The sequence below is a fragment of the Mobula hypostoma genome, chromosome 5, assembly GCF_963921235.1.
Source record: "Mobula hypostoma chromosome 5, sMobHyp1.1, whole genome shotgun sequence".
Classification (NCBI taxonomy): domain Eukaryota; kingdom Metazoa; phylum Chordata; class Chondrichthyes; order Myliobatiformes; family Myliobatidae; genus Mobula; species Mobula hypostoma.
Window position 1 is genome coordinate 21,064,116 of NC_086101.1, and position 72,089 is coordinate 21,136,204.

Consider the following 72,089-nt stretch of genomic DNA (forward strand, 5'->3'; position numbering starts at 1 on the left):
GGGGCTGAAGACAAATGCAGTGCTAGCATTTATTTCAAGGGGAACAGAATATAAAAGCAGGGAGATAATGCTGAGCCTCTATAGGACACTAGTCAGGCTGCACTTGGAGTATTTGTTGATGAGTAGCTCGCCAATGGTGGGAATGTGGAACTGGGCAAGCAGTGAGTAGGAAAGGTGAAGCAAGGAAACTAAATATGAGACGATCTGTGTTTAGATAACGGGCTGATGAAACAAGATGACGGGGTGATAAGGAGGAGAGATGTGGAAAACCTGAAGGACTGTAAGACCATAAGACATAGCAGCAAAGTTAGCCCATTCAGCCCATTGAGTCTGCTCTGCCATTCCATCATGGCTGATCCCAGATCCCACTCAAGCCCATACTCCTGTCTTCTTACCATATCCTTTGTTAACCTGGCTGATCAGGAAACTATCAATGTCCACTTAAAATATACCCACGGACTTGCCCTCCACCCCATTCTGTGGCAGAGCATTCCACAGATTCACGACTCTCTGGCTAAAAGAGTGCCTCCACAGGATATGAGGGAGAGAATCCCCGTGCGCTGGGAAAGTGGGAAGAGAATACGGTAGAAGTGAGTTTCCTAAATACTGAAAATTCAATGTTCATCTCATTGGGTTAAAGTTGAATATGAGGTTCCATTCTTCTAGTTTGCATTTGGCCTCATGGTGGTAGGGAAGAAGGATTGAGATGATAGTTCGGCTTGGCAATGGGCAGAGAAGTTATAAACTCATGCGCACACAAAAGCTCAAGATGGCTATTGTGGAAAGAATTCAGGTGCTTTGCAAATTGGCTACCTATGCACTGATGCAGAGGAAACCACATCATCAGCACCAAATTTAATTGACCAGGATATAGGATGTGCAAATGAATTTTTTCCTTTCCTGGAAGTGCTGTTCAGGTCCCTGAGTGGTGGTGAAGGTGTTATTGTACGGGCAGATGTTATACATCCTGCAGGGGAAGTGATGAGATGACGAGGGTGGCATTGGGTACTAGTGTTTAAATGGAGGGACAAAGGAAGAATTAGCTGGTAGAAGTAGCTAATGCTGTGTGCTTGATGTGGTTGTCCAGGAGTTTGAAATATAAGGACCGGGGAACTCTATCTATGTTCTGTCTCGGCAGAGGCAGGATGAGAGTGGGCATGTGAGAAGTGAAGAAAATATGCGACAGGTTTATTCATCTAGGCACGAGGATCAAGGCAGGACTGTGCAGGCGTGTGGACATCAGCGAGTTAGACCGACAGGAAAAACTGAAAAAGAAGACACCTTTATAGAGTGGGCACTAGAGGTGTGGGTGTTGTAGTAGAGGGAGTTAGAGTAGGAGCGCTTTGGCTCAACGGATCAATGTGAAGTAAGTTACTTGTGAAGAATAGAAATAGGAAGTATCGCTGTGAGGCCGGTGTTCTGTACTGGGTGTCAGATGTGGGATGTCCGGGAGACTCCCAACCTCCTGGATGGCCACATGTGCGCCAGATGCGTCGAGCTGAAGCTCCTTAGGGACAGGGTTAGGGAACTGGAGATGCAGCTCGATGACCTTCGTTTGGTCAGGGAAAGTGACGAAGTAATAGAGAGGAGCTATAGGCAAGTAATCGCACCAGGACCTTGGGAGACAAATAAAAGGGTATCAGTCAGGAGAGTGAAGGGCAAGAGTCAGATACTAGAGAGTACCCCAAATGACTGTCCCCCTTAACAATAAGTCCTCCTGCTTGAGTGGTGGGGGGGGAGTGATGATCAATCTGGGGGAAGCAACAGTGACTGTGCCTCTGGCACAGAGTGAAGCCCTGTGGCTCGGATAGGCGGGGAAAGGAAGAACATGGCAGCAGTTATAGGGGACCCTATAGTTAGGGGGTCATACTGGTAATTCTGTGGATGCAGGAAAAAACATGGATGGGAGTTTGCCTCCCTGGTGCAAGGGTCCGGGATGTTTCTAATCGCATCCACAATATCCTCAAGTGGGAAGGTGAACAGCCAGAGGTAGTGGTATATATTGATACCAACGACATAGGTAGGAAAATGGAGAAGGTCCTGAATACAGACTGCTGTGAGTTAGGAAAGAAGCTGAGAAGCAGGACCACAAAGGTAGTAATCTCGGGATTGCTGCCTGTGGCATGTTACAGTGAGTATAGGAATAGAGTGAGGTGGAGGAAAAATGTGTGGCTGAGGGATTGGAGCAGGGTGCAAGAATTCAGATTTCTGGATCATTGTGATCTATTTTGGGGCAGGCGTGACCTGTATGAAAAGGACGGGTTGCACTTGAATCCGAGGGGGACAAATATCACAGCAGGGAGGTTTGCAAAGGCTATTGGGGAGAGTATAAACTAGAGTTGCTGGGGTGGGGAGCCAATCTACAGAGATGTAAGAAGGGGTGGCTGGCTCACAAGCCCCTCCTGATGGCACTCCTGATCAGAGATAGTGTCACAGATGCAGAAAAGAAGGAAATCATGGAGGAATTGTCTACTGTGTCTCTGTGGGTGGAAGTTAGAAACAGGAAGCAGTCAATAACTCTATTGGGTGTTTTTTATAGACCACCCAATAGTAACAGGGACATCGAGGAGCAGATAGAGAGACAGATTCTGGGATGTTGCAGTAATAACAGGGTGATTGTGTTGGGGGATTTTAATTCCCCAATATTGATTGGCATCTCTATGGAGCAAGGGGTTTAGATGGTATGGAGTTGGGCATGTTCAGGAAGGATTGCTGACACAGGATGTAGATAAGCCTACAAGAGGAGAGATTGTACTTCATCTGGTATTGTGAAATGAACCTGGTCAGTTGTCGGGTCTCACAGTGGAAGAGCATTTTGGAGGTAGTGATCATAATTCTATCTCCTTTAACATAGCAGTAGAGAGTGATCGGAACAGACAAGTTAGGGAAGTGCTCAATTGGAGTAAGGGGAAATATGAAGCTATCAGGCAGGAGCTTGGAAGCATAAATTGGGAACAGATGTTCTCAGGAAAATGTATGGCAGAATTGTGGCAAATGTTCAGGTGATATTTGTGTGGTGTGCTGCATAAATTCATTCCAATGAGACAGGGAAAGGATGGTAGGATAGAGGAACCGTGGTTTACAAAGGCAATTGAAAATCTAGTCGAGAAGAAAATAAAAGCTTACGAAAGGTTCAAAAAACTGGGCATGATAGGAATCTAGAAGATTATAAGGTTAGCAGGAAGAAGTTTAAGAATGAAATTAGGAAAGCCAGAAGGGGCATTAGAAGGCGAGCAGGATTAAGGAAAACCCCAAGGCATTCTCCAAGCATGTGAAGAGCAAGAGGATAAGACATGAGACAATAGGACCAATCAAGTGTGACAGTGGAAAAGTGTGTGGTTAAGAAGTCATTCGGTATATTGGCCTTCATTAACCATGGGATTGAGTTAAAGAACCGAGAGGTAATGTTACAGCTATATAGGACCCTGGTCAGACCCCACTTGGAGTACTGTGCTTAGTTCTGGTCACCTCACTACAGGAAGGATGTAGAAACTACAGAAAGGGTGCAGAGAAAATTTGCGAGGATGTTGCCTGGATTCGGGAGCATGTCTTATGAGAAAAGGTTGAGTGAATTTGACCTTTTCAGCTTGGAGCAACAGAGGATGTGAGGCGACCTGATAGAGATGTATAAGATCATAAGAGGCATTGATCGTGTGGACATTCAGAGGCTTTTTCCCAGGGGTGAAATGGCTAACACTAGAGGGCACAGATTTAAGGTGCTGGGAGATGTCAGGGGTAAGGTTTCTTACGCAGAGAGTGCTGAGTGCGTGGAATGGGCTGCCAGCACCGTTGTAGAGGCAGATACAATATGATCTTTTAAGAGACTCTTGGATAGGTACATGAATCTTAGATAAATAGAGGGTTACGGGTAACCCGAGGTAATTTCTTAAGTTAGTACATGTTCGGCACTGTATTTTGCTGTAGGTTTTCTATGTTTCTATATTTCTATCTACAGCAGAGGTTCTTGGAAGAAGCAGGACACTGCAGAAGTTCTAGAGTGGAAAGCTTCACCTTGAGAACAGATGCAGCTGAGACTGAGGTTCATAGAGATATGAAACGTGCATAAGCAGCAGTCATTTTTGAACAAAATAAATTAGGGATGCAAAATCAAAAAGGGCAGCAAATACAGTAATCAAAGTGTTATATCTCAATGCGTGGAGCATAAGAAATACAGTGGGTGATCTTGTTGCAATTACAGATTATCTGCTACGATGTTGTGGCCATCACTGAATCATGGCTGAAGGATGGTTGTAGTTGGGAGCTGAATATCCAAGGCTACACGTTGCATCAGAAGGCAGGCAGAGGGGGTGGCATGGCTCTGCTAGTTAAGAATGGCATCAAAGGAAGTGACATAGGATCAGAAGATATTGAATCCTTGTGGGTTGAGTTAAGAAACTGCATGAGTAAAAGGACCATGATGGCAGTTATATACAGGCCTCCCAACAGTAGCTGTAGACTACAGATTGCAACAGGAAAGAGAAAAGTTATGTCCAAAGGGCAATGTTATGATAGTCATGGGAGATTTTAACATGAAGATCGATTGGGAAAATCAGGTTGGTAATGGATCTCAAAAGAGTGAATTTGATGAATGCCTAAGAGATGGCTTTTTAGAGCAGTTTGTTGTTGAGCCTACGAGGGGATCAGCTATACTGGATTGGGAGTTATGTAATGAACTGGGGGTGATTCAGTCGGGAGCTTAAGGTAAAAAGAGCCATTGGAAGCCAGTGATCACAACATGAGTAACTTCAACTTGAAATCTGATATCCAGAAAGTAAAGTTTAACCTAGCAATATTTCAGTGGAGTATAGGAAATTACAGTGGTGTGAAAGAGGAGTTGGCTAAAGTAAATTTGAAGGACCTGCTGGCGGGGACGACAGCAGAATATCAATGGTGTGACTTCCTGGGAAGAGTGAGGAAGGTGCAGGACATGAGTATTCCAAAAATGCAGAAATACTCAAATGGCAAAACAGTACAAACGTGGCTGACAAAGGGAGTCAAAGTTAATGAAAAAGCAAAAGAGAGGGCATATAACAAAGTAAATATTAGCAGGAATATAGAAGATTGGGAAGCTTTTAAAAACATACAGAGAGTAACTACAAGAGTCATTAGGAGGGAAAAGATGAAATATGAAAGGAAGCTAGCAAACACTATTAAAGTGGATATTAAAAGTATTTTCAAGTATGTAAAAAATAAAAGAGAGGTGAGAATGGATACACAACCGCTACAAAAAGAGGACAGAGAAATAATAACGGGGACAAAGAGATCGCAGATGAATTAACTGGGTATATTGCATTCGTCTTCACTGTGGAAGTCACCGGGAGTGTGCCAGGTGTTGTAGTGTGTGAAGGCAGAGAAATGAGTGCAGTTACTATTGCAAGAGAGCAGGAGCTCAAAAAGCTGAAGACCCTAAGTATACGTAAGTCACTGGAACAGATGAACTGCACCCTAGGATTCTGAAACAGGTAGCAGTACAGATTGTGGAGGCATGAGCAATGATCTTTCAGAACGCATTGGACTCTGGCATGGTGCCAAGGACTGGAAAATTCTAAATGTCATACCAATCTTTAAGAAAGTTGGAAGGCAGCAGAAGGGAAATTATAGGTCAGTTAGCTTGACCTCAGTGGTTGGGAAGAGGTGGAAATCAATTGCTAAGGATAAGGTTATGGACTAATTGGTGACACAGGGCAAGATAGGACAAAGTGAGCATGGTCTCCTTAAGGGGAAATCCTGTCTGATGAACCTGATGGAATTCTTTGAGGAGATTACAAGTCGGATAGATAAAGGAGATGCAGTGGATGTTTTATATTTGGACTTTCGGAAGGCCTTTAACAAGATGCCACACATGAGGCTCCTTACCAAGATAACACCCCATGGTATTACAGGACAGTTACCGGCATGGTTAGATCATTGGCTGAGTGGTAGGATGCAGCAAGTGGGAAAAGCAGGATCCTTTTCTGGTTGGCTGCCAGTCACTAGTGATGTTCTTCAGGGGGCGGTGTTGGGACTGCTTTTTTATGCTGTATATTAATGCTTTAGATGATGGAATAGTTGGCTTTGTTGCCAAATTTGCATATGATACAAAGGTAAGTGGAAGGTAGGTAAGGTTCAGAAAATAGCTAGGCTACAGAAGGACTCAGACAGATTCGGAGAATGGACAAGAAAGTGGCAAAAGAAATACAATGTTGGAAAATGCATGGTCAACGACCTTGGTAGCAGAAATAAATGTGCAGTCTATTTTCTAAATGGGGAGAAAACCCAAAAATCTGGGATGCAAAAGGACTTGGGAGTGCTTGTGCAGAACACTCTGAAGGTTAACTTGCAGACTGAGTCAGTGGTGAGGAAGGCAAATGCAATGTTAGATTTTATTTCAAGATGTCTTGAATATAAGTGGCTGGATATGAACTCAGTCATGATGCTGAATCATTTAGGAGACCGGTAATCTGCAGATTCGAGTTCTATTCGAGGCGTCTGCAGAATTTAAATTCAGGTTCAGAGCCTGTAGTAGCAGTAAGAGTTTTTAGTCACAAACATAACCACAATAGCCATGATGGAAAGAGAAACGGGGTCAATGTTTCATGTCGAGGACTCGTCTGACCTGCAACATTAACTTAATTTCTCTTTCCACGTGTGCTACGTGACTCACTGTATCCAGCATTTTCTGGTTTTGTCTCAGCTTCCAACGCACACAGTGTTTATTCAACCACATCACAGAGTCGGACTTTACAGGTGGACAGGCCGGCGCTATGCTGACCGATTTCCACCTCTTCCTTTTTTATGAAAGTATCATATTTACTGCTACCAACTTTTTATTTCAGGGTTGTGTAATTGAAGCCAGAGACAGTGATGTGATGAAATCTATCTTCTCCGAACCAGAGATGTCTCGGTAGTCTAACAGTTAGTAGAACACTTACAGCGTCAGCGACAGGGTTTCAATTCCCGCCGCTGTCTGTAAAGCGTTTGTATGATCTTCCCCGTGATCGCTTGGGTTTCCTCCGGGTGATCCTGATTTCTGCCACATTCCAAAGACGTATGGGTTTGTAAGTTAATTGGTCACATTGGTGGAACTGTGCGACACGGCCTCTTTGGGCTGGAAGGTTCTGGTCGAATCCCTAAAGCTGGAAATAAATAAATAGCAGCGCAGTTTTTCTTGTTTTGCTTTCAGTAGGAGTAAATACAGTGCGTACTGTCGTTCTGCACATTTCCGTGCATTAATAAATCTTTCTCCCTGAATTAATTGGAATTGTTGGTGTCTGCCACACATTTATGCCTCCCTAGCCATCTCAGCCTCCAGTTGAATCACTTTGGAGAGCAGAGAGGAAGGTGACGTGAATTTTGGAAATTAGGAACGTAATTTAAATGCATTGCAAATGAAGCATAAAATTCCAACTTATAGAACAAAAACAACAAAAAAATATAGCCCCCATTGGAATCCCGTAGAAACATGAGATTGACTAGAATACGACAATGACACGTTTGTTGGAGTCAATACACAGGGTAAAATAGTCATAATAAACGCCGTACCGAATTCCCGGAGGGTAAGTCAATGTTAAAACCGTTTTCACAATCATGCACACTTTCTCAAAGCTGCTCCTCGCTAAATGGAATTTGGAGCGCATTCTCCACGATCTGATTGAAGCATATGTCAACGGAGTTTCATCTGAGGGCTCTGGGAGTGTTTGTGTCAGATCTCACGGCAACATTCCCTGTCTCTGCACCAGGGAACGAACTTCCCGCATGCCTGCACAGGGTCTCCCGGCAACTCCCTAGTTGTCTGCACTAAGATTTTCAGGGTCTCTCTGCGTACCCATTATGGCTACAGACGAACGTCGAAAGTCACTTCTTTATTGGACATCTGCAGTTAAGCAGAAATTGAAACGATGGTCCAACCTATAGAAAATCTTCCCCTTGCTCACTTTGGGATTAGTTTGATCATAGCAATAACCTATGCTGATCATAACTCACGGTGCGCAAACATAAGAGCGCAGATATTCGGGAGAAGTCACAACGGACATCACAAATCAAATGTACAGGTACGTAAAGTAACAAAAACACTGGAGGGACTCAGCATGTCAGGAAACATCTAAGGAAAGAAATAAATAGCTGTGAAGCATATCAGACAGGAACGTCGACTTTTTATTCCTTTCCATAGATGCTGCCTGACCAGCTGAGTTCCTCCAGTAGTTTCTTTCTCTTACTCTGGATTTCCAGGATCTGCAGAATATCTTGTGTTTATTACAGGCACATTATGTTGAATTTTGCCAACTCTTTCAATCCAGATTCGAGTATCTCATGTCTCCAAATATACATACCTCTACCCTGATGACCCGCCGCGTTCGGGAAGGGTTCCACGGACACTCCATAGGGGAGTGATAGACATTTTCACACCTTAAATGGTCTTTTGTTTCACTCAGTCTCTCTCCGCCACTAAAGTTCCTTCTAGTCTAGCCTTCCTATTTTCCCATCCATTCTACTTCTCATTTACACACTAGGGTCGATTTGCAACGGCCTATAACTACCACCTCACAATGTGAATGTAAACAAAGCACTGGAAAAACACTGGCTCCGGGGAGAACGGGAAAACGCCACACATACAGCGCCGGAGGACAGGATCAAACCCGGGACCCTGCGATTGACAAGTTGGGAGCTCCACCGTGCTACATCGGAATTAAAATGCCGTCGAAACCGCTTCGCGAGCTTAATCGTTGCTCTCCCTCTCTCTGTCCTTCAGCAGCGCTGTATAGTAAAGCAACAAACCACCTCCATAATCCATTCTTGTGTTTTGTGCAGAAATTAACACTATTGCAAAACTGAAATAATATCAGGCAGCAAGGCTGCCTCGCCGCAAAATATATCAACCGATTTTCACCTTGTATATTAATATCACTGCCCTTACAACAACAACTACTACTACACTGTATTATAATTGTATTACAATCCAGATAATGCATTATAATCGTTGATAAAATTAATATAATTAATTATATTTATTATTAATTATCATATAGCCTGCATTAATATCAAGCACCATTACGACATATTAATAGCACTCATTTTAAACGAATTAATTTTAATTAATGTTAATTTCAGTACGGAAAATGTCACACAGCAGTTACAAATCTGAATATCATATTCTACTGTATTAATATCAGACAACACAGTTATATCAATATCTTTTAACATATTACCACTGTAATCGCTATTATACTCCTGACTATATAGAATTCTGTTAAACTGCTGCATAATTATCAGACAACCCTTTTAGGACCACAGAATAATTTTACAATTTTTAATCTGCATTAAGTTTACATCACCATTACAATGATAAATTAATACTCTGCATTATTGCAATTCCCGAGCAGACTTTAAACTAAGTAGTAGGGGCGAGGAATAAAAGTTAAGGAGAGCAGGCCAATCGAAACTAAACGACTCTGGGACTTGAATGCACATAACTTGCTAAACAACGGCTAACTTACTGGTGCAATAAAAATATGGCGTAAGAGCAATTATAGAGACATTGCTGCAGAATGACATTTACTGTGACTTTAATGTTGAAAGAGCTATGGCAATAAAAATACCAGGAAGTCAGGAAAAGTTGAAGGGATTTGGCTCAGTTGATGAACGCTAATATCTGTATAGGGTCTGAGATGAAAGATGTTCGGGAAGCTGGGATGTAGACACGTTTTGTATGGGGATGAGCTATAATAAAGGCATGAAATCACTTGTACGAATGGTGTACAAACTTTGTTCTCCCCAAAAATGTAAAACTTATTCAAAATGCATACAGAAAGTAAAAATATGCCATCCTGTTTGTCTACCATTAGTTCAGTACACTCTATTGAAATTAGTCAACAGACTGATGTTTCATCTTAAACAATGCACATTTGAAATGTTTAAGAGGCTGTAAAATGGCGCACATCTCCTCAGAATCTACCGGTGTTAGAACTCTAGACTGAGGAACTTCTTCACAAAGGCACTGGTGTGACTGCACTGAGTTTTAGCGTATCTATCAGCAAATTTTCCTCAGCATTGAATACGCTAGTTGGCTCCATTCGCTTCTACAGATTCCAAAAAGTAACCACATGATAGGGTCCTGTATAAAATGCTGGTATTGTGCAACGAGATAAGTTTAAATAATGATCTCATCATGAAATTGCCTCTCAATCGCGATAATCACAACATCAATGAAATTTACGGTAAGTTTGCAGAATAGAAGAACTGACCCAAATAATTTAAACTAAGTAGGAGAAACAAAGAGGCCACAAAAAGTGGAACTGGGAAATTTGCCTGAAGGGTCCATTAGTTGATATCCAGTGACAGGTACTGGAGGTGATCCTTTTGAATACAGAGAATGACTACCTTCTGAAAAGAAAATAACATTCCATGGGGAAGACCCACCATCTTTGGATAACGAAAAAAGTTTTAAAAACACTAAAAACGTTAAGAAAAAAAGCTCATGTTGTGGCTGTGTAAAGACAAAAGACGACTCTGCCTGCTGCATAGCTTATAAGTGAAAGCATCGAAGGGCTGGGTAGAACAAAAATGTACAAATCGTTATAAAGCTTGCATGGAATGTAAAATCAAATGGTTAGAAATTCAGTTGCCATCATCATGATGCGGACGATAACGGTTTGACCATGAATGCTCTTTGCAAATTTTTCGACACAAGTGGTCTTCCATTGCCTTCTTCTGGGCAGTGGCTTTCAAGATGGGTGACCCCGGCCATCATCAATATTCTTCTGAGATAGACTACCTGCCGGCAGCGGTCGCTTGACCAACCGTTGTCATATTTCTTTCTTGTTTTCAGCACATTACAGGCCCTTCGGCCCACAATGGTGTGCCGATCATGTAACCTACTTTAGAAACTGCTTAGAATTTCCCTAATTTTTCCAAGTATCTCCACCCGCCACGTTGAGAGATCTAAAAAGAAAACAATTTAAAATAATAATGTAGTCATTGCCCTCTGAAAAGTTGGAACAAATAAAGGAAAGTAAAAAGATGGCAAGTGAATTAATTTGTATTCTGCATGATCTTCAATATTGTAGAGATTGCAGAGGCATTAGTGATGATCTTTCAAAAGTCGATAGATTCTGGCATAGTTCCGGAGGACTGGAAGATTGCAAATGTCACTCCACTATTTAAGAAGGGGGCAAGGAAGCAAAAAGGAAATTATAGACCTGTTAGCTTGACATCGGTTGTTGGAGTCGATTGTCAAGGATGAGGTTACAGAGTACCTGGAGGCATATGACAAGACAGGCAGAACTCAGCATGGATTCCTTAAAGGAAAGTCCTGCCTGACAAACCTATTACAATTTTTTGAGGAAATTACCAGTAGGCTAGACAAGGGAGATGCAGTGGATGTTGTATATTTGGATTTTCAGAAGGCGTTTGACAAGGTGCCACACATGAGGCTACTTAACAAGATAAGAGCCCATGGAATTATGGGAAAGTTACATATGTGGATAGAGCGTTGGCTGATTGGCAGGAAACAGAGAGTGGGAATAAAAGGATCCTATTCTGGTTGGCTGCCGGTTACCAGTGGTATTCCACAGGGGTCCATGTTGGGGCCGCTTCTTTTTACATTGTACATCAATGATTTGGATTATGGAATAGATGGCTTTGTGGACAAGTTGGCTGATGATACGAAGATAGGTGGAGGGGGCGGTAGTGCTGAGGAAACGGAGAGTCTGCAGAGAGACTTGGATAGATTGGAAGAATGGGCAAAGAAGTGGCAAATGAAATACAGTGTTGGAAAGTGTATGGTTATGCACTTTGGCAGAAGAAATAAACGGGCAGACTATTATTTAAATGGGGAAAGAATTCAAAGTTCTGAGATGCAACGGGACTTGGGAGTCCTCGTACAGGATACCCTTAGGGTTAACCTCCAGGTTGAGTCGGTAGTGAAGAAGGCGAATGCAATGTTGGCATTCATTTCTAGAGGAATAGAGTATAGGAGCAGGGATGTGATGTTGAGGCTCTATAAGGGGCTGGTGAGACCTCACTTGGAGTACTGTGGGCAGTTTTGGTCTCCTTATTTAAGAAAGGATGTGCTGACGTTGGAGAGGGTACAGAGAAGATTCACTAGAATGATTCCGGGAATGAGAGGGTTAACATATGAGGAACGTTTGTCCGCTCTTGGAATGTATTCCTTGGAGTTTAGAAGAATGAAGGGAGACCTCATAGAAACATTTCGAATGTTGAAAGGCATGGACAGAGTGGATGTGGCAAAGTTGTTTCCCATGATGGGGGAGTCTAGTATGAAAGGGCATGATTTAAGGATTGAAAGGCGCCCATTCAGAACAGAGATGCGAAGAAATTTTTTTAGTCAGAGTGTGGTGAATCTATGGAATTTGTTGCCATGGGCAGCAGTGGAGGCCAAGTCATTGGGTGCATTTAAGACAGAGATTGATAGGTATCTGAGTAGCCAGGGCATCAAGGTTATGGTGAGAAGGCGGGGGAGTGGGATTAAATGGGAGAATGGATCAGCTCATGATAAAATGGCGGAGCAGACTCGATGGACTGAATGGTCGACTTCTGCTCCTTTGTCTTATGGTCTTATGGTCTTAATATAAAATTGACTTCCTAAAAAAAATGTGTAATTTATGAATCGAAACGTGGGGGGTGGGATATTCTGGAATTTTACAATCACTAATCACTCTGAGCTATGTGATTATGTTTTTGAGCTACGAGATGCCGAACGCCGTGTCTGATGGGCTTCGACCTCGGGTCCTTATTTCACTGCTGTTAAACATGCCTCATTTTTCGAAAAATCGCGGATTCTGCCAACGTTTTTTTAAGAGAAAGCAGGAAACGTCAGGTCACTATATATATCATCTGCCATCAGGAAGAGGTTGAAGACATTTGGAAAAGCCGGACGCCTCGGGCAAAGTCAACCCAGCATTATGAAAGGGAAATCATATTTGACTAATTTGTTCCAGTTTTTGAATGATAAACATTGCTGTGAATAAAAAAAATAATTGAATGTATTCGCCTTAGATTTTCAGAAGGCGTTTGATAAGATGGTGTATCAAAGGTTATTCGATACAATATAAACTCATGGTGCAGACGGTAATAGGTTGGCTTGAGTAGAAAATATAGCGCAGATCAAGATCCAGCTGACAGCAAACTGCCAACGGCTGCAACACGAAACTGATGAGCGAAGTATAATGAGACAATACTTCACGGTTCTGTGCTGGGATAAAGTCAGGAAAACCATCAACGCAGATCGAACCTCTACAGACGTCTGAAAATAGGAAGTTGAAATTACATTCAAAGGAGCCCATGTGGCTCATTTACCATTCTTCACAAATACTTGATACATTACAGGAATAACTATTTAATTGCCACGTACATTTCACAAAAGGGTTTCAGGGTGTTAGTTATAGACGATGATAATCTATTAATGAAAACCAAAGTGATAGCGCAGATGAAGTTTTATAAGTCTGGGTGAAATCACAGAAGTAGAAAAAAACAATGAAGCATTTGCAAGATAAAAGTTATAAAAATACACCCGACAAGGATTAATTTATGGTCAATTATTTTGGAAGGTGTATAACAGATTACATTGAAATTAAGGAGTTAATATTGAAATTAACTGTTTTACATTGTAAATAAATGTGATTAGACTCCGATCAACGATTTTAGATTTTAATTGGGAAGTTTCAATTATGATCAATGAATGCAGGTTGTAATAAATTCGATTAGAATGCAATCAGGGATTTCATATTAAAATCAGGAGTTAGGTCGAATTACAGTATTGCATTTAAATAGAATTCAGACTGTGATCGGCGAAATAAAACGGCATTCAAACACATGAATGATAATCAATTGTTTTGTGTTACAGAAACGCAGCAGTTAGACGCTCCTTTCGCTGTTCACTCAGTGGCCATTTTATTAGGGACAGGAGGTACCAGAAAGTGGCTACTAAGTGCATGCTGCTGTAGTCCATCCACTTCAAGATTCAACAGGTTGTGAGATCAGAGAGCCTCTTCTACACACCACTGTGACGATTAGTTTCTTTTGCCCTCATATCAGCTTGAATCAGTCTGACCAATCTCCTCTGACCTCTCTAATTAACAAGGCATTTTTGCCCACAGAACTATCGTTAACTGAATGGTTTCTTTTTATTGTTTGCTTTTTGCAACATTCTCTGTGAACTCTATACACCTGCGCGTAAAAATCTCAGGGGATCAACAGTACGTGAGATATTCAACCCATCCCGCCTGGCACCAGCTTTCATTCCACGGTCAAAATCACTTAGAACACATTCCTTCCACATTCTGAGGTTTGGTGTGAACAACAATTAAACCTCTTGACCATGTATGTATGTTTTTATGCATTGAACTGCTGCCAAATGATTGGCTGATTAAATATCTGTTTTAACGAGCAGGTGTTCAGGAGAATCCAATTAAAGGGTCAATGAGCGTCGTTTGCAATAATGTAAATTAGACTGAAATCAGACAGTTTGCAATAGCGTTCAGATTTGTAACAAATTTATGATCTTGGCACAGATAAAATCTTGCCGACTGACTTGTTTTTTGTGGGACACAGGTTCTCCCGAAGTTCCAGCTGGTGCGATGCGCACCTGTCCAATACAGTATGTTACGAATCACCCCGACATCTTTTGACAAGCGACATGCCTGATATCTGTGGAAATGTCTCAAGTGCATGGGTGGAGATCGCAAACGTGTCACTTACCGATTCGATCTTTACCTTGGTACAGGCGGGATATCGCGAGATCCCGAACAAAACACCCAGGGTAACGCCAGTCAAAACTTCTCTTCCAGGCAGCAACGGGCACCTCGCTCCTCTGTTACTGGTTGTTAGAAAGGATGAATAAAGCGCCTCGCCTGTAAACCTCTACCATCATTATCAGGGATTCAGGTACAGTGAAATATGCCCAGGGTTTGGAGGGAAGTGGCAGGTACTGCAAATCTGCAATTAAAACAAAAATAACATTGAAAACACTCAACGTGTCAGGTAGCGCCTGTGCGGAGCGAAACAACATTAACCCTTTCCGTTAGGCTGACTGAAACATTAACCCCGTTTCCACCTGACCTGATGAGCGCTTCCAACAATTTCTGTACATTGTGCTAACCGATGCTTTCACCAAAGAATATAACAAAAAAATGAAAAGTGAATTTAAAGTACGTATGTGTTTGTTTATCCGGATCTAATCTTGAGTCCATTAATGGCGGGGGCGGGAGGGGGGTGGGGGGGAGTGATTGCTGCGACGTGCCTGGACCGTGGGGTGCTTTCGGCATGTTGTGAGACAACCACTTCACCAAGTTCCCCACCACCGTCCCGTTGAGACTCCGGGCCAATGGGTTTAAATGTCAGCAACGCAGACTTCCACCATTGTAGTGAGTGGATTATTATCTGAGGCTGAGGGAGGGAAGTTTGTTCGAAGTGGAAGGCTGAAGGTTCGGAAATGCAGAGCACCGTGGGGGGGGGGGGGGCGTGGAGGACGAGTTCTTATTTTTGAACCGGAAAAAGAGACTATGAGCTGCGGTATTTGTCTGAAAACTGCAGCGAAGCCAAGAAACCGCTACGCCTAGTAAAGTAAAGCTCTCAAACAGTGATTCAAAATGAGGTCGTTCCTCACAGACACCGGGCTTATCTTGATGAACATCAGCACTCTGGTCTGGGACAAAGAGACAAAGCTAGCAGCGTCGGTGGGTCAGGCCGATCTGTCAATACCTTGCTTCCAATCAGTCTCCTCGCTTCAATTTCGTTTCTGGGTGAAGCGTCAGGAACTTTCTACAGAGATTACTGCAGCCAAAGAGGCGGCCATTTAGCCCACAGGATCCGTGCTGGCCTCCGGGAAGATCGAATCAATTAGTCATTTTTTTTTTCTCTCGCAGATTCCCCACTTTGGGACAGCCTTTCCAGGGCAGGTTTTCCAAAACGAGTAGCCCATAGTCAGACAAACGTAGACGTAGGTGGGCGTTGCATTTAACAGGGTGGAGTTGGGTAGAATTAGTAAGCACAAGAGATTCAGCAGATGCTGAAAATCCAGTAGTTGCGTTGTTTATGAAGCACGAACGTTCAAAAATCAACTTTATTCGCCATATACATTAATATGTCTGAGGAAATCTCTGTGATGTGTTGGTGTGAAATACAACAGTAACACAACAGTAGAGAAATATAAAGAATATGTTGAAGCAAAATAATGAATTATTTTATTGCTTGTTTGTAATTTATATTGCTTTACGTTAATGTTAACTGATGTTGTGCACGTCTTGTAAAGTGGTGTGTTGCTGCTACAAAAAGCCAATTTTTATGACATTAATACACTGTGTAACTCCACCGTGGACGGTCCCAAGCTTGAGAAGGGTGGGCATGGGATCATCCCGTAAAAGCCCAGAGCCTACACAAACGCCAAATAAAGCCTCAAACACCTCATTCCTGGGAGAGGAAAAATACCGAAGATGGGTTGCACCTGGGGACAACTTTAAAACCAGACCCAGCGCAGAGGACACTGGCGAACTCTCTCGGCAGCTTCTGTCCCAGTAGGGGTTATAGGCTTGGTAAGTAAGTCAATATTCACTGCTCATAAACTTGAACCAGTTACATGTCCTTCACTGCTCATAAACTTGAACTAGTTACATGTCCTTCACTGCTCATAAACTTGAACTAGTTACATGTCCTTCACTGCTTATAAACTTGAACTAGTTGCATGTTCTTTTATGCTTTCGAATCAGCACACATTCTTACAATTCAGGTCATGACTCGTCTTTATCCAGTAAGCTCATAAAATACTTGCGGGTCTGTAACACATGACCTAGCCCTGCGATATCCAGTGGCGGCCGGATATATCCATGCCGACATTTAAGCCGCATATCTCCCGCCTTTGTAATGAGACTGCAGATGCTGGAATCTGGAGGAACATATAAATAGCTGGAGGAATTAAAATGAATTGAATTGACTTTGTTTCTTACATCCTTCATATACATGACGAGTAAAACTCTTTATGTTACGTCCCATTTAAATTTACAATGTGCAATTTATTGTATTTTATAATCAGTAGTATGTACAACAGTACAGTCATCATAACATAGAAATACGATTGTATCAGCATGAATTAATCAATTTGCTGGCCTAGTAGAAGAGCCTGTGGGTCCTGGCCTTTTATGCTGCAGTACCGCTTCCCAGATGGTAGCAGCTGGAACAGTTTGCGTTTGGGGTGATTCGGATCCCCAGTGGTATTTCGGGCCTTTTGGCAATGTCCTGAACATTGGGAATTTCACATCCACAGATGCACTGGGCTGTCGGCACCACTCTCTGCAGAGTCCTGTGATTGACATTTCCCATATCAAGCTGTGATGCAGCCAGTCAGCATGCTCTCTAATACCTCTGTAGAAAGTTCTTAGCCAAACAGCATCTATCAAGACAGATAGAAAGTCAACCTGAAATGTCAAGTGTCCATTTTTCTTCACAGATGCTGCCTGGCGTATTGTGTTCCTTGGGCTTTTTGTCTGTTGCTTCACTTTAACGCCCCCTGCAGTGCCTGAATTCCCCCATGTGGGAGCTAGTTCCACATTTTCAAGACTAAGGATTTTTTTTCTTCAGGATTCCCTACCTGTTATCTTACCTCACCCATTTGTGCGGTCTGTCGACAAATCAGTGTAAACCAACCCAGACTTTCTAAACGTCCCAAAGAACTGTGGTTTCCCAATCCCTTTCAATGATCCATTTCCATTCTAGGTTTAAAACAATGATTCACAAACGGATGCACGCTAACCAAAAGAATTTCAAGTCCATGAAAATAATAAAAAACAATTCAAATATTTGAACAATAAAATCAAAATCCAGCAGCAGAATTCTAAATGGTTATTAATCTGGGTTTTATCATGCAAGGTTAATAACCAAGTTTCCATATTTGCTTCCAATATAGAAGGAGATAGAAGGGCCCAGTATCACAGAAAGGATGTGTTGTCTTCGGAGAGAGTCCAGTAGAGGTTCATTATGATGATTCCGGGAACGAAGGGGTTAACATATGAGGACCATTTGGCAGCTTTGGGCCTCTACTCACTGGAACTTAGAAGAATGTGGGGGGATCTCATTGAAACCGAATGTTGAAAGGGCCAGATATGGTGGACGTGGAGCAGATGTTTCCTGTGGTGAGGGTATCCAGATCTAGAGGGCACAGCCTCAAAATTGAGGAGTGACTTTTTAGAACAGAGGTAAGGAGGAAATTTTAGCCACAGAGTATGAATCTGTGGAATGCTCTGCCGCAGACTGCAGTACAGGACAAGTCCGTGGGTCTGACAGTGAGAGTAGGAACGGAATGAGGTGGAGGATAAACGCCTGGCTGAAGGATTGGAGCAGGGGACTGGGATTCAAGTTTCTGGATTATTGGGACCTCTTTTGGCGCAGGTGTGACCTGTACAAAAAGGACGGGTTGCCCTTGAATCCTAGGGGGACCAATATCCTGGCGGGGAGATTTGCGAAGGCTATCGGGGAGAATTTAAAATAGAATGGTTGGGGGGTGGGAATCAAATTGAAGAGACTAGTAGAGAGGAGGTTAGTTCACAAATAGAGAAAGCTAGTAGACAGTGCGTGAGGGAGGATAGGCAGGGGACAGAGAACGGGAGCACTCAAACTGAAGATGTAGGGGAGAAGGAAGAAAGAGATAACAAAGTTGTTTGCACGATTAGAGATAAACCGAGAGTAAGAGGTGGAGAGTTCCTTAAATGTATTTATTTTAATGCTAAGAGCATTGTAAGAAAGGTGGATGAGCTTAGAGCATGGATTGGTACCTGGAAATATGATGTTGTAGCTATTAGTGAAACATGGTTGCAGGAGGGGTGTGATTGTCAACTAAAAATTTCTGGATTTCGTTGCTTCAGGTGTGATAGGGACAAGAGGGGGAGGTGTTGCATTGCTTGTCAGAGAAAATGTTACAGAGGTGCTTTGGCAGGATAGATTAGAGGACTCGTCTAGGGAGGCTATTTGGGTTATATTGAGGAATGGGAAAGGTGTAGTAACGCTTATAGGGGTGTATTATAGCCCACCTAATGGGGAGTGAGAATTGGAGGAGCAAATTTGTAAGGAGATAGCAGATATTTGTAGTAAGCACAAGGTTGAGATTGTGGGAGATTTTAATATTCCACACATAGACTGGGAAACCCATTCTGTAAAAGGGCCAGATGGTTTGGAGTTTGTAAAATGTATGCAAGATAATCTTTGCAGCAATACATACAGGTACCAACTAGAGAAGGGGCAGTGTTGGATTTCCTGTTAGGGAATGAGATAGGTCAGGTGACAGAGGTATGTGTTGGGGAGCACTTCGTGTCCAGTGATCACAATGCCATTAGTTTCAATACAATTACGGAGAAGGATAGGACCAGACCCAGGGTTGAGATTTTTGATTGGAGAAAGGCTAACTTTGAGGAGATGTGAAAGGACTTAGAAGGAGTGGATTGGGACAATTTGTTTTATAGGAAGATGTAATAGAGAAATGGAGGTCATTTAAAGATGAAATTTTGAGAGTACAGAATCTTCATGTTCCTGTTAGGTTGAAAGAAAAGGTTAAAAGTTTGAAAGAGCCATGGTTTTCAAGGGATATTGGAAACTTGTTTCAGAAAAAGAGAGAGATCTACAATAAATATAGGCAGCTTGGAGTAAATGAGGTGCTTGAGGAATATAAAGAATGTGAAAAGAATCTTAAGAAAGAAATCAGGAAAGCTAAAAGATGATATGAGGTTGCTTTGGCAAGTAAGGTGAAAATAAATCCAAAGGGTTTCTACAGTTATATTAATAGCAAAAGGATAGTGAGGGATAAAATTGGTCCCTTAGAGAATCAGAGTGGATGGCTATGTGCAGAGCCAAAAGAGATGGGGGAGATTTTGAACAATTTCTTTTCTTCGGTATTCACTAAGGAGAAGGATATTGAATTGTGTAAGATAAGGAAAACAAGGACGGTAGTTATGGAAACTATGATGATGAAAGAAGAGGAAGTACTGGCGCTTTCAAGGAATATAAAAGTGGATAAGTCTCTGGGTCCTGACAGGATATTCCCTAGGACCTTGAGGGAAGTTAGTGTGGAAATAGCAGTGACTCTGACAGAAATATTTCAAATGTCATTGGAAATGGGGAGGATTGGTGTATTGTTCATTTTGTTCCATTGTTTAAAAAAGTTCTAAGAGTAAATTATAGCGAGAGGATGGCATTTATAGCGAGAGGATTTGAGTACAGGAGCAGGGAGGTACTACTGCAGTTGTACAAGGCCTTGGTGAGACCACACCTGGAGTATTGTGTGAAGTTTTGGTCCCCTAATCTGAGGAAAGACATCTTTGCCATAGAGGGAGTACAAAGAAGGTTCACCAGATTGATTCCTGGGATGGCAGGACTTTCATATGAAGAAAGACTGGATGAATTGGGCTTGTACTCGTTGGAATTTAGAAGATTGAGGGGGGATCTGATTGAAACGTATAAGATCCTAAAGGGATTGGACAGGCTAGATGCAGGAAGATTGTTCCCGATGTTGGGGAAGTCCAGAACGAGGGGTCACAGTTTGAGGATAGAGGGGAAGCCTTTTAGGACTGAGATTAGGAAAAACTTCTTCACACAGAGAGTGGTGAATCTGTGGAATTCTCTGCCACAGGAAACTGTTGAGGCCAGTTCATTGGCTATATTTAAGAGGGAGTTAGATATGGTCCTTGTGACTACAGGGGTCAGGGGGTATGGAGGGAAGGCTGGGGCGGGGTTCTGAGTTGGATGATCAGCCATGATCATAAGAAATGGCGGTGCAGGCTCGAAGGGCCGAATGGCCTACTCCTGCACCTATTTTCTACGTTTCTATGTTTCTAAACCTAGCAATTATCGGCCTGTGAGTTTGACGACAGTGGTGGGTAAATTGATGGGAAGTATTCTTAGAGATGGTATATATAATTATCTGGATAGACAGTGTCTGATTAGGAGCAATCAACATGGATTTGTGCGTGAAAGTTCATGTTTGACAAATCTTATTGAATTTTTTGATGAGGTTACTAGGAAAGTTGATGAGGGTAAAATGGTGGATGTTGTCTATATGGACTTCTGTAAGACCTTTGACAAGATTCCACATGGAAGGTTCAATCGTTAGGTATTAATATTGAAGTAGTAAAATGGATTCAGCAGTGGCTGGATGGGAGATGCCAGAGAGTAGTGGTGGATAACTGTTTGTCAGATTGGAGGCCGGTGTCTAGTGGTGTGCCTCAGTGATCTGTGCTGGGTCCAATGTTGTTTGTCATATATATTAATGATCTGGGTGATGGCGTGGTAAATTAGATTAGTAAATATGCAGATGATACTAAGATAGGTGGAGTTGTGGATAATGAAGTAGGTTTTCAAAGCTTGCAGAGAGACTTAGGCCAGTTAGAAGAGTGGGCTGAAAGATGGCAGATGGAGTTTAATGCTGATAAATGTGAGGTGCTACATTTTGGTAGGACTAATCAAAATAGGACAGACATGGTAAATGGTAGGGCATTGAAGAATGCCGTAGAACAGAAGGATCTAGGAATAATGGTGCATAGTTCCCTGAAGGTGGAATCTCATGTGGATAGGGTGGTGAAGAAAGTTTTTGGTATGCTGGCCTTTATAAATCAGAGCATTGAGTATAGGAGTTGGGATGTAATGTTGAAATTGTACAAGGCATTGGTAAGGCCAAATTTGGAGTATTGTGTATAGTTCTGGTCACCAAATTGTAGGAAAGATGTCAACAAAATCGAGAGAGTACAGAGAAGATTTACTGGAATGTTACCTGGGTTTCATCTCCTAAATTACAGAGAAAGGTTGAACAAGTTGGGTCTTTTTTCTTTGGAGCATAGAAGGTTGAGGGGGGACTTGATAGAGGTATTTAAAATTATGAGGGGGATAGATAGAGTTGACATGGATAGGCTTTTTCCATTGAGAGTGGGGCAGATTCAAACAAGAGGACATGAGTTGAGAGTTAAAGGGCAAAAGTTTTGGGGTAACATGAGGGGGAACTTCTTTACTTAGGGAGTACTAGCTGTGTGGAACGAGCTTCCAGCAGAAGTGGTTGAGGCAGGTTCGATGTTGTCATTTAAAGTTAAATTGGATAGCTATATGGACAGGAAAGGAATGGAGGGTTATGGACTAAGTGCAGGTCAGTGGGGCTAGGTGAAAGTAAGCGTTCGACATGGACTAGAAGGGCCGAGATGGCCTGTTTCCATGCTGTTATTGTTATATGGTTATATGGTTATAGAACTTCCCATCTTGTACTCTTTCATCTCACAAAGCATTCCCTTCTGTAGCGTCTTCCCGTTGGAACGAATTCTACATCATCTTGATCTTCTCTTCTCTGTATCTCACCCCCCCCCAACCAAAAGACAACAAACCAGACTACTGTCCTTCAGAAAACTCTTCCCTGCAGCTCTCTAGAACCTTCTCCCCACATCACACAATCCTGACTGGCTGACTCACATTCTGAACTTAGGGTGGGGGAGGGGGGTTACATTTGTTTAAACCACTCCCAACAGCTCTAGTCAACTTGCCTGCAAAAATTTTGGTCCCCCTCAAATTCAACTGCAACCCACTGCTTTCAGACAGGTCCCACTTGCCTCAAAAGAGGTTCCCATTATTCAGAAATGTGAATCCCTGCCCCCTGCTCCAAATCTTCAGCCACGCATTTCTCTGCCATCTCACTTTATTCCTATCTTCACTGTTGCATGGCACAGGCAGCAATCCTCGATGAGGTCCTTCTTCTCAGCTTCCTTCCTAACTCCCAAATTTCTTATATACTGCTTTCTTGCAGTAACTTTTCATGTATGGACTTATCAAGAATCTTTCACTCTCTTCCTTAAATAAACCAAAATACCTGGCCTGTGGCAATAACTCCCACAGATTTGCCACACTCTGGCTAAAGATACTCCCCTCATATCCGTTCTAAAAGGACATCCCTCTGTTCTGAGTTTGTGCCTTTTGGTCCTCGACTCCCCGACTATAGGAGAATTGGTAGATGTTCTGTACTTGGATTTTCAGAAGGCCATTGACAAGGTGCTGCACATGAGGCTGCGTAGCAAGATAAGAGCCCATGGTATTACAGGAAATATACTAGCATTGACAGATTGGCAAGAGGCAAAGAGTGTGTGGTAAAAAGGGACACACACAAAATGCTGGAGGAACTCAGCAAGTCATGCAGCATCTATTGAAAAGAGTACAGTCAACGTTTTGGGCCGAGACCCTTCATCAGGACTGGAGAAAAAAGATGAGGAATTAGAGTAAGAAGGTGGGGGAAGGGAAGAAGAAATACAAGACAGTAGGTGATAGGTGAATACAGCAGAGGGGGAGAAGTGAAATAAAGAGCTGGGATGGCGGATTGGTGAAAGAGGTAAAGGTCTGGAGAAGGGGGAATCTGACAGGAGAGGACAGAAGGCAATGGAAGAAAGGGAAGGGGAGGAGCACCATATGATTGGCAGGTAAGGAGATAAGGTGAGAGAGGGAAATTGAAATGGTGAATGGTGAAGGAGATGGGGGGGGGTCATTACTGGAAGTTCGATAAATCGATGTTCACGCCATCAGATTACAGGCTATCCAGAGGGAATATAAGATGTTGCTCCTCCAAACTTAGTGTGGCCTCATGGGGCAGTATAACTGTGAACTCAAAACAAGAACAAATTCCTTCATTCCTCAAAGAGAAATATTGAATTCTACTCATTCCGTTGCTTTGGATGAGCAGCCTCTGCCTAAATTAAATGTGGAGATGGATGGAGATAATAGTAACTATCTTAGAATCAGGATCAGGTTCATTAGCACTAAAACATTTGTGAAAGTTGTTGTTTTGTGGCAGCAGGACAACAGTAATTTATCACCATTGGTTTCATCAGAAGCTTATCACCACAGTAACCTTGGCCTCACTCTGTCAGAGATTTTCATTTCATCCCATAATTTCACTCTCTATAACAAAGCAGGATCTTTATCTGCAACATTAACTCTGTTTCCATTTCCACAGATGTTACTGCTGGAGTTGTAGGTTATCTGGACCAGTAGGTTCTTCAGAAGTTAACTATGAGGTGCAATTTTTTGGTTACAGCTGTTTTATTAGATGTTCCTTAAAGTGCAGGCCATGCAGTGTCAGTTTGAAACAGCAGGCAAGAAAGGGAGGAAACTAGTAAGTATCTGCAAGAAGCAAAGGACTGGAAACTTTATACTGCAAAATAGTTTAACCTGATTAGATAGGGGAGTCTCCAATGATAGGCAGGCTTGATTTACACTAGCGTGATATCTCAGACTTGCAGATAAAGAAATGAGGGGAATGGAATTGAATTTTGAAACTGCAGTACAGGCAAATGCATACAAATGGGTTCAGCCCAAATGACAAATTCCTTCTATCATCATGCTGAAATCAAAGCAATCTTCAATTGTTTTGTGACTAAGAAATGGAAATAAAACCAAGCACCTCGACCCTTCCCTAGTACTCAACGTAACTATTACCGATTATCTACTTTCACTGCAATCTTCCCTGTTCCAGTGATTCCTTTAATACATAGAAACCAATTAAACTTTCTTATCATTGAACTCAGGTTTGAGATCCCACAGGCATCCAAGGTAGAAAATCCAAACATCTGAGTGAATAAATTTCTCGCTATCTCAGTACTAAACTGCATGTTTTTTTATTGTACAAGTGTCACCTGGTTCTAAATTTCCTTATTTGGTGGAAATAATCAGCTGTGTACCCATGAGCTGTATGGATTTTGTGAACTTCAATGAGATTGCCGCCCATTCTAAAGTATACAGGTCTAGGCTACTCTGACTCACATTACATGATAAACTGAATCTAGTCTAGTCAAATGTCACTACATAACACTGGTCCCTACATATCCCTCTGGTCACAGTGTGCTGGTCTGAGAAAGATCAATTATTTTCACCACTCTGATTTCTATGCATTATTCAGTTGCCAGCAACATCAATATATTACCCTCAATTTAATGTATTCACACACTGTTGACCAACTACCTATATGGAGTCGCATTCCAAGCCTTATGATAAACAAAAGGAGCACATTTACTCGTTCCTCTTTATCTTTTCTGTTGATCACATTCTTAGAATGTTAGTCAAGGGTGATTTTTGTTTCATGTCCATGTTTACTATGTCATGTCCTATTTCATGATGTTCTGCTGTCACATCATTGTAAATTCTAGCAATTTTTCTGCTATTAATGTTAAGCAAATTGGTCAGTAGATCTCTGCCTCATCTCGTCCTCCTTTTTTAAATAGTGGGTTCGCAGTCTATAGGATTACAATCTTTAGAGCAACTCTAGAACCTATAGAATTTGTAAGACACTAAGAGAACATTTCTTCACTGAACCGCAGCCTATTTTAAAAATCTGTGGTGCAGGTTCTCAGAATTAATCACCAGTTTCCTCATTTAATTTCCTTCAGTGTTCTTACCCACACGGCCTGTTGTTGGGTGAATGAAGTCACCGGAGAAAATTACTGGTAGATACAAAACAACTTCTTTATTCGACAAAACAAGGTACAGCAGGTATCATACGGAGATGCTTTTGGTTGAAGGGTCTCGTTGGCCCAAGATGCGGCTCCATATTTCATGAGCCAAACAAAAGATAATTCCATATTTACAATGTATGGAAAATGCTTTCTTTGAAACTACATAAATACCTTCGCACTCCCTGATTTGCGTCCACACCACAGACATCCAAATGAATTTTAATCAGCATTGTCTGGTCTGGGATTCACAGCTTTTAGGAACCCATTGATCAGAGCTGCACTTCAAATTAAATCCATAATGCATTTTCAGATGTGAAGCCTGGTAGACAAACTCAATTGCTAAATCCAAAAATCACTCTAACACAACCCTTCGTTCTTTAGTATTTCTAGCAGTTGATGACTACAGCCATTTGCCTCTATACAATACGAATCTTCCCCTCTGCCTGTGCAAGAAACACTTATCTGCCCTATTTTTCCTTTTGGTAAGAGTAGAAAATAGAAGAAAACTCAGTATAGTCCTTAACATTTCAGTTGTCAAAAATTTCAGTAGTGCCATGCTGTTCTTTTTCCAATGCTACATGATAAAAGATTAACTTAAATTGGAGTAAGCTGGATTGCATGCTGCACACGTAATTGTCAGGAACTGTACCATCAATTTGCACAGGGTCTTGGGCTATATATTTGTTTTTTAGCTTGACTATGTTTATTTTTGCTTGCTGTTTTGAAAGTGCTTTGTATATTTTGTACCTTGATACCAGAGGAATACTGTTTCATTTGGCAGTACCTATGTGTGAATGATAATTAAAGTTGATTTGATTTGAGAATTGTACATTTCTAAGTTTTTTTTAAATGTTAAGTCATTAAAAAAACTGAAGTTTAACAGGGCCCTTCCTTTCATGATTTTCCCTTATGAGGCCAATGTGATGTTTGAAGCACTCGACAGGAAGCTTATAGAGAGCCTCGGTGCATTTTCAACATTGCCATGCATTGCTTCTTTAAGGCCTGATGGAATTTCTAGGTCAGTGTTGTTACTGGACCTCTTCTGTGCCAGACCACTGAGGCACCATTTGTTGAAAGCCATAACAATTGCAAATGTTTTGTTGACAAAAGGAGAACACAAATGTGTTGGCAAAGAGTGGGCATAGTGCCATCACACAGGGAGATACATCAATAAAAAAGTTAAATGTCTAGTTTAATAATTAAATTAAATTAAATAAAAACATACATGGCTGAATGATAACTGTAACAAACCGGAAATGATGGAAATAAACTGTGGTTGACAGCTCATGCTGAACACTTCTGCCTGAGCATACATATGTAGAGGCAGTGGTTTACTTCAAGATGCTCAAACCTGCTCTGTCATTCGGTAAGATCATATCTGATCTTGCTTCGGCTTTGCTCCCTGACTAACTGCAGATTAAGAACCTGTGTATTGCAAGGCTGCAAATTCCAATAGTTCAGCCTCCACAAAGTCCAAATGTTTACAATCCCATGAGGAGAAACTCCATTTTGATACCACCTTAAACTGTGATATTTTCTGAAACTACATATCCAGTTCTAGATTCCCCATAAGGAGAAATATTATCTCAGCATCAATTTGTCAAATCTAGTCAGAATGTTCATCTTCAGCATGTTCAGCAGTTAACTATATAACCTCAGATTAGCATAGATTCAACCTGCTCAACCTTTCCTTATAAGATAACCTTTTGATCCCATGAATGGACCTAGTAAGTCTTCCTTGATCTACCTCCAATGCAAGCTATTAACCCATCACGCTTCTTTGTAACTCATCTGCTAGATACAGACCATGCCCCCACCTACCCATCTTTTATTCACTGCAGTTTTCCCCTTTAGGAAGATTCTCTGAGAACTTCCTTCACCGAACCTGAAACTGGTCACTTACCAGCAAAGCTTTTGATCTCAATCTCCGATGTGGTTTGACCAAATAGTAGTTGATCTGTCGTCTTGATCCAGAGCTTTGAGAATCTCTTTGTCTCCCTCCCCCCACCCCCTACTCCACCTTTACAATCCGATTCTCCTTGAACTGCTGAGTTCCTGCAGCAACATTTTTTTTTTGCTGGCAGTAGTTCCACTGCTTCTTCACCATTCCAGCACATTACTCCTTCAAGGCATGCTGGAATTTCTAAGTCAATGGGTCCTTCTAAGTCACACCACCTAGCACCTTTGTTTAAAACCATACCAATTCCAAATGCTTTATTAAAAGATGAGAACACATTTATGTTGGAAAAGAGCAAACATACCACCATCACACAGGGAAATGCATAAGTAAAAAAAAAGTTAATTGAATAAAATACAAAATGTCATGGCCGAATGATAACCATAACAAAAGGGAAATGGTGGAAATACACTGTGGTTGACAGTTCACGCACAGCACTTCTACCTGAGTATACACATGTAGAGGCAGTGGTTTCCTTCAAAATCCTCAAGCTCCTCTGCCAAAGATCATGTCTGATCTGTCTATGGCTTAAGCTCAACTTTCCTGCATAACCTTTGACTAACTGTAGACTAAAAATCTGGAAGTTGCAGCCTTGAAATACACAATGATTCAGCCTCCACAAAGTACAAATGTTTACAGTCCTCTGAAAAGAAACTCCATTTTGTTGCCTCCTTAAACTGTGATATTTTCTCAAACTAGTTTCAACATGGAGAAACATTACCTCAGCATCGATCTTGTCAAATTTATGCAGAATCTTAATCATCAGTACAGTCAGGGGTTTACCGTATAACCTCCGATCAGGTTAGATTCAACCTACCCAATCTTCCCTTATAAGGTAACCCTTTGATCCCATGAATGAACCTAGTGAGTCTTCCCTGATCTTCCTTCAATGAAAGCTATCAATCCATCACACTTCTTCGTAACTCATCTGCGAGGTATAAATCATGCATCTACCTCCCTATTTCCCTTTAGAACTCATTGCCCTATGGTTTATTTCCAACATTTCTTTTTGGGTTTATCCAGCTTCTCATTGGAAACCTGTTCCAACACATTGTCCGCTCTCCCAATGTGTAAGCCAATGTATCAGCTGTAGGCAGTACAGGAAATTGCTGAGCATAAAAATTGCTGGGAGTAAAGTACACTTCAATGCCATGTTTATGTTTCATGTGGTGATCTGTGTTGAGTGTCGAACTCCTCTTCCATGTTTGCTGCTGCCAGCAAGGTGTTCACATCAGGACTGTATGTCATTGTGAGCTGTGCCCTTGGACTTTGCCGTCTTTTATTGGAATCCAGTTGATGTAAATGTCTCTGTGGCTGGAAAGAAAGTAATTTCAAAGAACATGTGTTTAGAACTTGTGATTATCTGACTTGTTCTTGAAAGATATAGTCCAAGGCGATAATGCAGAAAATTATCTAAAAGGAGCAGAATACAGGATAGTTTTTGGACACGGAGACACATGTTAGCACTGGAAATCAAGGAATTGAAAAGCTCTGTGTAATCTTTAAAGTATACGGTGAAACAAAGAGACTTTGTATTATAATGTCAAAAGTGTTTTCTAATTGTTAGGGACCTTTATACTGAGGGGAGGGAGGGCTATGTTGTTTGGCTATAGAGAAGCTTCCATAATGTCTTGTGGAATATTGCTGGAATATCACGTCCTGTGGTCTTGTGCAGACAGATTTCTAAAACGTCGGTATTTTTGAAGGAAATCTGTACTGTCAGTGTGATGCAGATGAAGGTTTGATTATTCCTTATTGTTCACCAGCAATCTTCAAAGATCCAAAGCTGAGTAATAAGTGGATGTAACCATGAAGGTTATCAGCTTATCAGGATTGTTTTAAATGTGATATGGTTAGTTCCGTTGGCACTGACTGCTCTCTCACTCTGCTGTTTTTTGTTCCAGTCCTACCTGTTATCTGATTACTCGCCTGCATTTTTATTCAACCCATGGTGTGGGACCAAAGTGACTGGTTATTCCTGCAGTTTCCACAGTTTCTGAAGTTTGCATTCAAATCACATTGAGCTGCATAATCTCTACAACTGCCTTGATAATGGGACAAAACTTATTGGTGATTTAAAAACAAAATACTTTTTGTTCTCCCATGGGGACTTGCCCCTTCTCGACTGTAATCTCTCTGAGCTGTATAATCCTCTATAAACCTTTGCCTCATCTCTGGAGGTAGCTACAAACTGATTAGATTGCTACATCCCATCAGTTGTAAAATCCTGAAACAATGAAATCCATCCGAATCCTGTCATATTTTTCTACCTCTGTAAAACTTAGTGATTGAGCCTCTGGCTGCCTGGCTTCAGTTTTTGTTAATGGGCACAGTGCCGATAGATCACTAACACCATCAAGTTCCCATGAAATTTTTTACTACATAAAGGCAATACATAAATGCAAGATCTGTAAAATTTTCAAACTCTACTCATGTTTCAAATGTCCTGTAGTCACTCTCTCCCACCCAATCTGGGCGGAAAAGCCTCATACCGTATCTTAGTCACACTGAGATGGCTAAAAGAGATTGAAAGGGGTTCTGTTGGATTCATGAACTCATGGAAGGTACCATATGAGGAACGTCTGGCAGCTCTTGCGCTGTATTCCCTGGAGTTCAGGAGAATGAGGGGCGATCTCATAGAAACATTCCGAATATTAAAAGGCCTGAACAGATTAGATATGGCAAAGTTATTTCCCATGGTAGGGGCTTCTCGGGCAAGAGGGCAAAACTTCAGTATTGAAGAACGTCCTTTTAGAACTGAGATGCGGAGAAATTAATTTAGTCAGAGGGTGGTCAATCTGTAGAGTTTTTTGCCACCAGTGGCTGTTGATTAGCCAGGGCATCAAAGGGTATGGGGTGAAAGCAGGGGAGTGGGGATGACTGGAAGAATTGGATCGGCCCATGATTGAATGGTGGAGCAGACTCCATCGGCCCACTTCTGCTCCTATATCTTATTCTCTTATGGTCTTAAGTAGCAGAAACAACAAAGCACGCAGTCAGAATGAAACAGGGTGGGAGAAACATTTATCGGAAAAATGCCCAGTGATGAAGGAACAGAAATCAGAAGGAAATTGTTTGAAGAGATATCTTGTTGCTAGCAACAAATGCAAGATGAGGGAGTGAGAGAAAACACACAAAAACAAAGATTAGAGACAAGCTCGATAAATTGGAAAAAGACTACAGAGAAACTCATTAAATTATGACAGAGGTGTCATCCTGTTCTTGCAATCCCATCAATCTAACATCCAGGCCATGTTGAAAGCACCTGAGAGCAGACTTCATGTGATCAGGATGAAACAACCGGAAAATGACCTCATCAGATCCCACTGTGGTCAACGAATGGGTTCTGGGGTCATGTTGTAATTTTGATTTTTATTCCTTTTCTCTGGATCAGAGCATCACTGAGAAATGATGTTACTCATCCTTAATTGGCCTTGAGAAGGTGATGGTAAGCATAAACACGAGAAATTTGACAGATGATGCAAACACACACAAATTGCTGGAGGAAATCAGCAGGTCTGGCACCATCTACTCAAATGAGTACACAGTCGGCTTTTCAGACTGACCTCCTTCTTGATTGGAAAGGAAGGGGTAAGACGCCAAAGGGAAGAATAGAAGAAGAGGGAAGCAAGAGGGATTTTTAACTGCATGGAGAAAGCATATTCATGCAATGAAGTTGGAAGCTACCCAGATGGAATACAAGGTGTTATTAGATAGAGGAGGTAACTAATGAAGTGGCCACCTGTTTGTTTACCTTTGGTGGGTCTAAAGTCTGGAAAACCTTCCTCAGCGGTCCTCGAAATAGATTCTAGCAGTGAAAGGCAGTTCTTCACCACCTTCTCAAGAGCATTTAAGGGTAGGTGATAAATGCTGGCCTTACCAGCACACACCAGATCCCACAATTAAAGAACAAGGGAGTATTGGTATTCTGACAGATGGGTGCACTGTTACTTCTACATGGCTGAGGCATTTCTTAGCAGAGTAACTAATGGATGAAGCTGCCCTACCCAGTTCTGCAATACTTGCTGTCTGTCCTAGAGGACAGAGTTGAGCAGTGGGGGTTGATAAAGAGAAAGGAGACCTATCCATTTGCTCTGAAGGCCTGATTCTACGGTAAGGTTGGAAGAAAACTGAAAATTTTGATGGCTGTTTGAGACTTGCCTACTAAAAGAGGAGAAGACAGAAACCATCACCACATCTGATGTGCTGTATTCTATGATAGTGCAGACTGAGCTGGAGAGGAGTTGGTATTGGTAGCTCTGTTTGGATGGTGTGGATACAATGGACTGAGTGAGATGTGCTATAACATTGTGACATAATCAAATTGAAATTCTCTTGTGCAAAGCATGAAGCCTTTATCAAATGGATTCTCCCCCACACCATCAGATAGAAGACTAGAATTCAGGTGGAGAAGGAGGGAAACTGATCAGGGTGTGGGTAACTTTGCTCTTGTTGAAAGTATCACTGGATATTTGTTATTGAAACTGAGGAAAGTGGAGATAATGGGAGAGAGTAAGCCCAACAGACTTCTGTAGCTTGTGCTGACCTAGTCACTGGCAAGGTTTGCTCTCCTGATCACAGCATAAGCACTGATTCAATTCTCCTTTCAGTACTAGGAGCTTTAAATAAAAAACAATCACTTTTGGAACCATGTCTGGATTCTCCTTCTGTTTTCTTTTAAGTGAATATTTTCTCCAAATATTCTTCCACTTAAAGGTAACCTTTGCTGAGTCCTTCCACCAGCCATACTTTATCCATTTAGAAACCTGACTGACCACACAAACACAAGGACATCTCAGGCGCGTCTGATCATAGCATCAATAGGTAGACTGTGGGAACTCCCTTTCCCTGACCTACCCAGCTTCCATCCAGGCCCATTTATAAACTTCCACCAGGGATGAGGTATCCTGTTATATCTCATTGATATCAAAGCTGTACAGTAGACTTTGGACCAGGTAAAATCATTTATTCAGAAGGAAAAAAAATAACCATAGTGGAGTTCCTTTCTTCACAGTAAAAGGAAGTGGGAGTATTCTTCATAGATAATACAATTTAAGAAACTACCCATGTAAATTCTAGGTGAATTGACATTTACATCATGATGTTGGTCACCCTGAATGTTCCCTCCAAAAGAATTGTTGATCATCCCTAATCATCTCCAATTTCTACAATATAAGAAAGGTCTGTGTTATTGGATATAAAACTTCCCATTCAGACCTTACATAGGCAATGGCGAATTATCTGTACCCAAAGTAGAGGAATATGTAACACTGCATGGTGGCAGAGAAATGACACAGGTTTCTGTGCAGGCAGCAACAAAGATGGAGAGCAGAATAGAATTGTTCAATTCTACGTGTCATATTCTGCTCATGTCACCAGTTTTGTAAGAAATCGGAGAATATTAGCATTCATTTCAAGAGGTCTAGAATGTGATGCTGAGGCTTTATAAGGCACCAGTGAGGCCTCACCAGTTTTAGTCTCCTCATCTAAGAAAAGATGTGCTGGCATTGGAGAGGGTCCACAGGAGGTTCACAAGTATGATTTCAGGAATGAAAGGGTTATCATATGAGGAACGTTTGATGGCTCTGGGCCTGTACTCGCTTGACAGAGTAGATGTGGAAAGGATGTTTCCCATGCTGGGGGAATCTAGGCCAAGAGAGCACAGTTTTAAGAGAGGTCTGTCCATTTAAAACAGAGATGTGTATAAAATTTCTTCAGCCAGAGGGTGGTGAATTTATGAAATTTATTACCACAGACACGTTTGGAGGCCAGGTCGTTGGGTGTATTTAAGGCAGAGCTTGATAGATTCTTGATTGGACACGGCATCAAAGGTTACGACGAGGAGGCTGGAGAGTGGGGGAAATAGGATCAGCCATGATTGAATGATGGAGCAGACTCGGTGGGCCAAATGGCCTGATACTGCTCCTATGTCTTATGGTGTTATGGTCTAAAAGTTCGGCACGACATTTTGGGCCAAAGGGCCTGTACGCGTAGTGTTGTTCTATGGATCTAAGGTTGAAATGATAATCTGTTGACACTAACTTAATGTTCTCCACTACATGTTTTACAAAAAATGACTTACTTTGAAATTAAGCATATTGTAGTGACGCAGTTTGCAGCTCCGTATATATAGACCGAGTGATTTTACTCCTACGCTATAACGCAACCCCTGGTTTATTTAGTTATTTATTTATTCTGCACGTTTAGATTATTAAACGGCTGCACGCTGTACTCCGAGCGCCACCGCGTGATCGCGATGGCCTGAGAAGCAGATCATTTCCCTCAGTCAGGCACCGAAGGTCCGTACGGAAAGTCTCCTCTGCACCCCACCCCCTCCCCCCGATATGCAACGGCAAACGTGGTTCAGGTAAATAAATAAAGAAACTCGCCTCCACAAGATACTTGCTTGCTTAAGAGAACTGGGCAGGAAAAGACATCGTAAAAAATGATCGAGATTGGAAATTCAACGCACGGGCAAAGACAGAGCAACAGAAGCACTTGTTGTAGCCACCCCCCACCCCCAGCTCGGTCTCAGCGTTTATCACAGAACGGGCGGGGAAACATGAAAGAAGTATGAAAGGACGCATCACAGGAATGTGTGCTTAGCCCACTGCTCTACTCTCTCTACACTCTTGACTGTGTGACTAGGCATAGCTCAAATGCCATCTATAAAGTCGCTGATGATATGTTTCACATGGTGCCGGAAGTGCGTACAGGAGTGAAATATACCCGTTACTTGAGTAGTGTGACAGCAACAACCTTGCATTCAACATCACCAAGACCAAAGAGCTGATTTTGGAATTCAGAAAGGTTAAAATAAGGGGAACACAATCCAATCCTCATAAAGGGATCAGATGTGGAGAGAGTGAGTAACTTCAAATTCCTGGGTGTCAATATCTCTGAGGACCTAACCTGTACGCAACATAATGATGCAGCTTTATAGAAGGCAAGATAACGGCTATATGTCATATAAATTTAGTTTGTCAGCTAAAACACTCGAAAACTTCTACAAATCTCATGTGGATCTCACGTGATCTGTACACACCGGCTGTACACAGCAGTGTCTCTTTCACCTCAGATGGATGAAGAAATTTATTATGGGCTCCCAAATCCTAAGAACTTTCTATACGGGCACAATTGAGAGCATCCCAACTGGCGGCATCACTGCCTGGTATGGGAACTGTACTTCCCTCAATGACAGGACTCTGCAGAGAGTGGTGCGGACAGCCCAGCGCATCCGTAGATATGAAGTTCCCACTATTCAGAACATTTACAAAGACAGGTGTGTAAAAAGGGCCCGAAGGATCATTTGAGGGCCGAGTCACCCCAGCCACAAACTGTTCCAGCTGTTACCATCCAGGAAACAGTACCGTAGCATAAACGCCAGGACCATCAGGCTCCGGGACAGCTTCTTCCACAAGGCCATCAGACTGATTAATTCATGCTGACACACTGTATTTCTATGTTATACTGACTGTCCTGCTGTACATACTACTCATTATAAATTACTATAAATTGCATGCTGCACATTTAGACGGAGATGTAACTTAGAGCGTTTTACTCCTCATGTATATGAAGGATTTAAGTAATAAAGTCAATTCAACTGAGTTCTATTCAAATATACCGTGGAGAGCATCCTGACTCACTGCTTCACCGTCTGGTATGGGGGCTGGGGGTTGCCACTGCGCAAAACCAATGGAAGTTGCAGAAACTTATAAAATTAGTCAGCTCCATCATGGGTCCCAGCTTCGGCAGTATCCAACACATTCTCAAGGAGTGGAACCTTTAGAAGGCGGCGTCCATCATTAAGGAATCCCATCACTTATGATATGCCCTCCACGCCCATCGGGAAGGAGATACAGAAGCCTAAAGGCACACGCTCGGCGATTCAGGAACACCTTCTTCCCCTCTGCCATCCGATTTCTAAATGGACTTTCAACACATGGACAGTATCTCACTACTTTTTTTTTATTTCTGTGTTTTTTTTTGCACTTCTTATTTCAACATACGCTTTTTAATAGCCATATGTATACTTGGGGTGTATGGGGTGTCAGGGAGGGTAGCACCTCTGGTGAGGGAACATGTCGCGTCCTTTTCAAGGCGGGTTGTCCACCTTTGGTCCCCACCTGGCACTCAGCTCTCACCTGTGGCTCCTCGTAACTGTTTGCATGCGACAGCGGCCACACTCCGGGCAACGGCTTCGACAAGCCGGCTAAACCTGGCGAGGGCAGCCGATGGGTCTCAAACCCTCGGTGAGATAGGGAGTTGTCTATCCCAGCATGTGAAGACAGATTCCGGCAGACTGAGCGGACGAGACCAATGGAAGGTCCAACGGTCAAGAAGGCGGTCTCTGCAAGCGTCGTGGAACGAGTAGAGCAGGACAAGATAGAGAAGACGTCCTGGTCACCCACTGCGCCTAGTCCCATCTCCAGCCGTCTCGACTCTGTCTTGCCACTGGGTCTAGGTGGGAATTGGGAAGAGAGAGTGAGGCTGACGCTGCACAACTCTCCCTCACTTAAATCCAAATCACGCGCGAGTCTCGACACCATCACAATGCTGTCGAGGTCCTCATCGACATCGACGAAGGACGATCAACATGTATACTTAATGTAACTCAGTTTTTTTCCTCTACATTTATTTATCATATATCTCATTGTACTGCTGCCGTAAAGTTAGCAAATTTCACCACATATGCAGGTGATATGAAAACTGATTTGATTCTGATAAGACCAGTAATTGTACAGGATCTCACACTAACAGGGTAATTATATGGTGAGTGAACATCCTCGCCTGCAATCGTGGACAGCGTGTTGCAAGCTTGATCCACGGAACTGGCTCCTAAACCTCATTTATATTTCCTTCTTTTTCATGACCAGAGTCTCAATAACTCATCACCCATCGATCCCTGTATTTGCTGGTTTGGCCCTTTATCCTAACAGGAACATGATGGAGTCTTGATATCATACTCTTAAAAGCCTCCCTGTTTTGCCATTCAATCCTTTCCTTTGAAATCGGCTCAGCGGATCCGTCTCTTTCAGATCTTGTCTAATTCCTCAAAATTAAGCCTGCTCTGGTTTAGCATCCTAAACTGTGGACTGTCTTATCTTTTCCCATCACTATCCTAAAACTAATAAAATGATGACACTGGACCCCATATACTCCCTGAGTTCTACTTCAAATACTTGTCATGTTTCTTTCCATTAGAAGGGTTTCACTGTTGCACCGCCCCAAGAAAGACCCTCTCAATATAAAGTCAAGAAACTTTCCTGCACACATTCTGTAAATTCCACTGTGTTTCTCTTAAACATTCTGCGTGGCCCAACTACATCAGGAAAATTAAATACCACCTACTAATATACAACACTGTAGTTACAACTACGAGCAATTCCCGCTGGGGTGGGGGCGGTGTATGGTACAAATATATTAGAATGTCCCGTCCCTCCCCGTCTTGTGACTTCACTGGACAATCAATCCCTCAAGGATGTAATTTCTAGCGCTGATGCTACGTCCTCCCTTAACAAAAAGGCAACATCCCCTTTTCGCTTACCTATTCCTTTGTTTTACCTCTGTCTTGGAACACTGACCTACCAGACCTACCCATCTCTCCGCATGTTTCTGTTAAGACCATGAAATCCCATTCCTCAGAGCCAATCATTCTCTGAGTTTCCCCATGCGCCTGTTAAGCCTCGTGCATTGAAATAAACATAGAAACATAGAAACATAGAAAATAGGTGCAGGAGTAGGCCATTCGGCCCTTCGATCCTGCACCGCCATTTATTATGATCATGGCTGATCATCCAACTCAGAACCCCGCCCCAGCCTTCCCTCCATACCCCCTGACCCCTGTAGCCACAAGGGCCATATCTAACTCCCTCTTAAACATAGCCAATGAACTGGCCTCAACAGTTTGCTGTGGCAGAGAATTCCACAGATTCACCACTCTCTGTGTGAAGAAGTTTTTCCTAATCTCGGTCCTAAAAGTCTTCCCCTCTATCCTCAAACTGTGACCCCTCGTTCTGGACTTCCCCAGCATCGGGAACAACCTTCCTGCATCTAGCCTGTCCAATCCCTTTAGGATCTTATACGTTTCAATCAGATCCCCCCTCAATCTTCTAAATTCCAACGAGTACAAGCCCAGTTCATCCAGTCTTTCTTCATATGAAAGTCCTGCCATCCCAGGAATCAATCTGGTGAACCTTCTTTGTACTCCCTCTATGGCAAGGATGTCTTTCCTCAGATTAGGGGACCAAAACTGCACACAATACTCCAGGTGTGGTCTCACCAAGGCCTTGTACAACTGAGGTAGTACCTCCCTGCTCCTGTACTCGAATCTTCTCGCTATAAATGCCAGCATACCATTCGCCTTTTTCACCGCCTGCTGTACCTGCATGCCCACTTTCAATGACTGGTGTATAATGACACCCAGGTCTCGTTGCACCTCCCCTTTTCCTAATCGGCCACCATTCAGATAATAATCTGTTTTCCTGTTTTTGCCACCAAAGTGGATAACTTCACATTTATCCACATTAAATTGCATCTGCCATGAATTTTCCCACTCACCCAACCTATCCAAGTCACCCTGCATCCTCTTAGCATCCTCCTGACTGCTAACACTGCCACCCAGCTTCGTGTCATCCGCAAACTTGGAGATGCTGCATTTAATTCCCTCATCCAAGTCATTAATATATATTGTAAACAACTGGGGTCCCAGCACTGAGCCTTGCGGTACCCCACTAGTCACCGCCTGCCATTCTGAAAAGGTCCCGTTTATTCCCACTCTTTGCTTCCTGTCTGCTAACCAATTCTCCACCCACACCAATACCTTACCCCCAATACCGTGTGCTTTAAGTTTGCACACTAATCTCCTGTGTGGGACCTTGTCAAAAGCCTTTTGAAAATCCAAATATACCACATCCACTGGTTCTCCCCTATCCACTCTACTAGTTACATCCTCAAAAAGTTCTGTGAGATTCGTCAGACATGATTTTCCTTTCACAAATCCATGCTGACTTTGTCCGATCATTTCACCGCTTTCCAAATGTGCTGTTATCACATCCTTGATAACTGACTCCAGCAGTTTCCCCACCACCGACGTTAGGCTAACCGGTCTATAATTCCCCGGTTTCTCTCTCCCTCCTTTTTTAAAAAGTGGGGTTACATTAGCCACCCTCTAATCCTCAGGAACTAGTCCAGAATCTAACGAGTTTTGAAAAATTATCACTAATGCATCCACTATTTCTTGGGCTACTTCCTTAAGCACTCTAGGATGCAGACCATCTGGCCCTAGGGATTTATCTGCCTTCAATCCTTCAATTTACCTAACACCACTTCCCTACTAACATGTATTTCACTCAGTTCCTCCATCTCACTGGACCCTCTGTCCCTTACTATTTCTGGAAGATTATTTATGTCCTCCTTAGTGAAGACAGAACCAAAGTAATTATTCAATTGGTCTGCCATGTCCTTGCTCCCCATAATCAATTCACCTGTTTCTGTCTGCAGGGGACCTACATTTGTCTTTACCAGTCTTTTCCTTTTTACATATCTATAAAAGCTTTTACAGTCCGTTTTTATGTTCTCTGCCAGTTTTCTCTCATAATCTTTTTTTTCCCGTTCCTAATTAAGCCCTTTGTCCTCCTCTGCTGAACTCTGAATTTCTCCCAGTCCTCAGGTGAGCCACTTTCTCTGGCTAATTTGTATGCTACTTCTTTGGAATTGATACTATCCCTAATTTCTCTTGTCAGCCACGGGTGCACTACCTTCCTTGATTTATTCTTTTGCCAAACTGGGATGAACAATTGTTGTAGTTCATCCATGCAACCTTTAAATGCTTGCCATTGCATATCCACCGTCAATCCTTTAAGTGTCATTTGCCAGTCTATCTTAGCTAACTCACGTCTCATACCTTCAAAGTTACCCCTCTTTAAGTTCAGAACTTTTGTTTCTGAATTAACTATGTCACTCTCCATATTAATGAAGAATTCCACCATATTATGGTCATATTAATGTAATTTAAGTGAGTATTTATTTCCTCTGCTTACTATGCCCCTTGCTATCCTGATTACTAAATTTGTTCTCACTGGTCATTGCTTTACGAATAACGTGCTCCAGCTCAGTGTTCCATACCCACCCCACTACACCCCACCAATCTAGTTTAAACGCTCCGGGTTCGTACATGTCCCACGCCGTGGAACAGAGACTGCTCTCTGTACGTCTTTCAGTTTTATCAACTCCTGTCAAGTTGTTCCACCATGTGGCTTGGCTGAGAACAGCAAGCAGGCGGAAGTATTAATGGAATCAGAGTCAGCTTTACTATCACTGGCATATGTCATGGAATTTCTATGTAGATGCTGCCTGGCCTGCTGCGTTCCACCAGCATTTTATGTGTGGTGCTTGAATTTCCAGCATCTGCAGATTTCCTCGTGTTTGCGTCATGGAATTTGTTGTTTGGCGGTAGCAGTACATTGCAATACGTAATAGTTTAAAACCACGGATGCAATAAAGCCACAGAAAACAATAAAATTCCGTCAACAAAAATTAAATACTTAACGCATGCAGAGAGAAAAATCCTAATAAAAAGAAAAAAAAACTGAGATCGTGTACATGGGTTCATTGTCCATGGTGGCGGGGATGAAGCTGTTCCTAAAACGTTTAGTGCGTGATTTCAGGCTTCTGTACCTCCCTCCCACTTTTTGTATCTCCATCATTTATATTCCCTCTTCCCCCTCCCTTCCCTCTTCTTGTATTCCCCACTCCGGCCTTTTACCACATCTCCTCACCTGCCTATCATCTCCCACTAAAGCGCTTCCTTCATCCCTTTCTCCAATCGTCCGCTCTTCACTCCTATCAGATTCCTTCTTCTCCATCCTGGCTTTACCTATCGCCTTCGAGCTAGCGTCCTTCCCTTCCCCCACCCCTCACCTTTTCACTCTTGCATCTTCCCCCTTCCTTTCTAGACCTGAAGACGTGTCTCGGCCCGAAATGTCAACTGTTTAATCATTTCCATGGATGCAGCTTATCCCAGCAAAGGAAAGAAATGCCTCACCTGCATACTCCTTTACCTCCATTCAGAGCCACAGTAGTCCCTACAGGTGAGGCAACGCATCACCTGTGAATCTGTTGGAGTCATCCATTGTATCCAGCGCTCCAGATGTGGCTTTCTCTACATTGGTGACGTAAATTGGAGGACTGCTTTGTCGTGCACCTCTGCTATGGACGAATGGAGAATTTACTCATGCCTAGCCATATTAATCCCTGTCCCCATTCCCATTCCAACATATGGGTCCATGGTCTCCCTGTTTTTCTACGATGAGCATGGAAGAACGACATTTCATAATCCATCCGGGCAGCCTCCAACCTGATGTATTCCAGTATTTTTCCCTTCACTTTCCCACTTCTATTCACTTCTAGCTTCTTACTTCTTCTCTTGCCCATCGTCTCGCCGTGTTGCCCCTTGTTCTTCCCTTTTTCTCATGGTCCACTGTCCTCTCTTATTAGATTGCTTTTCATTCAGACCTTTGCCTTCCCACCCATCTGGCTACACATTTCAGCTTCTAGCTAGTCCTCTTTCCACTTCCCCACCGTTTTTTTCTGATGCATTCCCCATTACTTTCCAGTTCTGAACAGGCTGCCGGCCCAAAACACCGACTGTTTATTCAATTCCATTAATACTGCGTGACCTGCAGAGTTCCTTCAGAATTGTGTGTTTATTGCTCCTTTGCTTCATCCTTGATGATATCAATGGGGTAAGGGCAGGTCCTGCGTGATGGACGTCGTTAATGATGGATGCCAGCTTTTGAAGGTGTCCCTGATGGTGGGGAGGGCAGTGGGAAGCCTCCATCTCTGTTTAGGTGCACGTCCCTAGGGACTGCCTGTAAATCAGAGTCCCCTCTTGGGATGCTTGGTATGAATCTCAGGCAAAACCACAACATCTCTTTACAAACCTCATTGGTGAATACACGGCCTGTGATGGAAATGAAGAATTATTTCATCCACAGCGCAGCCACCCCAAGGGAAATGTTTAAAGCTTCCGAGCAACCACACATGAGGGACCTGACAGTGAGGGCCATTCCCACCTTTAGCTAAGTAAAGTCTCCTCCACTGTACTCATTGACAGTTCTGGTTCGTTTTATTTTACAGTGGCAAGCTCCTTCAACAGCACAAAATGTGAAACTGTTCTGTGTTATCCCACTCTGAACAAATCATGGGACTAACCAAGGTGCTGTAAGCTCTGTCCACAGGAAACAAATTCCCTTCCACCAATGCAGGCAAGCATCCAGCATGTGAAGGTGAACAGAGTTTAAATGACCAAAGGTAATTCTGAGTACAAAACAAAATCTGGACAATTGAGCAATCTTATTCTGATACCCAAAGTTACCTCTACTATTTGGATATCATGGCATTATCTGTAAGTTGACTGCAGCAGTGTACCCACACTGCAGTGAGTTCAGAGCTCATTGGGATCATTACGCCAAGTTAAATGTGTAGCGTTTGGAGGAGGCAAATGGAGGCAACAGCACAGCCAGCTGTCAGAAACTTTGAAGTGTACTAACCAAATCGGACTCAGCTTCTGTGTTGTAGTCAATGAAGAAGCAAAGTTAATGCAAAAGGAGGCAGTAAACAGTCACAGTTGTTGTGCTCACAGCTTAGACTAACTTAGGCGAGTCCAGCTTTCAACAAATGCCAGCAATTCCAGGATTTCTGTGTTCCTGGTGCACGCTTGAGTTCAGGAACATGATGTAACTGTTGACTCTCTGCGTCCAGAACAGAAAATCGCTTCTGTGATACAGCTACAAAATAGGACATGTGCTGGGAAACTGAAATAAAATCAGACAGTTGTAAGGATATTATACTCAGCTGGCCAATCCAGGATTCGTGGGCATATAGTTGAGGCCGATATTGAAAGATCAGTTTGTCATCATGGTCAGATGTGATGGGAAGTCCATTCCATGAAACATTAACACTGTTCTTCACTCCAGAGATAACTATTTACATGTGAACTTTTGCTGCATATCTTATGTTACATCAGTGTTAGGTTTTACTGTTTCCTACTTTGCTGGTTGTTCGCAGCAAAATTTCCATTCATGAAAATCCCTAGCTTCGGCAAAAGACTAGAAAATGGCCCATAATATCTGCAGAGCAGCCAACTTTCAGCTTCAAACGTTGTTCTGGTAAAGAGTCCCAAAGCTGAAATAAAACTGTTTCTCTCTTCACAAAGGCTGTCTGAACTGCATCTACCAATGGCTGTTCCGTCTGCTTGCCACAGGGTGATGGAAGACTTGATAGCCGTTGATGAAATTATGAGAGGAATAGACAGCCTTTTCCCCAGCTGAAATTTTCAAATACTGGAAGGAGGTGGCTTCAGGACGACCTGTATATAGGCAGGTGGGGAGGATAGGTAAGAGGACAGGCTGGGTAATACAAGAAGAGAGAGTGTAGAGGGAATAAAGTTACCAGAAAGAGAAATTAATGTTCATGCCGTGAGGTTCGCCATGGCAGACAGATGGTATCAGTTTCATGCCTCATGACAGAGATCCACTATATACACTCTGTTGCAAACTCTGACATGGAAGGATATTATCAAGCAGTTTAAGAAACATGTTCGACAGTGACCTCGAAGGTACTCCAGTGATTTCTGCGAATCTCTAGCCCATGACTATTCATGGCGGAGAAGGGACACTCGAGATGCTATTGTGAACCTGAAGACCACGCTTTCGTGGGGAAAAAAAGCACCCACTGCTTCACAAAACAGCACAAGCCCCATTAGCCCATTCCTGCTCCGCCTGCAGACGAGACTGCAGTTCCCACAGTCTCCTCAGAACATAAAAACCAGAGTTCTATATTCTAACAAAACTGGGGAAAGTTGAAAAAAAAATCAATTACGTTGCAGAGAAAGGTCACGTGGAAAGAGGAAAAGAATTAAAGAGGCAGAGGAAAAGGAGGTTAAATAGCACAAATGAAGCTGGTGCCGGCTGAGGTAGGGTGGGGAAGTCTTGTTTTTTACAGTTAATTCATCCACCGGATAAGAAGGGTTGGCCAATTGCCCAGAACGCCTTGTTGGTTGGCTGCAGCCCCACCACGTGGCCTCCTTGAGAACAGCAGGCAAACTGGAGAAATTCCAGAGATAAATGACGACACATCTGGAGCAAGAACAAACAGCGGGAAAAATTCGGCAGGTCGAGCAGCATCCGTGGTGTAGAAATTTCCAGTGGAGGCCTTGCATCAGGACTGAGAGAGTAGACAGAAAATGGCAAGTATTTCGACGTGAGTGTGAGGGGTCAGACACAGCTTGGTTGGAGATAGGTGAAACCAGATAAGGGCAGGGAGGAGGAAGCCGGACGACTGGCAGATGAAGCAAGGGGAGATAGGTAGGGGAATGTTGGGATGAAGGCTGGAAAATAATAGATGGGAACATCAGATAGATCGGGACTATCGGGGGAGGGGAGTGGAGTGGTAGAGACAGAGGTTGAAAAGTTGATAGGAGCTAGAAAAAGGAGAGATTATGGGAGTGCGAAACTAGGTGAGCAGACTAAGGGAACGGTGAAGCATGGGAAACTAAACACGGCTAAATATATATGTAGGCGACGGGCTGGTGGAACAAGGTGATAGGGTGATGAGGAGGAAAGAGGTGGGAAAACTGAATGACAGGAGAAAGAGAGAGAATCCCAGGAAACTGTCAAAAGTACGAACTGAATACAGGGAGGTGACATTACCTAAAATTTGAAAATTCAATGCTCATACCATTGGGTTAAAGCTGAATATGAGGTGCCGTTCTTCTAAGTTTGCGTTTGGCTTCACGGTGGTAGTGAAGAAGGATTGGGGTGAGAGTTCGGCGTGGGAATGGGCAGATACGTTATAAAGTGCTGTGAACGCGAAAGCTCAGGATAGTCATAGTGGAAAGCGTGCAGGTGCTCTGCAAAACGGCCAGCAAGTCAATGTTTGGGTTCGCCGATGCAGGGGAGGCAAAATCGCGAGCACCAACTTTAATTTCCCATGATGAAGGATGTGTGAGTGAAGCTCTTCCTTACCTCGAAGGGTTGTTCAGTTCCCTGGATAGTGGCGAAGGAATAGGAGTACAAGCAAGTATTATACCTCCTGAGAGAATGTGTCAAGAGTGGTGGGAAGGGGTGAGCTGACCAGGGTGACATTGGATACTAGTATTTAAAGATGGGGGGAACATAGGAAGAGTTGACTGGTGGTGAGGCCCGATTGCAGCTGACAGAAGTAGAAAAGGATGATGTGTCTGATGCTCCACATCAAAGTTGCTGGTGAACCCAGCAGGCCAGGCAACATCTGTAGGAAGAGGTGCAGTCGACGTTTCAGGCCGAGACCCTTCGTCAGGACTAACTGAAGGAAGAGTGAGTTAGGGATTTGAAAGTTGGAGGGGGAGGGGGAGATCCAAAGTGATAGGAGAAGACAGGAGGGCGAGGGATGGAGCCAAGAGCTGGACAGGTGATAGGCAAAAGGGTATACGAGAGGATCATGGGACAGGATGTCCGGGAAGAAAGACAAGGAGGGGAGGGGGGACCCAGAGGATGGGCAAGAGGTATATTCAGAGGGACAGAGGGAGAAAAAGGAGAGTGAGAGAAAGAATGTGTGTATAAAAATAAGTAACAGATGGGGTACGAGAGGGATGTGGGGCATTAGCGGAAGTTAGAGAAGTCGATGTTCATACCATCAGGTTGGAGGCTACCCAAACGGAATATAAGGTGTTGTTCCTCCAACCTGAGTGTGGCTTCATCTTTACAGTAGAGGAGGCCGTGGATAGACATGTCAGAATGGGAATGGGATGTGGAATTAAAATGTGTGGCCACTGGGAGATCCTGCTTTCTCTGGCGGACAGAGCGTAGCTGAGGCTCCACATCCCCCTCGTACCCCATCTGTTACTTATTTATATACACACATTCCTTCTCTCACTCTCTTTTTTCTCCCTCTGTCCCTCTGAATATACCCCTTGCCCATCCTCTGGGTCCCCCCTCCCCTCCTTGTCTTTCTTCCCGGACATCCTGTCCCATGATCCTCTCGTATCCCCTTTTGCCTATCACCTGTCCAGCTCTTGGCTCCATCCCTCCCCCTCCTGTCTTCTCCTATCATTTTGGATCTCCCCCTCCCCCTCCCACTTTCAAATCTCTTACTCACTCTTCCTTCAGTTAGTCCTGACGAAGGGTCTCGGCCTGAAACGTCGACTGTACCTCTTCCTAGAGATGCTGCCTGGCCTGCTGCGTTCACCAGCAACTTTGATGTGTGTTGCTTGAATCTCCAGCATCTGCAGAATTCCTGTTGTATGTGTCTGATGCTGTTGACTGGGGGGGGGGGGGGAGGGTGAAAGACAAGGACCAGGGAAAGTCTGTCTCTGCTCTATCACAGAAAAGGCAGGTTGGAAGCAGGCGTGTGAGAAATGGAAGAAGTGCGCATGATGGCTTCTTCATCGGCAGCAGAGGGAAGATCTCGTTCTCTGAAGAAGAAGCACATTCCAGAAATCCCAGTGGAAAGCTTCATCTTGAGAACAGATGCAGCAGAGACAGCGATAATAAAAGACGTGAAAAGCAGTCTTTTTTCAAACCAAATAAACTTTATTCATAAAAAAATTTACATGAATAAAATGTGCACTGTATTTTCATTCTTTACATTCACAGTCAATTATGTTGGTCTATCCATTATATTCCTGCAAATCATTAGCACAGATGCCAATCATGTGGCTCTCCGGGGTGGTATACTACTACTACAATAGTGGAGGGGTTTCCTCAGCCAACCCAGCCCCTGCCTCTCCAGTGACAGTAGAACCCTGCAATGTGGTCCTATCCCACCAAGTCCTTCCGGTGGCTGCGTCAAGCTTCAATGCGTCCCTCGGCACATACTCCTGCTGTCTGGAATGTGCCCGCAGGGAACATTCCTTCATGGACATCTCGATATGCAGACAGATCAACAAGTATCGGCAGACCAGCGGTCATTTTTCACCGAGTTAATAATCTGCCAGCAGCACTTGATATTCATCTCCGTGTGCGTCCCTAGGAGCAGCCCTAATGCACTAGAAGCTGACAGGGTAAGAGTAGTTATAATCGAGGTCGATGTAGGAGGCTGTATGTTTATTGTCGGTGTGGGTGGATAGATTGTCCCCTCAGATGTATACAGACAGATGTAGAACGGGGGAGGGTGGTATGTGTCAGGGATAGTCTAATTGAATTTCAGGGTAATGAGGAAATTGGAGACAAAGGTGGTATCAATGATAAGACCATAAGACATAGTAGCAGAATTAGGCTATTTGGCCCAAAGAGTCCACTCCGCCATTCGATCCTGGCTGATCCAATTCCCTCTCAAACCTATTCCTCTGCCTTCACCCTATAACCTTTCTTGTCCTGACTTATCAAGATCCCATCAACCTCCACCTTTAATATACCGAATCACCCTCTCAACGAATAGGTTTGCAACGAATATAGGAACTGCAGTCGCTGACGTGGAGGAGAAATAATTATGGGGGAGGTGGTGCGCCAGTGTAGATCTAGAGCAAGGACTGTTCCCATTAGCCAAGGAAAGGTCAATTCATATCTGGAGCACATGTGAGTGCATCTAACAGCACCTTTGATTTGTGGAGAGAGCTTGTTGCGGATAGGAACAAGTTCATGAAGGTTGATCGAAGCCTTGGAAGAGAACAAGTTGGGTCTTTGTGAAAGCAGTGGTGCGCACTAATTGTGATGGTGGATTGAGCTTAATTGTGACTTGGCATCCATGGTAATAATGTGGCATTTGGGACCACAGAAGTGGAAATCGTCAAAATGGCAGCGAGCAAGAGATGTGTCCGGATGTAGGTAGGTAGGGATTGGAGAAGGAAAGACAGGACGAAGTCAAGTTATTAAAAGCTGAGTATTAGGGCCGTGCTCGGATTAATCTCGAGGTTTTTTTTACCGTGCCCATGGTCTGTTCTTCATCAAATTGCGGTCTTTCTTGCTCTGTTGTAACTATATGTTATAATTATGTGGTTTTTGTCAGTTTTTCAGTCTTGGTCTGTCTTGTGTTTCTGTGATATCATACTGGAGGAACATTGTATCATTTCTTAATGCATGCATTACTAAATGACAATAAAAGAGGACTGCGTGTCCTTATAATCTAATCTAATCTAATGTGTCCATCTCCACCAGAGAGCAAAGATTTACGTCGGTGATAATTTCTGCGACACTAGAAGCAAAGTGGTAAACATAAAATCTACTTGAAATATAGCAGTTCGTGCAGGGAAAGCTCATTTATAGTCCGGGCATGGTATCGGCGGTGCACATTTCTCAAGGAGATCAGAGCAACAACCTCTCTGTCAAATTCTCCTCGTGAAATCGTCTACCCAGGTATTTTATTTGGAGCTACGGGACGGTGAAAGTCTCTTCCGACCCAGTGAAACAATTACACCCATGTGACTTGTTAACTTACTCACCGACATGTCTTTGGAATGTGGGAAGAAACCGGAGCACGCAGAGGAAATCCACGTGGTTAGGGGAAAAGTACAATCTCCTTAAGGACAATGGCGGAATATGAACTCCGGTATGATGCTGAATAATTTATGAGACCAGTGAACTACAGATACGAGTTCTATTCTAGCGGCTGCGGTATTTAAATTCAGGTTCAGAGCTTTTAGTCACAGATATAACCACAAAAGCCGTGGTGGAGAGAGAAACGGGGTCAACGTTTCATGTCCAAGACTCTACTGACCTACAACGTTAACTTCGTTTCTCTTTCCACATGTGCTACGTAATATCCAGCATATTTTTGGCTTTATCTCAGTTCCAACGCACGCTGTGTTTATTCAACCACATCAGAAGGTCGGACTTTAGATGTTAGCCGACCGTGTTATGTTAACCGATTTCCACCTCTGCCTTTTTAATGAATATGTTACATTTACTGCTGCCAACGTTTTATTTCAGCGAATGGTATGCTGGCATTTATAGCGAGAGGATTCGAGTACAGGAGCAGGGAGGTACTACTGCAGTTGTACAAGGCCTTGGTGAGACCACACCTGGAGTATTATGTGCAGTTTTGGTCCCCTAATCTGAGGAAATACATCCTTGCCATAGAGGGAGTACAAAGAAGGTTCACCAGATTGATTCCTGGGATGGCAGGACTTTCATATGAAGAAAGACTGGATGAACTGGGCTTGTACTCGTTGGAATTTAGAAGATTGAGGGGGGATCTGATTGAAACGTATAAGATCCTAAAGGGATTGGACAGGCTAGATGCAGGAAGATTGTTCCCGATGTTGGGGAAGTCCAGAACGAGGGGCCACGGTTTGAGGATAGAGGGGAAGCCTTTTAGGACCGAGATTAGGAAAAACTTCTTCACACAGAGAGTGGTGAATCTGTGGAATTCTCTGCCACAGGAAACAGTTGAGGCCAGTTCATTGGCTATATTTAAGAGGGAGTTCGATATGGCCCTTGCGGCTACGGGGGTCAGGGGGTATGGAGGGAAGGCTGGGGCGGGGTTCTGAGTTGGATGATCAGCCATGATCATAATAAATGGCGGTGCAGGCTCGAAGGGCCGAATGGCCTACTCCTGCACCTATTTTCTATGTTTCTATGTTTCTATGTTGTGTAACTGAAGCAAGAGGCAGTGGTGTGACAGAATCTATCTTCTCCGAACCACAGTTGACTTGGTTGCGTAGGGTTTAGTACAACGCTATTACAGCATCAGCGACAGGGTTTCAATTCCCGCAGATGTCTGTAAAGCGTTTGTCCGATCTTCCCGTGATCGCGTGGGATTCCTCCCAGTGATCCTGATTTCTGCCACATTCCAAAGACGTACGGGTTAGTAGGTTAACTGTGGGTTTTAATTTTGTGACACGGGCTCGTTGGCCTGGAAGGTCTTGTTATCTGGCCGAATCCCTAAAGTTAAACATAAATAAATAAATAACATCGCAGACTTCTTGTTCCTCTTTCAATAGAGTAAATACTGTTGTTCTGCATAATTTCCTATACTAATAAATTTTTCTCTCTGAATTCATTGGAATCGTTGGTCTCTGCCACACATCTATGCCTCCTTACCCACCTAGCCCCCAGTTAAATCACTTTAAATCAGAGCAGAGAGGAAGATTTGTTAATGACAGCTTGTAAAGACGTCTTTGAATTTGGGGGACGCGAATTTTGGAAAGTAGGAACAGAACTTAAATATATTGCAAATGAAGCATAAAATTCCAACTTGCACTGTAGCTCAAAAACAGCAACAACAAAAAAAAAATAGTCCCCCTAAGATTCGCCGTGGAAACCGACAAGAGATCGACCAGAACACGACTCCCGTTGGAGTTGATACACAGGAGACAACAGTCATAACAAACACCGAACCGAAGTCCCGGAGTTAAATTAAACTCAAGCCCGTCCTGACAATCAGGCAGACTTTCTCAAAGCTACTCCTCGCTTGGTGCAATTTGAAACACATTCTTCAGAATCTGATTGAAGCGTACGTCAACCGAGTCTCATCTGCGGGCTCTGGGAGTGTTTGGATCAGGTCTTGTGGCAACATCCCGCGTTTCTGCGCCAGGTCTCCAGTGAACTTCCCGTGTGCCTGCACAGGGTATTCGGGGGACTCCCCAGCTGTCCGGTTTTCCAGGGAGCTGCTCTGTGTCCGCTCTGGCTCCAGATTCAGGCGCACTTCGAAAGTAGTTTCTTCGTCGGGCATCTGGAATGAAGCACAAGTTGAGACCGTAAAGTTCAACCTGCAGAATATCTTGCTCACTTCAGAATTCACTTAGTAACATCAATAACCTGTGTTGATCATAACTCACCGTGCGCAAACATTAGTGCGTAGATTTCTGGGGAAGTCCCAAAGGCCTTCACAAATCAAGTGCACAGGTACGTAGAGTAACACAAAATACTAGAAGATCTCGGCAGGTAAGGCAACATCATGGATTTACGAGTCAGCATGGATTTACGAAGGAGAAATCATGCTTGACTAATCTTCTGGAATTTTTTGAGGCTGTAACTATGAAAATGGATCAGGGAGAGCCAGTGGGTGCAGTGTACCTGGACTTTCAGAAAGCCTTTGATAAGGTCCCAAATAGGAGATTAGTGGGCAAAATTAGAGCACATGGTATTGGGGGTAGGGTACTGACATGGATAGAAAATTGGTTGGCAGACAGGAAACAAAGAGTAGGGATTAACGGGTCCCTTTCCGAATGGCAGGCAGTGACTAGCAGGGTACCGCAAGGCTCGGTGTTGGGACCACAGCTATTTACAATATACATTCATGATGTAGGTGAAGGGATTAAAAATAACATTAGCAAATTTGCAGATGACACAAAGCTGGGTGGCAGTCTGAAATGTGAGGAGGATGTTATGAGAGTGCAGGGTGACTTGGACAGGTTGGGTGATGGGCAGATGCAGTTTATTGTGGATAAACGTGAGGTTATCCACTTTGGTGGCAAGAACAGGAAGGCAGATTACTACCTGAATGGTGTCAAGTTAGGAAAAGGGGAAGTACAATGAGATCTAGGTGTCCTTGTTCATCAGTCACTGAAAGTAAGCATGCAGGTACAGCAGGCAATGAAGAAAGCTAATGGCATGTTGGCCTTCATAACAAGGGGAGTTGAGTATAGGAGCAAAGAGGTCCTTCTGCAGTTGTACAGGGCCCTGGTGAGACCACACCTGGAGTATTGTGTGCAGTTTTGGTCTCCAAATTTGAGGAAGGACATTCTTGCTATTTATAGAAGAGTGAACAGTATATTGGAACAAATAAAGGAAAGTCAAGGGATGGTAGTTGGATTAACTTGTACTGCATGGTCTTCTATATAGAAGATGTATCTCAGAAAAAAATGGATAGTTAAGGAATTAGGATGTAGGGGGAAATTCAGGAATATTACAATCACTAGAACAGTTGCCCTGAGCGATGCGATGAGTTAGATCTAGGAGATAACTAACCTTGGGTCTGATGGGCTTCGATCTTGGGTATATATTTCACTAGTGTTAAACTAGCCTTATTTTATCAAAATTCTCTGGTTCTGGCAACATTTTTCAAAAAAGAAGATGGCAAGTTAAAGTAAGAAACTGCAGGTGATTAAATATAATCTCTGCCGCCGACAAGAGTGTGAAGGCATTTCAGGGCACCTTGGAAAACACAAAGTAATCAGGGAAAGTCAACCCTACATTATGAAAGGGAAATCATGTTTGTTTGACCAGTTTGTTCCAGGCAAACCATTGCTGTAACCTGCCTCGTACGCGATTCCCCACTACGTCAGAGAGGCGTGGAGGGAAATCATCCGCTAACAGGAGAAACTCCGGATGCGACGTACCTTTCCTTTTCCATTTGAATGAGTATAATCTGCTGTGAATAAAGAGAGCAACACACAGCAAAGTTGCTGGTGAACGCAGCAGGCCGGGCAGCATCTCTAGGAAGAGGTACAGTCGACGTTTCAGGCCGAGATCCTTCGTCTGACGACTGGTACCTCTTCCTAGAGATGCTGCCTGGCCTGCTGCGTTCACCAGCAACTTTGATGACTCTGACGAGGGGTCTCGGCCTGAAACATCGACTGTACCTCTTCCTAGAGATGCTGCCTGGCCTGCTGCGTTCACCAGCAACTTTGATGACTCTGACGAGGGGTCTCAGCCTGAAACATCGACTGTACCTCTTCCTAGAGATGCTGCCCGGCCTGCTGCGTTCACCAGCAACTTTGATGTGTGTTGCTTGAATTTCCAGCATCTGCAGAATTCCTGTTGTTTGCGTGAATAAAGAGATAAGTGATTGCATTAGCGTCCACACTACGCCGGATAATTTTGACAACGCCGGTTTCGAGCAAAAACGATAGGCATCTACACTAAGCGTTTTTCAAAATATCTCTGTCTACATTAGAACGGATATTTGGGCGAATCTCCTCCTACTGGGCATGCGCAGGACACACAGAAAACAAGCGAAGAGGAAACGGTATACTTGGTGCACGTTTGTCCAGTTACAAAGTAGAAAAACTTAAAAGGAATAGCTCTTGGCTCCCGCGCAGGAGGATTTAAAACTGAAAAAAAAACAAATGCTGGAGGGTATGGAGGCAACCGACAGGGAGTTCACGGATAGTATGACCCGGTTGGCGATGAACATTGAAAAACTGACTAACTCTGTTGCATTAATAAAGCACCTTGTTAAATGTATAAAACATGTCTGCATCAGTGTTATCTTGTATTTCCATACAACGTTACATTAGGCTGTTACACATCTATTGTCAGAGAAGTACTTGCATAAATAGGTAAACCACCTTCATACAAGCAAGGACAGAAAACAGGGCAAAGTGAGTATACATTTATTCAGTAAGCTATGGGTCAAAGTATTTGGTGAGTACATTTCTAACTCTTCTGGCTTCAGTCTCATTGCCGTCTGTTCTGAAATTGTTAGGTTATGTGGGAGGTTGCGTTCAAGAAAACAACGAAATACCGCGCTGCGGCCATCTGTTCCGGCAAGTCATGACAGCGTTTTTAAATAGTCAAAAAAGCTGACTTTACAATTTAACTCACACGCCGTTCACACCGACTGCACTTTATAACAGTCATCCGGCAGTGCTTGCGCAGTACCAAGCAGAAGCAGAAAAAGCGTTGTTGTTGAGGTGTTGTCATGACGGCGTTTTTAAATGTCTCCGGTTACCCCGTACACACTACAACAGATATTCGGCGTTTTCAGATTTATTCGCTCCGGAAACCGTTCCTGAAAATCTCCGTTTTCGGGGGCTGAAAACGCCGGCTCAGTGTGGACGGGAGGTCAAAACGAAGAGAAAAAGCTTCGTTTTCAAAATTATCCGGCGTAGTGTGGACGTTTCAGAAGGCATCTGCTAATGTGTCCAATCAAAGGTTATTGGATACAATAGAAACTCATGGTGTCACAGGTGTAATAAGTTTCCTGGGTAGACAAGTGTCCGCCCAGGAGCAGAGAGGTAGGATTGAAGCTTTGAAGATTATCGAGCTGTATTAAGTGTTGTATCACGGGTATTGGTGCCAAACTGCAACTTCTGACAACCGATCAAAATGAATAAGGGAATCAAAGACGCGTTTGCTGAATTTTCCTGTGTCACAAAAGTGAGTCGGAAAATGGACAAAAAAAAATAAGGAGGTAGCATAATCTCTAAACAGGGAGTGGTTGCAGAACTGTAAGATTGAATACAAAACGTGTGTGTGTGTGTGCGTGTGTGTGTGTGTGTGTGTGTGTGTGTGTGTGTGTGTGTCACAGATGGAGAGCGAGAGGAAGGAATTGTAGGGTTTCAACCAACAACAGACAAGGTTACCCTACGTTAGAACAAGGTTTCGAGGTCCTGATGCAGGGTTTCGACCCGAAACAATTGCAGTTCTGTTGTCAGTATAGATGCTGGTGAATGGCTGAGTTTCTCCAGTAAGTGAATTGTTGCTCTAGATTCCAATATCTGCAGTCGTTTGTTTCTCAACTGATCGAAAATGAACCGCTGTATTAACATCACGAAGCACTATTTAATACTCAACATTCTCCTCACACACGCCTGAGTGTTTCTACCGCGTGACAGGTTCCAACCCTGAGCCTTCCCATAACAAGCAACAGGAAGTACGCTGGAGAAATCTCAGGAACTGTGGATCGGCCCCAAGTTTGAAATTTCCCACGTCCGTCCGTTCACTTCTAATGGCTCATATTGCCATTAAATAATAGGGTTAGAATCGCCAAATGTCAGTTATATTTACCTTCACAACACTTGGGCACCACATTAATTCATTAACTGAACTCTTTACAATCCACACCCCTTAAGAAACTTAAATCTTAAATAATTTCTGCTATTTTCAAAGCTGCTGTGAATATTTATGTCTTCAGCTCTACACTGCTTCACAAGTTTCCCTTCCTAGCCCCGCTCATCGTTTGCTGACATGTCGTCAACATGCTTCATAAAGAATGGGACATTCCAACGTGATGCAGCGATGCCAATCGTTTGTTTGGTACTGAGTCGCATTTCTCTCCAATATTAAAACCCAACTCAGAGCAAACAGCCAAAAACTGCATCAGGATATCGCTGAGCGAAATAAAACGAGAATGTACCTCGCTGGTTTGAGCTAGAGTAAAGTCAGGAGACCCATTAGCGCAGATCGAATCCTTGCAGGCGTCTGAAAATGGAAAGACGAAACGGCACTGAGAAGTATACTGTAACTAAAGCAGGTCACTTAACATTATTCACAAATACTTGATACATAACAGGAATAAATTATTCGGTCGTCACGTACATTTCATAAAAAGGTTTCAGAATGTTAATTATTGAGATGATAATCTATTAATGGAAACTAAAGAGACATCGCGCAGATCAAGTTTTATTAAGTCTGGCTGAAATAACAGAAGTCGGCAGAAGCAATGAAGTACTTGCAAGATGAAAGTTTAAAAAAAATACACGCGACAGGACTTATTGATGACGGATTATGTTTAGTCGCATATAGCAGATTAGACTGGACGGCAATAAAGGTGTTCATATTGAGTTTAACTGCTTTACTTCGTAAATAAACCGGATTAGACTCCGATCAACGATTAGAGATTTTAATTGAGAAGTTTCGAATATGATCAGACTGCAGTAAAAACGTTTGGAATATAATTGGGCATTTTATCTTAAAATCAAAAGTCAGGTCGAGTTACAGAATTACAAATAAAAGTCAGATTGTCATGGGCGATATAGGACTGTATTCAAAAATATAAATGACAATCAATGGTTTTCTGTTCAGAGACGCAGCAGTTAGACTCGTCTCTCGTTTCACATTTAGTGACCACTTTGTGAGGTACAGCGGGAACCAGAATATGGCCGCGGACTTGGCCTCCACCGCAGTCTGTGGCCGAGCATTCCACAGATTTACTACTCTCCAGTTAAAAAGAAAATCCTCCTTACCAATGTTCTAAAGGGTCGCTCCTCAGTTTTGAGGCCGTGCCCACTAGTTCTGTATATCCCCACCATAGGAAGCATCCTCTCCACACCCAGTTTCTCTAGTCCTGCCAAACGCTCATCATGTGTGAACCCTTCATTCCCGGCATCATCCTCCTGAACCTCCTCTGGATTCTCTCCAATGACCACACATCCTTTCTGAGATATGGGGCCCCAAACTGTTGACAATACACCAAGTGCAGCCTGTCTAGTGTCTTATAAAGGCTCAGCATTATTTCCTTGCTTTTATATTCTAGTCCCCTTGAAATGAATGCCAGCATTGCAATTGCCTTTTTTTACCACAGACCCAACCTGTAAATTAATCTTGTGGGAGTTTTGCATGGAGACTCTATATGCACCTTTGATGTTTAAACCTTCTCCCCATTTAGCTAATTATCCGCACTACTGTTCCTTTTACCAAAATGTATTATCATACATTTCGCAACACTGTATTCTATCTGCCACCTTTTTGCCCATTCTTCCAATTTGTCCAAGTCCTGCTGCAATTGCAATGCTTCCTCAGCACTACCTACCCCTCCACCTATCTTCGTATCATCCGCAAACTTTGCCACAAAGCCATCAGTCCCATTATCTAAATCATTGACAAACAACATAGCATCCCAATACTGATCCTTGAGGAACACCACCTGTCACCAGCCGCCAACCAGAAAAGAACACTTTTATTCCCACTCGCTGCCTCCTGCCTGTCAGACATTCCTCTATCCATGTCAGAATCTTTCCTGTAATGCCACAGGATTTTATATCGTTAAGCAGTCTCATGTGTGGCACCTTATCAAACAACTTTTGAAAATCCAAGTAACTGATATCCACTGCCTCTCCTTTGCCCACCCTGCTTGTAACTTCCTCGAAGAACTCTAATAATTTGTCAGGTAAGGTTTCCCTTTACAGAAACTATAGTGATTTTGACTTATTTTATCATGAGTCTCCAAGTATCTCGAAACTTCACCCTTAGTAATAGACTCCAACACTTTCCCAACTACTGTGATTAGGCTAATTGGCCTATAATTTCCTTTCTTTTGCTTTCCTCCTTTCTTAAAGAATGAATTGACATTTGCTATCTTGCAGGCCTCCGGGACCATGCCAGAATTAAGTGATTCTTGAAAGATCATGACCAGTGCATCCGTTATCTTTTCAACAACCTCTCTTAGGACTCTGGGATGTAGTCCATCTGGTCCAGGTGAGTTATCCACCTTAAGACCATTGAGTTTGCCTGGCACTTTCTCCTTTGTAATAGCAATGGCACTGACTCCTGCTCCCTGAATCAGTCTAGCCGTTCTCCTCTGACCTCTCTCGTTAAAAAGACGTTTTTGCCCAAAGAACTGTCGCTAACTGAATGGTTTTCCTTCTACTTCTTCGCACCATTGTCTGCAAACTCTAGAGACTATTGCGTGTGGTTCCCTTGGGAGATCAGCAGTTTCTGAGAAATGCAACCCATCCCGTCGGACACCAACAATCATTCCACAGTCACTTAGGTCACATTTGCTCCCCGATCTGGTGTTTGATCTGAACAACAATTAAACCTCTTGATCATGCCTGCAGATTTTCATGCATTTACCTGCTGCCAAATGATTGGCTGATTAGATATTTGCAATAACGAGCAGCCATACAGATGTATGTACTAAGGTGGTCAATTAGCGTAGTTCATCGAAATTAGAGCGAAGTCAAATATTTTGTAGTAGCGCTCAGATTTGTGGCAAATTTGTGACAGTTGTACAGATCAAATCTTGCTGACTGAGTGTGTTATATGGGACACAGGCTGCCCCGAGAGACCAATTTGTGTGATATGCCCCTGTCCAATATATCCGGAGTGTTACTAATCGCTCGATCACCCTTTGACAAGCGACATGTACGCTATCTGTTGAAATCTGTAAGTGCATGGGTGGGGATCACAAACGTGTCACTTACCGATTCGATCTTTACCCAGGTGCAGGCAGGATATCGCGACGGTCCCGAACAAAACACCCAGAGTAACGCCGATCAAAATTTCTCTTCCAGACAGCGACTGGAACCTCGCTTCTCTATTACTTGTTGCTAGAAAGGATTGATAAAACGCGCGGCGTCTGTGAACCTCCACCATCATTGTCAGGGATTCATGTGCATGCCCAGGGTTTGGGGGGAAATGGGAATATTATTGAATACACTCAAAAGGTCAGGCAGCGCCTGTGGGGAGAGAAGAAATTAGAATAAATGAAGCATTAACCCCAGATGTGGCACCTGAACTGCTGAGCGCTTCCAACATTTCTGTACTTTTTGCTAAGCTGTGTTTTAAACAAAGAATATAAGAAAAAAATGAAAAGTGAATTTAAAATGCGTGTGTTTTGTTTATCTGGATTTAATCTTGAATCCATTCATAGAGAGGGTGGTAGTGTTGTGACGTGCTTGGGCCGTGGGGTGGTTTCGACACGTTGTGAGCCGACCACTTCACCAAGTTCCCCACCACCATCCCGTTGAGATGCCAGGCTAATGATTTTTAATGCCAGTAACGCCACACTTCGGGCATCATGGTGATTCAATTGATATCTGAGTCCGACGGCAGCAAGTTTCTTCCGAGAGGAAGGTTCAGAAATGCAGAGTGACGGGGTGAGGGTCTCATTTTAGGAGTGAGAAAAGAGGCTTCGGAAAGCAGTGTTTGTCAGAAAACTGCGAAGAGGCCAACTAAATGCTAAGGCTCGTAAAATAGAAATCTCAACCACAGATTCCAAATGAGGACGTTTCCTCACATCATTGGGCTTATCTTGATGCACATCTGCGCTTTGGTATGGGACAAAGAAACACAACTGGCAGCGTCTCTGGGTCAGGCCGATCTGTCGGCACCTCACATCCCATCATAGCCCTCACTTCAATTTGGCCTCTGAGGGAAACGTCAGGCGTTTCCTCCACGGGTTACTGCAGCCAAGGAGACGACCTTTTGGCTCAGAGTCGCTGCTGGCCCTTGGAAAGATCGAATCAATTAGTCCCCCCCTCCAACCCCCAGAGATTCCCCTCTTTGGAGAGCCCATTCCCGGACAGATTTCCCGGCTCATAATCAGATTAACATAGACGTAAATGCATTTGCCAGAGAGTAGTTGGGTAGAATTGGTAAACACAATAAATTCAGCAGAAGCTGGAAACCCAAGAGTAACACATGCAAAATTGCTGGAAGAGACCAGCTGATTAGGCCACATCTCCGGACAGGAATGAACGATTGACGTTTCCTGCCGGGTCCATCAGCAGTCCTGATGAAGGGTCTCGGCCCGAAACGACGACTGTTTATTCCTTTCCTAAGCTGCTGAGTTTCTCCAGAATTTTGCGTCCGTTGCTTTGGGTAGAATTGAAGCAGTAGTGCGATGCTCCAGTGTCTGTTCCCACCTGTCGATACGGCCGGACTGCTCCCTGTTGTACCAGCGGTAGAGATTCGCGACTGTTCCATCCTTGTAGTCGACGACGCCATTTGCTCATTCCTGTCCCCGACGCCATTTGTCTCACTTCCGTGCGTCTGCGCCGAACATAGCAGGGCACCAAGCACTAAATTATTCAGTGAGAAAGCGGGGGTGGTTTGGCGGGGGTGAAGAAATGTGAAATTCAAAATCATGTTTAGCACGAATGCCCGAAAATAGATTCCATGACCAATATTTCAGTCTGTAATCCTTTGAGGGTTACAACCATTAAATACGGCAGCCCCCCTTCTTAAGTTTATGCTGGTTTCAATATATTCAATATAAAGCATACTTTTGAATCTATTGTATAATTTGACCACTATTCAAAAACTTACTTTATTCATACATGCAGGAAATGTAATAAAATCGACATGTTTTTTATCTCTCTGAATCTTGCAGTAGTGACTACGTTTATCAAAGTCGAAGGTTATAGAATCAACTTTATTCGCCATATACATTTGCATGTATTAGGAATCTGCCGTGGTGTGTTGGCGCGACATACATCAAACACGACATTCCAACATTCTAAAGAATAAATTGAAGCAAAATAATAAATTATTTTGTTGTCTGTATAATTTATATTAATTTAAGTTTATGATCATTGATCTCTAGGAAGAGGTACAGTCGACGCTTCGGGCCGAGACCCTTCATCCTGACGAAGCGTCTCGGCCCGAAACGTCGATTGTACCTCTTCCTAGAGACGCTGCCTGGCCTGCTGCGTTCACCAGCATTTTTTATGTGTGTTGCTTGAATTTCCAGCATCTGCAGAATTCCTCGTGTTTGCGTTATGATAATTGATGTTTGTTCACGTCTTGTGAAGAGCTGCTACAAAAAGCTAATTTCGGTGGCCCTTATACTCTGATATTTTCCCTTTCCCTGGGTCTGTGGACGGATCAGTGTAAAAAAAACCCGCCCTTCCTCAACGTCCCAAAGAGTGGCGATTTCCCAATCCCTTGCAATGATCCATTTCCTCTCTAGATTTAAAGCAATGATTCATAAACGCACGTACAATTATCAAAAATGCATTTCGAGTCTATAAAAATAATCAAAAACAATTAAAATATTTAAACAATAACGACAAAATAATTTCAATGACACTACCGGCAGGATTCTAAATATTTATGGTTCCGTGATTTGTTTGTTAATCCTGCTTGATTAATTACTCAGTTTTCACGTTTCCTACCAACATTGAAGGAAGTTACTTCGACCAAACGGAACAGCCGCCTCACAAATTACCCACTCTCCTTTTCAATAATTTGCTCCTCACACATTCCCATCAGCTCCCCTCATACTCCACCATGGAAAATCTACAATCAGCCTCCAATCTGGATGCTTTAGGCATATGGGAGAAAACCGGAGCACTGGGGGGAAACGCACGTGGGAGAACATGCAAACTCCAGACAGAACAGCAACGGAGATCAGGATCGAACTGGAATCGTTGAATTTGTGAGGGGCAGTCGACCAGTTGAATCACCGGTGATCATAAGACTAGCAGCACACAAACTGCCGTGGAACTCAGCAGGTCAGGCAGCAGCTAAGGAAATTAAACCCGAAACCTCCACTGTTTGTTCCCCTCCATAGATGCTACCTGACCTGCTGAGTTTCTCTCACATTTTGTCTGTGTTACTCTAGATATCCGGCATCTGTTGAACTACTGTGCTTTACTATTACCGGGTTGCTATAACGTCGTATGTAGGTATTCCTGCGAGCAGGAAATCACAATCCTTTCCACATCAGATTAAATGACATATATTATTGAATATGCCACTGAAAATGCCCTTCTCAGCCTCTCCCTTTAAGGGCAGTGTGTCTTGCCGTGTTTGTCCACGAACCCGAGTGAATACAGAAAGAGTTCTATGGATCTCTCTCCTCTCGTTTCAGTTTAAACGCGGGCAGTCAACGGGCTACTTTCGTCTTTTTGGTCGTGGGGACCCGCGCAAGACAACCTACATTATTGACGGGCGTGCACTAGCATAACAATAGTATAACAAGAAGGGAAAAAACATAGTGCCCTCCCAGCCCTCCCAAAAACGCAGCACTTCACTCCATCCTTCAGCGAACTTACTCAGGACCAGGACGTGAAATGGAAGCATGGCTCTGCAACCCAGAACCGAAGGATCGCCGACCCCGGCCGGACGCCGAGTTTGCCCCGCAGTCTTCGTTTTCGTGTCCTTGTCCAGCGACCGACCCGTATATAAGTAACACTGACGTCATCAGGCGGCTGATTACAGTCTGCGCTTGAAAAGAAAGACTGACTGTAGCGGCTGGAAAGCTCAAATCAAGAGCTGAATATGACGGAAACATTCAGCGAGATAGACGGCGTCTGTAGGGAGAGGAACGGTGAACGTTTCGGAAGCGTTCATGCTAAACTATCTTCTCAAACAAATCGCAAATCCTTTCAAATAAAACAAGAAGAACACAACTGAAAATACTTCAGTCAGCTGCAACAATAATTTGCCCCGGGTACAGTGATGGATTTATTCCTATAGAAACAAGCCCTTCAGTTCACAGCCTCGCTGCCTACCATTCACAGTACTGTAATGCCATGTCATTCTCAACACATTCTGGTCACCTACACACTTAACGGCAATTTACAATGGTTAATTCACTTACCAATCGACATGTCATTGGGATGAAATGGGAGAACCCAGAGGAAAACTTTATGAAGGTGAAGTATGAAGGAGGATACCAAAAGTTTATTCAGATCCAAAAAGTGAAAAAGGAAGGCGAGAGTGGATATCAAACTGCTGGAAAACGATGCTGGAGAGGTAGTAAGGGGGACAGGGAAATGGCTGATGAACTGAATAAGCACCAAGTACCACTGTGTGCCCAGGTTCTACCTGTCGCCCTGGCTACGAAGGATGGGTCTGGCCCCACTCCCGCCCAACGCCCCAGTCAGCTGGTCGTTGCCGCCATACCTGTCCTTGTAGAAAAGTTCTTCCAGGAGAACGCCTTTGACCACAGGGCCATCAGGCAGTGGTCGGCACGTAATGCCCTGCAGACACTGCAGGAGAAGGACGTTATGGGCACAGTGGGGTGGTTCCCTGAGCAGACCGTCCAGTTCATCTGGCAAAATGCCTCATCGCCAGACCTCACCAACAGGCACCAGGACATCGCCTGGCTGGCGGTGAGAGGGTCCCTCCCAGTCAGATTCCTCCTGTACGCCCAGAACGTCGCCTCCACACCCCGCTGCCCACGGGAGGACTGCAGTGAGGAGGAGTCTGTGACCCACCTCTTTGCACACTGTCAGTTCGCAGAGAGGGTGTGGAGAAGGATGGACGGGCTAGTGTCACGTTTCATCCCCAGCAGCTGCGTAACAGAGGACTCTCTGATCTACGGGCTGTTCCCGGGGACGCACACGGAGACCAACATCCGGTGCTGCTGGCAGATCGTCAACTCGGTGAAAGACGCTCTTTGGTCGGCCTGAAACTTGATGATCTTCCAGCACATGGAGATGTCCCTGGCAGAATGCTGCCGACTGGCACATTCTCGGCTGCAGGAGTACGTGCTGAGGGACGTGCTGAAACCTGGTGCAGCCACCGCAAGGGCCCGGTGGGGAAGGACCACAGTTCAGGGTTCATCTCCCGCGGGATTGGGAGGGGTCGGGTGGTGGGGAGTATACCCCTCATCAGCGGTGTGTAAAGATGAAACAACAGAGTGCCACGTGAGTGGCTAAAAGTATGGAAATGTATACAGTGGAAACGTCTGTAAAGGATTGAAAGTCATTGAATGGTTTGTTATATATTTTTAATAAAGTATATTTTGTTAATAAAAAAATCTGTTATAGATAATGGAAACGTATGTAAAGGATGGAAAGATATTGAGTGGTTTATTGTATATAATTTTATTTTTGAATAAAGAATATTTTTAAATTTAAAAAAATGCATTTTGCCTCAGTCTCCACTGTGGAAGACGCTAGCAGTCTGCGGAAGATGCCAGCAGTATGCTGGAAGATCCAAGTGACAGGTGTCATGAAATGTGTAAAGTTACTATTACTAGAGAGAAGGTTCTTGAGAACCTGAAAGGCAGATAAGTCACCTGGACCAGATGGTCTACACCCCAGGGTTCTGAAAGAGGTGGCTGAAGAGATAGTGGAGGTCTTAGTAATGATCTTTCAAGAATCACTAAATTCTGGAATAGTTCCAGAAGACTGGAAAATTGCAAATGTTACTCCACTCTTCAAGAAGGGAAAGAGGCAGAAGAAAGGAAACTGTAAGCCAGTTAGTCTGACCTTACTGGTTGGGAGGATGTGAGAGTTGGTTATTAAGGATGAGGTCTCAGTGTACTTGGAGGCACATGATAAAATAAGCCATAATCAGCATCGGCAAATCTTGCCTGACAAATCTGTTGGAATTCTTTGAAGAAATAACAAGCAGGATAGGCAAAGGATGATTGGTTGATGTTATGTACTTGGATTTTCAGAAGGTCTTTGATAAGGTGCCACACATGAGGCTATGTGCCCATGGTATTACTGGAAAGATTCTAGTATGGATAGAGCAGTGGGTGATTTGCAGGAGGCAAAGAGTAGGAATAAAGGGAGCTTTTTCTGGTTGGCTACTGGTTACCAGAAGTTTTCCACGGGGATTTTTGTTGAGAGCAATTCTTTTTACATTATATGTCCATGACTTGAATGGTGGAATTGATGGCTTTGTTGCAAAGTTTACAGATGATATGAAGATAGGTGGAGGGGTAAGTAGTTATGTGGAAGTAGATAGGCTACAAAAGGACTTGGACAGATTAGGAAAATGGGTAAAGAAGTGGCAGAAGGAATGTAGTGTCTGGAAGTGTATCGTCGTGCACTTTAGAAGAAGTGAAGGAGTTGACTATATTGTAAATGAAGAGAAAATACAAAAAAATGGGGTGCAAAGGGATTGGGAGTCCTTGTGCAGGACGCCATACAGGTTAATTTGCAGGTTGACTCTGTGGTGAGGAAGACAAATGCAATGTTAGTATTCATTTCAAGAGGACTAGAATATAAAAGCAACTATGCAATGTTGAGACTTTATAAAGCACTGGTAAATACTCACTTGCAGTATTGTAATCAGTTTTGGGCCCCTGATCTTAGAAAGGATGTGCTGAAACTGGAGAGGGTTCAAAGGCGGTTCACAAAAATGATGCTAACATTGAATGGTTTGCCATGTGAATAGTGTTTAATGGCTCTGGGCCTGTACTCACTGAGAACTTAGTAAAATGAAGTGTGACCTGTTTGAAACCTATCGAATGGTGAAAGGCCTTGATAGGGTGAATGTGGAGAGAATGTTTCCTATGGTGGGAGAGTCTAAGATCAGAGGACACGGCCTCAGAATGGAGAGGTGTCCTTTTAGAACTGAGTTGAGGAGAAATTTCTTCGCTAGAGAGTGGTAAATATGTGCAATACTTTGCCACAGGTGGCTGTGGATGCCAGGTATTTATGTATATTTAAGGCAGAGGTTGATAGACTCCTGATTGGCTAGGGCATAAAGGGATATGGTGGGATGGCAGGAGAAGATTGAGGCTGAGGGAATAATTGGATCAACCATGATGAAATGGTGGAGCAGACTCGATTGGCCAAATGGACTGATTCTGCTCCTATATCTTATGCTATTATGGTATAAAACCACTCAGTCATGGAGAATGTGCCAAAAGTTCTCACAGTGCCAGAGGGCAGGATTGAACCCTGGTCTTCTGGCTGAAACTGTGCTGTTCTGCCCGCTGTGCTGCTTGCTCTGATCTCTAGGAAATCACAGCTAACATGATAATGCTGTCATTTGTGCCCATAGTTCTGCAAAGTTTCATGTGACACAATTTGGCATATGGCTAGTACAATTATCTCTGCTTCTCTCCTGCTTGGCAAAACCGTGATTGTCTCTTCATCTCATCACCTCTTCATCAGAGCTCAAAATGGATTGAGTGGGAGTCATCAAGATTCAAGATTGTTTATTGCAATTCTTCAGTACAGGAGTGTAAAGGAGAACAAACTGAATGTTAATCCAGATCTGATGCAGCATCGAAAAACACAATGAGCATAAAGAACACAATTTTGAAAAAACAACAAAAACACAATAAATATAAATATAAGAATAATCCTATAAAACACAATGTACAAATAACTGTGTTATATATATAGGCTGATTGTATGTATATAAAGTAACACTAGGTGATTTGGGTTGGTGGGATGGGCTAATGGTGGAAGTGTTGGTCAAGCTGACAGCTTAGGGGATGTAACCTATAGAGTCTAATGGTCCTGTTTGATAGTGTTTAGCCACTTGCCTATAGCCTTATAGATTCTCGATAGACAAGGCCGGTCCCCTGAGTTTTCCCCAGCATCCAAACTACACGTCATCCTCAATACCCCATCATAAAGTGTCTGCTAGTGTCTCACTGCTGCTTGTCTGATCTTGTTATACACAGGTTTTCTGTGAGTATATCATCAGGAATTGCTTAGACTTGGCTCAACCAGAGGGAGTATTGTTGAATGTATCATGGCCAGTTGAATTTCAAGTTCAACTTCAAGTTTATAGTTATTTAATTACACACATTTGTACAGCTAAGTGAAACATCATTCCTCAGGGGCCAAGGTGCAAAGCACAGTACACATGTTCACACAGAGTACATATAGTTATGATCTGGCAAATACAGTCACAAAATTTAGCACGTCCATGAGTGACATTTTATTTTGTGACTGCATATGCCAGATCATAATGATATGTGCTCTGTGTGACTATAGGTTGACAAGCTGACATGTTGCGAGGTGCATGTTTATGTAAAACAGTAAAATGTTAATGGTACTCTTATCATAACACAAGCTGTAGTATAGATATGTGAATTAGAAGCAATAAAATATGATAACTGATCTGTGCAGAGTGAGAGTGTGTCTGTGAGTTGAGGAGTGTAGGGGAAGGTGGTGAGAGGCAGCAGGGCATTCAGGTCTGGTGCGTCAATTTAAATGCACAGGAACATAAGAAGCAGCAGAGAGTAGAGGATTCAACTCTATGCATCAATATTTCCTTCAGTTCTTTGCTTAGAAATTGGGAGAGGGCACAAATGCAGTTCCCCATTACCTTAAATCATGAAGTCCCACATTTGAAGACATTGCCAGCATTGGCATACACAAAGTGCTATGGGATAGCTTCTTCCTGGGAGAAACATTTTAATCTCAAAAATAAATTCTTATTCATAAAAGTATGCCCTCACTAATTTTTAAAGATGGAATTATAAGACCATAAGTCTGCTGTGCAATTTCATCATGACTGAACCCTGGATCACACTCAACCCCATACACCTGCCTTCTTGCCACATCCATCCTATCTAGTCCTTTCAACATTCAGTAGGTTTCAATGAGATCCACACCCCCCCCCACCCCACCGCCACCGCCGCATTCTTCTAAATTCCAGTGAATACAGGCCCAAAGCTGCCAAACCGTTCTCATATATTAACACCTTAGTTCCCGGAATCATCCTCGTGAACCTCCTCTGGACACTCTCCAATAACAACACATCCTTTCTGAGATATGGGGCCCAAAACTGTTAACAATACTCCAAGTGCAGACTGACTAGTGTCTTATGAAGGCTCAGCATTACCTCCTTGCTTTTATATTCTATTCTTATAATCTTCCAGAAATAGTAGGGGACAGAGGGTCCAGTGAGATGGAGGAACTGAGTGAAATACATGTTAGTAGGGAAGTGGTGTTAGGTTAATTGAAGGGATTGAAGGCAGATAAATCCCCAGGGCCAGATGGTCTGCATCCCAGAGTGCTTAAGGAAGTAGCCCAAGAAATAGTGGATGCATTAGTGATAATTTTTCAAAACTCGTTAGATTCAGGACTAGTTCCTGAGGATTGGAGGGTGGCTAATGTAACCCCACTTTTTAAAAAAGGAGGGAGAGAGAAACCGGGGAATTATAGGCCCGTTAGCCTAACGTCGGTGGTGGGGAAACTGCTGGAGTCAGTTATCAAGGATGTGATAACAGCACATTTGGAAAGCGGTGAAATGATCGGACAAAGTCAGCATGGATTTGTGAAAGGAAAATCATGTCTGACGAATCTCATAGAATTTTTTGAGGATGTAACTAGTAGAGTGGATAGGGGAGAACCAGTGGATGTGGTATATTTGGATTTTCAAAAGGCTTTTGACAAGGTCCCACACAGGAGATTAGTGTGCAAACTTAAAGCACACGGTATTGGGGGTAAGGTATTGGTGTGGGTGGAGAATTGGTTAGCAGACAGGAAGCAAAGAGTGGGAATAAACGGGACCTTTTCAGAATGGCAGGCGGTGACTAGTGGGGTACCGCAAGGCTCAGTGCTGGGACCCCAGTTGTTTACAATATATATTAATGACTTGGATGAGGGAATTAAATGCAGCATCTCCAAGTTTGCGGATGACACGAAGCTGGGTGGCAGTGTTAGCAGTGAGGAGGATGCTAAGAGGATGCAGGGTGACTTGGATAGGTTGGGTGAGTGGGCAAACTCATGGCAGATGCAATTTAATGTGGATAAATGTGAAGTTATCCACTTTGGTGGCAAAAATAGGAAAACAGATTATTATCTGAATGGTGGCCGATTAGGAAAAGGGGAGGTGCAACGAGACCTGGGTGTCATTATACACCAGTCATTGAAAGTGGGCATGCAGGTACAGCAGGCGGTGAAAAAGGCGAACGGTATGCTGGCATTTATAGCGAGAGGATTCGAGTACAGGAGCAGGGAGGTACTACTGCAGTTGTACAAGGCCTTGGTGAGACCACACCTGGAGTATTGTGTGCAGTTTTGGTCCCCTAATCTGAGGAAAGACATCTTTGCCATAGAGGGAGTACAAAGAAGGTTCACCAGATTGATTCCTGGGATGGCAGGTCTTTCATATGAAGAAAGACTGGATGAACTGGGCTTGTACTCGTTGGAATTTAGAAGATTGAGGGGGGATCTGATTGAAACGTATAAGATCCTAAAGGGATTGGACAGGCTAGATGCGGGAAGATTGTTCCCGATGTTGGGGAGGTCCAGAACGAGGGGTCACAGTTTGAGGATAGAGGGGAAGCCTTTTAGGACCGAGATTAGGAAAAACTTCTTCACACAGAGAGTGGTGAATCTGTGGAATTCTCTGCCACAGCAAACTGTTGAGGCCAGTTCATTAGCTATGTTTAAAAGGAAGTTAGATATGGCCCTTGTGGCTACAGGGGTCAGGGGGTATGGAGGGAAGGCTGGGTTCTGAGTTGGATGATCAGCCATGATCATAATAAATGGCGGTGCAGGCTCGAAGGGCCGAATGGCCTACTCCTGCACCTATTTTGTATGTTTCTATGTTTCTATTCCCCTTGAAATGAATGCCAACATTGCATTTTCCTTTTCTACCACAGACCCAACCTGTAATTCACCTCTGGGAGCCTTGTTCGAGGATTCCTAAGTCCCTCTGCACCTCTGATGTTTGAAACTTCTCCCCACACCGCACTGTTGTTCCTTTTACAAAAATGCATTATCATACATTTCCCAACGCTGTATTTCATCTGCCACTTTTTTGCCCATTCTTCCAATCTGTCTCAGTCCTGCTGAAATCACATTGCTTCCTCAGCACTACCTACCCCTTCACCTATCTTCATATCATCTGCAAACTTTGCCACAAAACCATCAATTCCATTATCCAAACCAATGATAAACTGTGGGAGAAAATATCAAGGCCTTGCATTGTAATGGGCATTGAGGGGTTAATGATTTGTTTTAAAATGTGAATTTGAAGGCTACAATCATTTATCTGCAACTAATGTACTCTGTGTGACTGAAATGTGCCTCACAACCGAGATATAAAAATAACTATGTGCACTTCTTTATTCTGAGAATTTTTATATGTCTGCGGTTGGGCCAGCTTGCCTGATATGTATTTTGAGAACTCACACTTAAGTAAAATGTGTAGCTGCTCAGGGACACATTTGCTACCTCACTATTCGGTAGCGATGCTGGAATTCCACAAAATATTAAGAAACTGATTGCTAAGCTTTGCCTTGAAGTCGTCAAGCAGGAGGCAGTGGACTAATTATACATTGTTCTCTAAAATATTAGACATAGACTACACATGCCCTTACACTTCCTCCCTCACCACCATTCAGGGCCCCAGACAGTCCTTCCAGGTGAGGCAACACTTCACCTGTGAGTCGGCTGGGGTGATATACTGCGTCCGGTGCTCCCAATGTGGCCTTCTATATATTGGTGACGCAGACTGGGAGATTGTTTTGCTGAACACCTACGCTCTGTCCGCCAGAGAAAGCAGGATCTCCCAGTGGCCACACATTTTAATTCCACATCCCATTGCCATTCTGATATGTCTATCCATGGCCTCCTCTACTGTCAAGATGAAGCCACACTGAGGTAGAAGGAACAACACCTTATATTCCGTCTGGGTAGCCTCCAACTTGATGGCATGAACATTGACTTCTCTAATTTCTGTTACTGCCCCACTTCCCCTTCATACCCCATCCATTATTTATTTATTTTATTATTATAATTTATTTTTATCTCTCTCTCCTTTTTCTCCCTCTGTCCCTCTCACTATACTCCTTGCCCATCCTCTGGGCTTCCCCCCTCCCCCTTTCTTTCTCCCTAGGCCTCCCGTCCATCCCATGATTCTCTCATATCCCTTTTGCCAATCACCTGTCCAGCTCTTGGCTCCATCCCTCCCCCTCCTGTCTTCTCCTATCATTTTGGATCTCCCCCTCCCCCTCCCACTTTCAAATCTCTTACTATCTCTTCTTTCAGTTAGTCCTGGCGAAGGGTCTCAGCCCGAAATATCAACTGTATGTCTTCCTGTAGATGCTGCCTGGCCTGCTGTGTTCACCAGCAATTTTTTTGTGTGTTGCTTGTATGAGCAGTGATTGATTCCGCTGGGCCTGTGCTTGCTAGAATTTAGAAGAATGAGGAGGGATCTCATTGAAACAAATCAAATGTTGAAAGGCCGAGATGGAGTAAGGGTGGACAGAATGTTTCCTGTAGTGGGGGAGTCTAGGGCCAAAGGGCACTACATCAGATTAGAGGGATGTACACTTAGAATGGAGATGAGGAGGGATTTCTTCAGCCAGAGGACAGTGAATCTGTGGAATTCATTTGCCACAGAAGGTTATGGAGGCCACATCATTGAGAATATTTAAAGTGAAGGCTGAAAGTTTCTTGATGACTCAGGGCATCAAAAGTTATGGGTAGAAGATAGGAGAATCACTGATTCTCCCATTTTAATGGTTGCATCATGGCCTGGTATGGAAACACCAATGCCATGAACAGAAAATCCCACAAAAAGTAGTAGGTATGACACAGTCCAGTTTGGGTAAAGTCCACATTTGAGTACATCTGCACAGAGTCACAGGGAAGCGGTATCAGTCATCAAGGATCCCCACCATCCAGGCCATACTCTCTTCTCACTGCTGCCATCAGGAAGAAGGTACAGGAGCCTCAGGACCCACACCACCAGGTTCAGGAACAGTTATTATTCCTCAACCATCAGTTTCTTCAACCAGTGGGGATAAATTCATTCAACTTCACTCGGCCCATCACTGAACAGTTTCCATAACCTCTGTACTCATTTTCAAGGACTCTTCATCTCATTATCCAATATTTATTATTTATTATTATTTATTATTATTATTGTTTTCTTCCTTTGTATTTGTACAGGTTGTTGTTTTCTGCTTTTTAGTTGGTTATCCATCCTGTTTCATTGGATTAAAAGAGTATGCCTGCACAAATAAAATCTCAGGGTTAGACATCATGACAAATATATACTTTGATTATAGACTTACATTGAACTTTGAATAGGATTGAGAGGGAAATAAATAAGCTATAATGTAATGGTGGAACAGACTCAATGGGCTGAATGGCCTAATTCTGCTCCTATGGCTTATGGCTGCTTGGTCTTATATACCTCATTGTGGTCTATCAACCTTGTTTGTCTGTTGGCTGGCTCAGTACGTAGTCTGTAATGGTAACCAGAGCAGAATATTCTGCATTCTGTTATCGCTTTTCACTGTGTACATTGAAAAATCCACAGAGTAACAGGCAACACAAAATTTTTCCTTGTGTCTTGGTACAAGCTAATTACACAAAACTGCAGGCATAACTATTTTACAATTCATAGTCCTGTCCAGTCTGTTCATTCACTGTGATGTCATGACAATGCACGCAGTTCTGATCACTATATTACAAGAAGGAATTGATTTTGCTGGAGAAGGTGTAGAGGAGGTTCAGTAGGAGATGCCTTGGATGGAAAGTTTCTGTTATGAGAAGAGAATAGAGAAGATATGAGTATTCTCCCTGAAGAATGGGCAATTAACTGGGGAGATGATTGAGGTACATAAAATTATCAGAGCTCTGGACAAGGTAGAAACTTCTTGCCCCTCATATCAGGACTGGACAAAACTCAAGGATATACATAGGTTTAGGATGTGGAAGAGAAGTAATTATTTACTTATTTATTGGCATAAAATGAGGAATAGGCCCTTCTGGCCCTTCGAGCTGCACTGCCCAGCAATCTCCTCATTTAATCCAAGCCTAATCAGGGGACAATTTACAATGTTTACAATGACCGGTACATCTTTGGAATGTGGGAACGAACCAGAGCACCCGATGGAAACCCACACGGTCATGGGGAGAACGTACAAACTCCTTATAGACAGCAGCGTTTTTAGTGGGACCTCTTCCACCCAGAGAGTGGTAAGTACTGTACCTGGAGTGCAGGTGGGTTAAACTGGGTCACTGAAAAAATAAGTACCCAGATGAGCACTTGAATTGCGACCATTTACTGGGAGATGGGAATATGGAAGAGTGTCCATAGGTTTATGTGGACAGTGTGGGCTGAATCATCTGTTTTCATGCTGTACTCCATTAACTCCATTTTTGTATCATCTTTATATATACAGTGGCATGTAAAATTTTGAGCACCCTGGTCAAAATTTCTGTTACTGTGAATAGCTAAGCTTGTAAAAGATTAACTGATCTCCAAGAGTCATAAAGTTAAAGATGAAATATCCTTTTCAACATTTTAAGCAAGATTAATGTATTATTTTTGTTTTGTACAATTTTAGAGTGAAAAAAAGGAAAGAAGCACAATGCAAAAGTTTGGGCACCCCAAGAGATTTGAACTCTCAGATAACTTTTACCAAGGTCTCAGACCTTAATTAGCTTGTTAGGGCTATGTGCAGATTTTGGTCTAACCATCAACTGTAAAAAAGAAAACAAATGTATGGTAATATCAAAACAGCAGGATACTCACAACTGCCAATTGTACATCACTAACCAAGATATTGAACAAAAGACCAGTTTTGATTACCTTGGTAGTTTTATAACACAAGATGCTGGAAGTAAAGTAGAAATAAAAAGAAGAATTGCCATTGCCAAAACCAACTTCCAAAAAATGAAATCCATTTTTACCAACAGACAC

General features: G+C 43.2%; 1 long non-coding RNA gene across 1 annotated transcript; it reads left to right on the forward strand.

Moving 5' to 3' along the window:
• Positions 1–14,787: 14,787 nt before the first annotated feature.
• Positions 14,788–57,313, forward strand: LOC134346144 (uncharacterized). The gene is made up of 3 exons (XR_010017838.1): positions 14,788–14,880; positions 56,354–56,465; positions 57,213–57,313. It is a non-coding gene; the product is annotated as an uncharacterized LOC134346144 (long non-coding RNA).
• Positions 57,314–72,089: the final 14,776 nt, after the last annotated feature.